The sequence below is a fragment of the Protomyctophum parallelum genome, assembly GCF_964188405.1.
Source record: "Protomyctophum parallelum genome assembly, chromosome: 13".
Lineage (NCBI taxonomy): Eukaryota > Metazoa > Chordata > Actinopteri > Myctophiformes > Myctophidae > Protomyctophum > Protomyctophum parallelum.
In genome coordinates this window covers 43,900,619-43,968,113 of record NC_139708.1, presented here as the reverse complement: position 1 = coordinate 43,968,113, position 67,495 = coordinate 43,900,619, and the positions used below count along the sequence as shown (strand labels likewise).

Below are 67,495 nucleotides of genomic sequence, written 5' to 3'. Positions count from 1 at the left end.
GATTCACTGGGATACCAAAAAACATTAAAAAAAAAAAGGTTTCTCGCTGTTCTCGGGTTGAATATTGATATGCGATTGAAATGCGATTACTCTAGATTAATTAATCGCAAAGCCTCTGATTAATTAGATATTTTTTTTTAATCGAGTCCCAGCTCTAATTATTATTTCATTTAGCTTATTGCCGGTTTTCCGGCTGGGTGGAGTTTGCACTCATTTTGACTGCAGGAATATTTAAATGATGCACTCATAATGTATGTAATGTAATGATGTAATTTGTTTCTCAAACAAACAGACCAATGTGTCAAGGATTCAGTTAGAATCTTATATTTTCTTGCCTGTTGCAAAATGCATCAAGGTTAGCGTGTAAGGTCATGTCGTGACGATTCTTGCAAGGGCCAAGCAATAAATCAAACACACATTAGCTATCTACTGTGGGGCAGGGCTGGCCAAAGATAATCTTTAACCTTTTTGACCCAAAACTTTGGAACCAAAAGGATTACAAATGGACCAAAAAGACATGCTTCGCTGCTGTTGCCTTTGGTCAAGCAGTGTTGATTTTGTCGACTAAAATGTCAATCCCCCAGTGACATTGTATTTGAATTTGAACACATAATGGACAAATCCGCACCTTGAACACAGAGAATGACATTGTTACACCCCAAACTTGCAGGTAACCCATTCCAAAGAGAAAGGTCCTGTCCTCCCACAAAGCTTCTGAATCTACAGCTGGTTGCCGCATGCTCTTGAATCAAAACACATGAACCAAATAGTTTTCTGTCCTTTCCAGGCCCATTAGTCCTGTGTTTGTAACACACAAGGACAAGACCAAAGAGAAAGGCAGGGCTGATGGACTGGCATTTCTATAGGCATCACGGCCAGTCCGCGCAATTACAATTGGAGCATGGAAACCTGCTGAACCACAACACCCCACTATCATACCTCCGCGTGTGTGCGTGCGTGCGTGCGTGCGTGCGTGCCAGGGGCGCCGGAGGGGGGTTCAGAGTGGGGAGACATTTTTTTTCTTTTTTGGGGCGGGCGGGACTTTTGGGGCGTGGCTATATGGTGACGCAATGGGGGCGTGGTCGGGTGTTGACGTCAGGACCTTCACAGTCCGTGTCCAGAGTTCTACAAACTTATTTCAATATTATTAGCCTGCACTTGTATTATGTCTTCTGTAATCTCAGCATCATTGAAAATGAAGGCTTTGCCCTTTTATAAGAAAGAAAGTTAGTGACAGTGCAATATCATTTGTATTATACACCAAAGACAAGCCCCTTGGCATGTTATCTGTTGAATTATCCTCCATTTTCAATTAATCTGAACATTAAAGACATGACATACACACTTCTATGACAAAAGGAATAATCATACAGTTAAAGAAAGTAAAAAAGGTGAAACGTGTACAGTATGGAAAAAAAATACAATGGGTATACATTTCAAACGAAAGCACAAGTCAATTAAAAGAAACTGCTATGAGAATAACACCAGAAAAGCACAGAGACTTGTTTAGGCTACATGCAGGCCAGGCCAGGGTACAGCATTTTCAATTCATCTGAACATTTGAAGACATGCTACAGCAAATACACACTTCTATGAAAAAAGAGAATACTCATATATACAGTTAAATAAAGTTACAATCAGGTGCTAAGCACCTGACGAAGCTCACGGCGAAACGCGCCGTGCTAATAAGGAAGGTTTTTCCTCTTTTTTTGATATAGGCTATATATATACAGTATATACAGTATACACTGCATAGTGTAGTAAGTAAAATAATTGGGAGTTAAGTAAAAAAACAAATACCATCATATCATTTTATTCTCTGGCTTACACCCCAGACATTTTATATTCCCATATTCAATATTTTGATATGTGATATTCATCTTAGCTTCCCCGCCCCCTACCTATACAAACCCATTGTAACTTAGAACTCCATTTTAACCACGATAGATTCATCGAAAACACCTGTCCTTGTTTCTGGTGACTGATATTGTCCTAATACTGTACATGTATGTGCCCGTGTTTTCTTTTCAATTGACCTACTTTTTTCATGATTTTTTTAATAATTGTTTTGGAAAATGAAAAGAATAAGGATCCATTCAAAATAAAATCCAAATATCTTATAACACTGAATCGAGCAACTTAAAAACTGTCCGGGGTGTTCACAAAAGCCTGAGTATAGACGGTAAAATGACCAAAAGTGTTTTTTTGAGGGGTTTTTTAAGTGAAATTCACTGTTTCTTGAGTAAATGTAGCCTATACTTACTACTTTACTTTCCACCACTGCTGTTGAGTACCAGGTTGAATAAACACACTATAGTGTACAAAAGAGGCATTTAGGAACGAAGTGGAATGAAGGTACCGCTGATCTGACCTAACCTGACCTGAGCAATGCAGCATGAGACTGGAATGCTGCTCAGGCCAGTGTTGATGACTGAAGGGTGGCGTCTGGTCTGGATGGGTGACATTTGGAACAATTAGACTCTCACTTGTATTCAAATGGTGTGATGGTGTGGGGCGGGGGGGGGGGGGTGACTGCACCGTTAAGATTTAGATTTAGATGTATGTGTAACACACATTTAAAAGAAACAATACACCAAATATAGGAGGGAAAAGTGCCTGGAGGAGGCAAAGAAGTCTATTGACATTTGGAACAATTAGACTCTCACTTGTATTCAAATGGTGTGTGTGTGTGTGGGGGGGGGGGGGGGGGGGGACCGTGCAGTCGCAGTGTGCCGCGAGCCCGACACGGCCTTTACTGCATGTCTTCCCCCATCTCTCTCCCGTTTCCTGTCAGCCTACTGTCTGTCCCTTCAAAAAACCAATAAAAGGCGTAAGCCGCAAAAAAATATCTTAAAAAAAATAAAAATTGATTTATGTGTAACACACATTTAAAAAAAACAATACACCAAATATAGGAGGGAAAGGTGCCAGGAAAAAGCCTCATAAAGTATGGCCCCATTTACCTGGCAGACAAATCCAGCTTGAATTAGAGCTGTGTCACATCCAGATTGGAATCAGATCTGTTTAAATAAGTCTTAACACAAACGAGTCACATGGAAACATTTTATTTATTTATTTATTTTTTAGATCAGGCTACTATACTGCGTTCAGACTGAGACGTACCTCCAGAAATCAGATGTGACTCAGATTTGAACCCAACTCTGAATGTGTCTCGCATTTGTAAAACAGAATCTGATTTCATGTGACTTTTTGTTTGTGTTTAAACAAATCAGATTCCAATCTGGATGTGGCACAGGTCTGATTCAGGCTGGAGTTGACTGCCAGTGTAAATTTAAGAGGCCTCCACATACAATACAAAAGATGATTAAAAAACAATAGTTGGCACGCATGATTATACATTTTTAATTTGCATGATATTAGAGTTGGAATACATGATTATACCAGATTACCAATGATACTAATAATTAGCCAACATAGTTGACAATATAATTATACAGGGTGTCAGAACCACACTGCAAACAACAATGTTAATTTTGTTGAACTAAAAGTAATATTTTCATATCAATTAGTCGCCTAAGACTAAACAATTTAAGATTAAAACTAAACGGTGTGTTATTCAAAAGACTAAGACTATATAATTTGCTGTCAAAATTAACACGGGTGTGTGTGTGTGTGTGTGTGTGTGTGTGTGTGTGTGTGTGTGTGTGTGCGTGTGCGTGCGTGCATGCGTGTGGACTATAGGATTGTAAGTGTACGTACTGTATGTGGCATTATGTGAATTGGATCACATGGATGGTTGAATGAGGATATTCTTATTTACAACCTGTATATCTGGTCAAGAGGATTCTCCTAAAAGGCAGCTCATAGAATACTAAAAGCCACCTGTGAGAACTACCGTTCGTAGGCCTATGACGACCACTATGGCTTATCTCTAATGGACCTCCTCATCTGATAGTGACACATCGCAGGACATTCCAACCTGCCGGACCTGTGCTGCCGAATAGCCACAAAACCAGTTTTGAAATGTTTCCGACACCCCATGGCCTGGCCGCCCCTCCCTCACGTTCGCACTACAAAAGGTGCAGGTGTCCAAAATAATGCTTCACTTCACTCACAGCCTCTCTCCGTCCAGAGCGTTCAACCTGCCGCCGGCCGCCGCCCAGCCCGAAAACCTCCTCCTCTCCGTCCAGAGCTTATAAACCAGCCGGGAAAACCTCAGTCAGCCATGTCTTCTTCCTCGGTGACCTCCTCCTTCGGTCAGCTATACGTCGAGCCACCCATGACGTCTTATATGCCCACCTGCGGATTTAGTGTCGACGCTGCTCCCACCTACACACGTGGTCTGCGGGCCGGCAGCATGTACGGCGGAGCCGGAGGTTCCGGCGTCCGCATCTCCCAGGCCACCATGACCTCCTCCTCCATGGTCCGCAGCAGCAGCTGCGTGGACGTGTCCGGCCCCTGCGTCGACATCCACGAGAACAAGAAGGCCACCATGCAGAACCTCAACGACCGCCTGGCCACCTACCTGGACCAGGTGCGCTCCATGGAGAAGGCCAACGCCGACCTGGAGCTGAAGATCAGGCTGTTCCTGGAGCAGAGGGCCGTGCCGGAGACGCACGACTGCACCGCCTTCAAGATCCAGATCCGCCAAGTTCAGGACCAGGTGAGACAATATGAGAGCTTTTTTCTCCGCAGAGTTATAGGTGCTGTAGCAATCGATCTCATGAACTGCATGTTAATTTTTCCGGAGCTTGGTCACACTTGGTTTATTTGCTTTCAACATGGCTTCGCTATTTTGTCATTTCTTGCAAACGTTTCCCATCATTTTCAATCATTTTCATTTCATTGTCAACACTTCAAAAAGTTTGAGGCAGATTCTACAAATGCCTTCTAAATCAGTACTTCTCACACTTTCAAGAATGTTGTACAAGCTCGCAGTACTGTGAGCTTGTATATATCTGCTATTTTTGAATAGCCAATGCTAACATTTTAAATGACATATCCTTTCCCAGTCTAAATGGGTTAAAATAATTTTCATTTTCAAAAATCCTGAAAATAGCAGATTTACAAGCTCAATGTATGCTCACAAAAACCCATAGCATCAGCTTGTAGATCTACTATTTGCTAGGCATGACAAAGTATAGAGGTATAAAGTAAATATTGGAAGCAACAGAACTGTGTCTGTATTAATTCATATACAATTGACAATTCAATTCTTTATGTTGCATTATTAAATTGCTGACATTGCTGTGCAGACAATTTAATGAGTAGACTATTTTGAAACCTTTTGGAATGTTAGATTAAATGCTTGCTCAACAGGTTAGGCATCACCATTACAGATACTCCCCGGGCCGGGCCTAGCCTAAACATACCCCCCCCCCCCCCCCTCTCCCCTCAAAGAACAAAGGACTTAATAGGAGCCAAAAAGCCAAAGCGGTCCCACTAACAGGATACTGGTTATATATGCATATAACCAGAGGTGGTATAGAAGGGGGTCCCCGGCAAAATTAGCTAAAAGCCAGTCTAACCACTTTAGCCCTGTTTTTTATATTGGCTATTCGAAAATAGCCGATCTGCAAGCTCACAGCGCGTGAGCTTAATTGCCTCTCATGGTTTACCTGGCACACAATAACCCTGGACCAAATACATTTGGGGCTCCTTTGACATGAACATGTTTCACTGATCTATAGCTGTTCAGCCGTTGACACGTCTACTGCTTCCTCACTCTATAGATCACCAGCGCGGTCCTTGGCAACGCTGCAATCTACCTGGCGATTGACAATGCAAAGCTGGCTTCAGATGACTTCAAAATCAAGTAAGTACGGAAACAGGCGTCAAAACAGACAAATACTGCTTTGTTCTCTAAACACATTTTAAGCTGAGAGACACGTACATGTCTTGTGGTTTGGGTTGTACTTCCATCGGGTGAATGACAGCATATAGGAACAGAGACAGAGAACAAGTTAACCGGGATAGTATGTTTGAGGCTGCATTCAGGCCTATTTTTGATTCTAGCTATAAGCTATATTAATAGATAGAAATAGAGTGTGCATTCACAAATAAAAATGCTTAAAGATAGACTAACTTATTCAGGGAGTATAGCAACGAGCACATTTTCATCTAGTTCAATTGTGCAGCAGTGATATAACTATCAAAACAAAACAGACATGTCATACAATACATGGGAACTGAAAGATTGACATGGATATCAGCACCTGGACTGACTTGGGTTAGGCTAACCCGGGTCACATTTTCCAAAGAACTGAAAGTGTGGTAAAATGTGGCTTTCAGGCTAGAATACATAATTTAGCTGGGGATAACCTGGACCCATAGAGATATAATACATCGCCTGGAACCCCCCTCAAGGACCCCCGGGGGTCCGTCCGCAGACAGACCCCACTTTGATACAACCACTGACGCGTACTGTACCCTGCAGGTATGAGAGCGAGCTGTCCCTGCGCCAGTGTGTGGAGGCAGACATCGCTGGCCTGAAGAGGGTTCTGGACGAGCTGACCGCCAGCAGGTCCAGCGTGGAGCTGCACCTGGAGGACCTGAGGGAGGAGCTGATGAGGCTGAGGATGAACCACGAGGAGGTTGGTAGAGAGATGTCTGGAGGTCGAAGATGGATGACGCACATTAGAACTACAACAGCTGTTGTAGTTCTAATGGGTGTCCTTCTTGTAAAGGAACCCATTCTGACCTGAGATCAGATTCTAAAAATGTCTTCTACATCCTGACGGTTTTCCATTCTGACCCGAGATCAGATTCTAAAAATGTCTTCTATGTCAGTTGCTCTTTGATTTTTTTTAAATAGCAGACCTACACGCTCGTAGCGCGCCACTCGGTGGCGCGCTATGAGCTTGTAGATCTGCTATTTTTCAATAGCTAAAGCATAACATAGTGCTAACACCAAAAGGGGTTCCCGCCCAAAATGGGTTAAAAAGGAAATATCCAATTCCCAAAAAATCCATTGATTTGAAGATATTGAAAGAAATGATAATGGTGATACAAAAGAAAGAAATAGGGCTTGCGTGTTACACTTTTCACTATTTGTCATTATGACAAAGCACTGTATATGGGGCTTAAGAGGGCACATTGACGTGCAGGCCTTTCTTTTCCTTTTTGCCATTTCGGGGGGTACTGTGGAAGTGTGGAGTATAGCCTGCCGGACGGATCTTAATCTTAAATAATCATCCATGAATCAATCGATTCATCTGACCCACGTCCACGTACAATAATGCCAATCTGGTTCTCCAGGATATGCTGACGCTGCGCTCCAAGGTGGGATGCCAGGTGAACGTGGAGATCGACGCTGCCCCTCAGGAGTCCCTGGCCACGGTCATGGAGTCCATGAGGGAACACTACGAGAGGGTGACGGCCCAGAACAGCCTGGAGCTGGAGACCTGGTTCCAGACCAAGGTAGGGTTCTTTTCCTAGATTAAAAAATATATATATTTGATTTATTTTTATTTTTTAGAATGAATAGCCTAAAACAAACTATAACAAACCTAAGAAATTCCATTGACGTTGGGTTTCCGTGTCCACAGACCGCCGAGCTGAACCAGGAAGTCTCTCAAAGAACCGTGGTCCTCGACTCGTCCCGGAGTGAGATCATCGACGTCAGACGGATCCTGCACAGTCTGGAGATCGAGCTCCAGGCCGAGATCAGCAGGGTAAGAACCGCTTAGGGGAGAAGAATGGCTTCTTATGGTTTTTGTTTCCGCTGACTTCAGGGGAAACGCTTAGCGTTGCAGTGAGGACGAGAAAAGCAGACTGACGTTACCATAGACGTTACCATAGAGATGGTCTGCTCCTGTTCCTGCGCCTCCCAGTAATGTTCTACAATCCATTATATGATTTGTTTAAGTATTTAAAAGGCCTTGCGAGGCAGAACCGTGAGCCTCAAAGGTGCCACTACCAAAAGTTTACGAGAACTCAGAACTAGCTGGACCCTTTATTGGTACATTGAAAGTTTTCTAGAGCCAATGTTCTGGTCCAATTGCAAAGGAAAAGGGGCTCTTATACAGTAACTTCACCCAACTCACAATACGATGTTTTGCGACAAAATGATGTTCTAGGCTCAAGATTCAATACTTTATTGCCATGTCAACAGGGTTGATTGGAATTTGTTTCAGTGCTCTAAAAACAGACTTACAAAAACACATGTTCACATCACATATTCAGACATCATATGAGAGGGACCAATAAATAAGAAGAATGCAAAATGTTTACAATTCATGTTGAATAAAAAGCAATTCATCGCAGTTCGTCGTTCTTACAAAGCAGCTTCACGCTGTAAAGTGCGAGTGAAAAGAGGGTTGGCATTCACGCGGCGCACAGCCTCGGGATAAGTGATCCTGTATTTTTCCTAAATAGTTTTTAATCGATTTACAGATAAATCGTTATCCCATTCTGACCGGGCACCCATTTTGGTGTTGGCATCATGTTATGCTTTAGCTATTGAAAAATAGCAGATCTACAAGCTCATATCGCGCCACCGAGTGGCGCGATACGAGCTTGTAGGTCTGCTATTTTTTGAAAAATCGAAGAACGACTGACATTTTTTAGAATCTGATCTCAGGTCAGAATGGGTTCATCAGACCAGTGTGTGTCCAGTGGAAACCTCGTTATGAATCTGATCTCAGGTCAGAATGGGTTATACATTCCACTAATCCACCCCCCCCCCTCTCTTCCATGTGTGGAGCAGAAAGCGTCTCTGGAGGGCGTGCTGGACGAGACCCAGCACGGGTACGCCAACCTGCTGGCCGGCTTCCAGAGACAGGTGGTCATCCTGGAGGAGCAGCTGACCCTGCTCAGAGCCGACACGGAGGGCCAGGCCCAGGAGTACCAGAGGCTGCTGCACATGAAGACCAAGCTGGAGATGGAGATCGCCGAGTACAGGAGGCTGCTGGACGGAGAGGCCGACAAGTACATACGCAATGATTTATATATAGCCTCTACAAACAAATGCTGCCTGAAACGATTTCAAGTTATATATCTGCAGATGATTTGTTTACGTTAATTTGTTCAATTTATATAGGGGGTCAACAGGCAGAGACTATACTATTTGGGGGACTTAATTGTCATGGAAATGTTTGGGAAGCCCTGGCGTGTCTTGTAACCACCCTTTGTTCCATTTGGTCTCTCTCTCTCTCTCTCTCTCTCTCTGCAGCACCACGACCATCAAGACCACCAAGGTGGTGACCATCATACAGGAGGTGGACGAGTATGGAAACGTGCTCTCCAGCGAACAATCGACCAAGTCCAACACCGTGGTCATCGACGAGTGATGTGTCTGACATCGTGCAGGCCCACTGGGAGCCTGATGTATACTGACTGTACTGCATTGTGTGTAAGCCTGATTCCCCCAATAAAAACCCACAGTGACACAGTTCTTCTTTCTGTCGTTTGAGTTTGCTTATATGAATGACCCTCAATAACGTACTGTATCGCAGTGGTTTTAAAGGTGTCTGTGCCGAACGCGAAGGCCGTCAAAGGGCACGTCAGAATCTCGATAATGTAGGCTAAATCAAGGGCTATTCATAATCCAGTCGTAGGTGATAAGGTGACCACCGTTTTTGGTTAGTCAAAACAGAGCAATGGGTTTGGGTGAGCGCTGAGTCGCTTATCACAGCAGTCATGTTGCAGTTTCCCCAACCACTGTGGTATCCCTGCTCCTAAAACTGGAGCATGAATACTATAGGCCTAAATCATATGTGTGCAAAACAGCCTCTAAAATGTGTGTCATCACTTTTTGCACGTGAATTAATGGAAATTATTAAGCCCTATTTCATCTTTGAAGTTGCCCGAACGGCCAAGGCTCCAAGAACAGTCAGAAATTGTAGTTAAGGGCGTCTATTTTCCCCAAACTCCTCCACCAAAGTCCAGTACAGATTCAACAGTGTGAAACCAGGAAAATAATAATAATACTGAGAAATGAAATGAACACTTGAGCAAACACTACGAACAAAATCCAACTGGATAAGAGCTCTCTACAGGCTGTACCCTGATCACACAAGGCCCTGTAGCTCTCCCTCAGGGATGTTACCTGTGTCATTGCCCACTTCTAACTAACTAGCCTGTCTCTGCAGCCCCCTTCAAATAGGAGTGGATCCTACCACTGGGCACAGACTCAATTAGCACATTTCTTCTCCAATACTTCACTAATATAAATCCTTCCATCAATAACACCTTGAATAAACAGTAATCTAAACATTCTCAATAATGTGTTACAATTAGACAAGTATAAAACAGCATGTAAACTCAGACAACAATAAGACAGCATAAGAAACACCCCTCTCCTGCATAGCACTTGGCCCCTTCCTAAATCAAGGGAAATGCCACCAGCAGTGCAGGAGAGACAAAGCAAAGAATCAGTGAACACAGTTTTCCCTACAAAAGTTTAAAACATTAGTCCTTGCATGTTATAGAAAGCAGTTTCATGTGTCTTTGTATATAGGGCACGGGTTGCCCCGTGACATCATCCTTTCCCAAAAAAAGAAGAAAGAAAAATACATAGAAAGTGGAAAATAGAGGCTATACAAGCTCAATTGTCACATTCTTGAAAGAGTGTGCGTGCATGTGAAAAAAAATAGATTAGATTTAGGAATTAAGAAGAAGCAACATGTGACATGGGTATACACACCCACGACACATGGGTAAATAAAAAAACATTCTCTGTTAATGCCACCACATTGCATGCTCCAAAATTCTAGACCTGACTGTATGTGAACCGTGATTTAAGAGTGCCCTCTTCTGTCAAAATGGAGAAAGTGCATTAACATTCCCTCGTGCAGGATATGTTCACCCATGACAGGCGATGCCATTATAGGCTGGCCTTAGACCTTTGCTCTTCCTGAACTGAACTGTGGACTATATCAGGGACAAAGCACTTTTTCTTTCTCTTGGACACACACTGACTCTTTGCACTTGACCCATTTATATATGTCTTTATATGTCTCATCTCAGGCACTATGTGTAAATATGTTATGTGTAAAAAATAAAAATAAAACAGTTGCAAAGTTTGTAGCAAAGGTTTGCCACATCTAATGTAGGATTTGTGGAAACGCTTTACACTTAAACCCTTTTGGGGAAGCTCTTTTTTTGTACGACTTGTGGAAAAAGCTTCAAACTTAAACCTTTGTTGTTTGTGTTGCCTATACGGGAACAGGAGATGTAGGCACTGACCTATGGGCGGAACGTCTCGGGAGCCATTGGTTCCCAAGTCTATTACTTAAAAGGCAACTCAATGTGGCGTGTTGTGCACTTCACTCCATCTTCTGGGAGTCCTACAGCAGGGGTTCTCAACGTTTTTGGCCGGGGACCCCCGGAAATGCTTTGGCAATGTCTCGGGACATTGCTATAGTAAAATAATCACTTAGTGGACCGGTGCTGGGTTCAAAAGTGACATCAGAAAAAGAGAAGAGAATCTGCACACTCATCTGCTCCAAAAGTTTATTATTGACCGAAGACTTCTGAACATCATTCTGCCAACTGTCAGGTCACAGCTGGACCCTTTCCTGTTCGCCTATCGGGCCACGAGGGGGACAGAGGATGCTGTCACAACTCCCATGCACACAACATCAGGTGCAGGCCGGGAACTGGCAGCCATTATTATGACTAGCAACAGCAACTGAGAAAATAAACGCCAATTGTGCCCGGAATGTGATGATGTATGATGATTTTTCAGAAGCCCACACTGTCAGGTGACTTTTGACATGTTTGAAAGGTGATTTTTAATATCCATACTAGTGCATTAACTAATGCTAGATGACAAAAAGCAGAATGATACTGCTTAGTTCAGGGCTTCATTTGGTGTCTTAATAGGGATGGCAATGGCCACCCCCCCATGTTCATATTTAACCTCAAATTCAGTTGTTTTATTTAGATTTGCCCAAACTCATTATATATATTTCTTTCTTTCTCTCTTTCTTTATTTCTTTCTTTCTCTTTCTTTCTCTCTCTCTTTTGCTGATTAATATGATTACATAGTAATGCTGAATGCATCTCAATCCATGGCTGTCCATCTAAACATTACATGTTAGATATTGTTTTCTTTTTTGTAACCATAAAAATGTATTTATCACTTTCAACCTGGCATCCCTATTCTTGGCATGACATTATAGGCAAACATTTTCAAACACCCATGAAACCTTTGCCACACCTTTGTGCCTCTTTTCCTTTTTCTGTTGGTATAGTCATGGCTGCCAGTTCCCCCCAAATGTCGTGTGGGAGATCTGACAGTACTTAATAACTGATAGCTTGATAGCTTAGTCAATGAGAGCTCAGTGACCAGCTCATGAACATAAGCTACACAAACAATATTTCTGAATGACTGAGATCTTTTGTAAAGTAATCGCTTCCGGTAAATAACAGAAGTATCGCGAGACTGTCCACCGTTTCCTCTCTGGCAGCCAAATCTCGAGATACCCCCGGAACAGAAACGATAGCTGTTTAAATCCTCAAATAAAATGATGTACTGTGCCCTCTGTGCACATGCATAGAAAAGCAAGTGATTAGAAAACAAACTGTATTATGTCTTATTTTATATGCCTGAACCGATTATATGACACGGGTCTCTGTGGTACTTAACATCAACCAGGATGAGCACATCACCAACAAGCTTCTGTACGGGGCATTACCAAGTGTAACAGAGAAGATAGCAGTAAGGAGGATGAGACTAGCTGGCCACTGCCACCGACATCAAGAACTCCCGGCCAAAAAGCTTGTACTGTGGGAACCAACACACGGGCATCGATCGAGAGGACGTCCCACACCTACCTACGTGGACGTACTAAAGAAAGATACTGGTGCGGAAAGCACAAAGGAGCTGGCCAGATGTATGGAGAACCGAGATGACTGGAGACGCCGATGGAGGGCTCGTCTGAGGACGACGTAGAGAGAATGGTTCATAAATAATGTTTGTTATGAGCTGGACAAGCTTGCTCCATTTACTGTTTTGTATTCATGTAACTTCCGGTGCGAGATTCAGCTCCCATGAAAGTGCCATATATACTTATATACTATATATATATATATATATATATATATGCCATGCTATGACCATGGCACAGTCGTGACTGCATGTCACTTCCTTCTCTAATCTTCCTTGGTCTATATGACGAAGTGGGAAACAATGCTGAGGTTAAAGAGGCAAACAGTTTGTTGACTGTATTGTGAGACATATAGGCTGGTGCGGTTTTGCTTTTTTTGCTTTATTTAATAAAGGTTACAGTGAATAAATATCAAAAGTATTTTTATCACACGTCTAAACTATAGATCCTCGGCGTCGGGCAATCAGTAGCCCAAAGTAATAGGACTTTGACGTTACACTATCAATAAAGCCAGGGGGGAAAAAAATGTTTTCGAGCAACCTGCATGCTCTTTCATTTCATCAGCCATTCATTATTACAGCCATACTATAGCTCAGGGGTGCCCAAAAGGTAGATCGTGATCTACCAGTATAGATCACACAGACTGTGCAGGTAGATCGCATGACACACCCCTAAACAATATATAATTTAAATAAATAACTATTCGTGACATCTGCCACTTGAATTTAGGTGACTTAATTCACTTGATGGATTGACATCAAAAAGGTCAAACCCACAATGCAATACTTCGTTTTCAAGAAACAAAGTAAGTCAGTCAGTCAAACGTCAGTCAGTCAAATGTCAGTCAGTCAAACGTCGTCAGTAAAAAGTCAAAATTACAAAGTAAAAAAAGGAAAACCTACCAATTCCATTTACCTCTATTTCCCATTCCAAATGCGTTTGCCTAATATGTAACTATTTTCAGCAATGGGATAATTGATCTGGTTAAGCTGGGCATTTTGAGCCCAGTAGCTCTCAAGTTTAAAAATCACACCAGTGTGAACCGAGTGGTGCAACTCCCGTCTATTGGTTCTCTGTATCATTCCAATTTGTATCGTTCCAATTTCTTCTCTGTATCGTTCCAATTTCTTCGCTGTATCGTTCCAATTTCTTCTCTGTATCGTTCCAATTTCTTCTCTGTATCGTTCCAATTTCTTCTTGTATCGTTTGCGTCCAGCAGGTGGCAGCCATGTCACATACTTCTCTCGTTCCAATTTCACACACCACTCATGCTCATGGTTACTACAGGTACACAGGTACACAGGTACACGGACATTGCAAGCTGGATGTAGGAGTGGTTGCACCACTCAAAAAGTGTGGGCACCTCTGCTGTAGCTGGTATGATTAATATGTGTATATATAGGCCTAATAATAATAATAATAATAATAATAATAATAGTATACAAATACTGTACACATTATTATTAGAAACAAAATTGGTTTTACTTTAATGTGCAATGCTCTCCTCTTTGTTTATCGTATGTTTACATTGTGCACCTTGGTGAAAGTCCCCAAGCTGAGGTTGGATGCAGGGAACGTGGCTTTTCATTGACACCACCAGCTGTCATGCAGCCAAACCCCCCGAGGGTTAGAAACGGCTTTGTATGCACGCAGACAGACTGTCTGTGTGCGGACAGACGCCTTTCTCTTTTCACTCTTCAAAAATGAGTCGTGAACCAGCCAACATTAAGATTAGTCAACACCTTGATCTGAGAACTCAAACTTACTTTCACTAGTAAAAAGGCTGCCACACCTCTACTGGGGGAAATGATTTATTGTTGTATGTACAGTATGGAATGTGCAGGTGAGGTGTGGTGATGAGGACACATGGAAGGACGGGAATCAAGCCTGGCTTTTACTTCACGGTATATACGGCTTCATATGCATATCTAGGTTCTAGGGTGACCAGATGTCCCTCTTTGCGTGGGACAGTCCCTCATTTCCAAGACTTTGCAGGCGTCCCACAAAATGACACCCTGTCCCACATTGTGACTGGCAGGTAATTGCATCAGTGTTCAAATGCCCTAATAGTTACTTAGTTAGTCCCCTAATAGTTGGCCTTCTGTTGTAAAGCTCTCTCATTGTCTCTTCCTGCAAGATGTGTTTTTAAGAATACAAGAAGACTCACCGTTTTTAAGCCTGTTAAAATAGCATAAAAAAGATTTTAAAACAAAATGTGAGACACCAGAGGAGTTTATAAATGATAGCCAATAGGCCTATGGTCGAACATGACATCAAGGCATTTAATAGCAACTCAAGTAGTAAGTTGCTAACCCGGCACTCCAGTATCGCTTGTGTTATGGGGATACGGGGTCCATCCCACTTGTCCCACACACGCGATACTTCTGTCCCTCAAATGAACGGTTTGGATCTGGTCACCCTATGCATGTATTCATGGCCATAGATCTGTCGCAATAGAACTAAGCTCTCTGGGCTTTCTTGTGTTTTCATCCTCGGTGATCATCATCATCATCATAACCTTTATTTAAGCTCGGAGGACAATTGAGGGGCAGGCCCTCATTTTCAATGTAGCCGAAATACAAAACACCACATCAACAATCAACGATATACATTAAATACAGCAATATCAAATATATGAATTGGAAAACAGAAAGTATTCAAAACTAGAAGAACTATAATGGATAGATGAGAATTAATTAAAACATTTACATTGTTGAACAAAAGTGCTAGAAATCATGTCCCTGAATCGACCTATAGGGAAGGCAGTGATCAGATTTTTAGGGACTTCTGGAGTTCGTTGCTTTGCCTAGCTCCGAGTTAGCAAATGGAAACTTGAGGGTCAGGTGATGCATTTACAATGACATCAATCAATCAATCAATCAATCAATCAAGCAAGTAAGCAATTGTCTTGGAAGCATTTTGTTTAATTTTCACTAATAAAGGCCGACACTTTCAACAAAGTATAGATTTCTAGGAGGAGATCAAGACAGGAAATTTGAGCTCTTTTACCACAAAAAGGGTTTTCTTCTGTATGTGTCTTAGACATTTACAAGCTTTTGCCACAAACGGTACAACGGAAAGGTATCTTAGCTTATATTTACAAACAAGAAACATATTTACACAGAGATAATAAGGTGTGTGAGCATAGCAGCCACTGTGTATTGCAGCATTACACTTAAGGACATTGTTCAAGGTGCTAGAAAAGGGATTAAGGTGCATGTCCTTGACATTTTCAAGACCCCATCTAGTATCATGGAGAGGATAAAAGAGTGGGGTTACAAAATGCAGTGCTGCACACTGAACATGTCGGCACAACTGAATTTCCCCCAGGGATCAATACATGTTGATTGCATTCATGATCACGTGATCAAGTGATTTAGTAGCCGAGGCTATACGTGCATCATCATTCATCGGCTAGTACATTCATCTTCACCCAATGCGTGTGAGCTGTTTGCCCTATTCACGAGGTGTGCTGTTGTGTTGTGCAGCATATAAAGGTTGCCGGTTTAATCCTAATGCGAGGAACCGATATTTGCATGCTTTGAGACTGCGGTGCGATTGTGTCACGTCTTCATGTTGGGACAGAGGTGGCTTAAAAGGTTACGGAGGCTTGTGGCAAGACGATAATCACTTTCTCTAACACCCCATAGTTTATCTATAACTGCCATTTAGCCTGAAGGTCACAGATCAGTGATACCCAATTAGACATGTTTTTCTTTTCTTTCTTTTTTTTCTTCTTTTTTGTATCTTGAGCAACACACTGAACTTCAGCCCGCTGAAACAAAGCCACACAACAAAGTGGGCATTGGTCCAACACAATACTGTTACAGTAGCGCTGTAAACGGAGCAGCCCATGCAGAGCCCTGAATGTTGCATTCACATAAGATAGATAAGATAAGATCTTTATTGTCACTGTATGAGACACAAATTCTGTTTAGTGCAGCACAACATATAACAGTATCAAGAGAGGACGCAAAGACAACGAAAAAAACACTGAGGGGGCTAAAACTTCATGGCATAAAACTGTTAGTCTGTCATCATAGTCCAGTCCAGTCATCTCAATCCATTAATAAATATTAAATATTCTAATGCACTGTTAAAATGATAAGATAAAATAAGGGGACCACACAATCATAAAATTCATATGCAAATTCATCAACAGTAGGAGGGGACCATGGGGGAATATATTATATACTATATAATATTGCACTTGCCCATATGCTATTGCATATATACTATATCATATTGCGTTTGCCCATAGTCTATATTGCACTTGCCAGATAGGACAGTCATATGCAAGTGTGTGTGCGTGTATGCGAACCAAGCAGTGTTTTCACTGTGCACGTGTGTGCGTGCGTATACAGTATGTGAACTGAGCAGTGTTTTCACAGCCTTTGGGAAAAAGCTGTTGGACAGCCGGTTGGTTCTGGCCTTAATGACCTTCAGCCTTCCGGATGGAAGGGTCTCGAACAGGTGATGTCCGGGGTGTGAGGGGTCCTTGGATATCTTTAGGGCTCGCTTGTGGAGACGGCTTGAGTAGATGTCACTCAGGTGTGGTAATGGGGAGCCAATGATCCACTGCGCTGTCTTGACAGAATCTTGACAGAATCATGCAGACAGTGAATCACTTTGAGTGATGACGGGACGCGCACTGAAGCATTTCACGTCATAATGTAACAAAGCAAGCACTGCTTGATCAAGTTGTTTTGTCCCCTGCAGCCAGCAGCAGTGATCTGTCCCAGCAAATGTGTGTTTTGTCATTTTTTGTTTTGTTTTGTTTTTACATCATCACATTGCTTCGGTTCCCACACCCATTCACACCTGGAATGTACAGTAGCCTACTATGAACTGTAAGTGGATTGGCTGTATAGGCCTGTAGCTTAGTTGGTTAGTATTAGACTATTAGTAGCAATCTGATAATCTGAAGGTTGCAGTTGCAGAGGAGACCCGAGGCTATCTTCACCCTCCCAATGACGTATCGTGGGGGTTAGCAGAGATAGAGTACTAGTCTATAGTAGAGAGGCTGGGGAATTGGGAATTGGCTTTACTAAATTGAGACTTGAAGGGGAGTTTTTTGTTTGTTTTTGTCTGGGAGGGGCATGTGTTGCTCAACAACATTTTTCATTATTTGTGTGTTTATGTTATTGAAAAAATGCAATAAAAAGAAAAGAAGGTTGCAGTTAAATCCGCAATCTGTCCAGTTTACCAGTGATCCTTGAGGGGGTTCAATTTACAATTTACAATTTAGGCATTTAGCAGACGCTCTTAATCCAGAGCGACTTACATTTAAGCAAGAACAAAAGCATGGGAATACATCACATAAAAGTATTTATCATGAAACATGCGTAAGCTAAGAAAGTAACAGTGGAATATCTATATAATGAAACTATACATACACTATACATATAAACTATACATATTTACTACTATGCTATACATATGTACTATGGCGTGCTATGACTAAATACAATACAATTATAGTGCTGTCTACATAACATGCTATAAGTCTGTATAAAATGCTATCTAAGCCAACATAAATGCTATCTAAGGGGTTAGGGTAAGTGCTATGGGCCATGATGGAGTCTGAAAAGGTGGGTTTTCAGGCTACGGCGGAAGATTGGTTCAGAGTGATCCCCAGCTAAATGACGGAAAGTTGGTAACTAAATGGACCTGTATAGATCTGTAACTCTTGAGAGCATAAAATGAAACCATAAGGGTCTAATGGTAATTGGGTCCATTTGGTTTCATTTTACGCTCTCAAGAGGTGAATTATTTGCCTGTGTTATGTACGTGGCCTAGGGGGTGCCAAGATACACAACAAAAAACAGGGGAGACGCAGTTGACCAAATAAATAGAATGTATTAACTAAACAAAAATAGTAAATGTAAGGAATAAATCATGATTGAACAGATGAAGTGTGGAGATCAGTAGTCAGTGGTGCAGTGCGTGTATGCATGAGTGAAATGTATGTGTGTGTGGAAGGACTGGGGAAGCAGGCATTTATAGGGCGTCGACACCCGGGCCCAGGTGCGAGCCACTTAGGCTGATCATCATGATTAGCTCTGCTCCCCAATCCTATTGGATACAAAGAACAGAGGTTACTATAGGGCAAACAGTAAACACAACATATACCTAAACCAGACACCCTAAGAGTAATATAACACACAATATAGGGAACCGTCACACCTGTTATCTCTGTACACATCATTACAGCATGGAATTGTGGACAAAGTCCAACGATAACAAAATACGCTTTTGGTCTGAGAGGCTAAAGCCAAAACCTGCACATTGGAGCATGGTGGCGCATGTCGACGCAAGGCAACCCAGCTAGGTGATTCAATTGACTCAATTCAATGGTTGCTTGCAACTATCCATGTGTCTACTCGCAACCGTTTGGTTACCCATTGGTGTGATTTGGGCTTTAGTCTCGTCAAATGGTCGTTCGTGCCGTGGCTCAAATGCTGAATAAATAATGGACCTTGCTATGAAAGGGGTTGAAAACCATGCACTGCAGTACGTGGTGTGTCCCTGAGCAAGACTATAACTCCTAACAACTGCCCAATTTAGGCCATGTAACGTCAGTCACAATTTATAATTGTTACCGTACTTCATTTTTTGGCGAATTGTGAAAAATGTAGAGGGTTCTTATTCAATGACTGTCGTCCACCGCTGTCCATATTGGGAGAACAGGTGTCGCGTCTCGTTTTCAGGTGGTGAAATTCGGGTTTTGTGGGTTCATTAAATCCTTCCTTCCTGTCGACCGGCTCATCTGACGTGTATACCTTCTCTTAATTCATCGATGCACCTGACACCTTTAGTTCCTGCAGCATGTGACCCACATCTGGTGCACAGGGCCTGTACAGCCTTAGGTGACTGTCAGACATCTGTGTGCGTGTGTGATTGCGTGCGTGTGTTTGAACGCGCGTGCGTGCGAGCGTGAGTGCGTGCGTGCGTGTGTGTGTGCGTGCGTGTGTGTACAGCTTCATGGTTCAGAGTGCTATGCCTATGGCGGTGTCATTCACCTCAGCTTTGGCAACACCAGGCTGGCAGCAGAGGACTGCATGCAAGATGAAGTATGAGATCATTATGGAAAATTAATGTACGAACGACCAAAATAATATGCAGTATATTAAGTTAAACTATCAACGTAATATTGTACTTTATTCTACTACTATATTGTACAAGTGTTGCAGAGAGTAGTGTGAGAAAGAATATAAAACTATCCTACTGTCATGGGGAAATAAAACAGTCATATATCATATACTGTACATATAAAATATAGAGGTTTAAATTAATTGTCAAGAAGTGCCTGTAGGATAGTTCTCTTCTCTCTCTCTCTCTCTCTCTCTCTCTCTCTCTCTCTCTCTCTCTCTCTCTCTCTCTCTCTCTCTCTGCAACTCTCCTGTCATGGGGAAATAAAACAATAAAACAGTCATATATCATACAAAATATATAAATATTTCAATCAATTGTCAAGAAGTGCCTGTAGGATAGTTCTCTCTCTCTATAGGTAAGCAAACATGAACAACTAACTATAGAGTGTGGCATGTTTTGCTCTCTCTCTCTCTCTCTCTCTCTCTTTCTCTCTCTCTCTCTCCTGTCATGGGGAAATGAAACAGACGCATATATCATGTTTATGACGCTCACATCAGGGTGTGTGAACAGGTTTGCACATTTTGTTTTTAGTTTTTCCCTTTTGCATCTCAATGCTCATACTGAGACAAACGGAATGTCCTCCTCTGTTCTCATGTTTCGTTACTTTTCATTTCCTTCACAAACACAAAGCATTCGTCTAGATTGACAGTGAGATGTGGATAGTCTGCAGTTCTGTCAAGGGTGTGGACGGGTGTATGAAAATATCATGATGAGTGATTTGATGCAGTAACCGGGGTGTGTGTGTGTGTGTGTGTGTGTGTGTGTGTGTGTGTGTGTGTGTGTGTGTGTGTGTGTGTGTGTGCGTGCGTGCGTGCGTGCGTGCGTGCGTGCGTGCGTGCGTGCGTGCGTGCGTGCGTGCGTGTGTGTGTGTTGTTTGGCAAAGAGTGTGAGTTTAACAGGTCACACTTTTTCTTTGAGTATTCCCATTATGTGAATATAATAAAAATCCATGTTCCTGCACCTGACATGTGCTTAGACTGACATGCACTATAGGGTGTGTGATTACACACACAACATAATTTGCACATACAAAATATAACGACCGCAATGGAAATACTGTCAGCAGCTATAGCTATTTTGCATCCATCCCTGTATGTAATGTTACATCATTTATGTTTTTGTCAAATTCAACTAGTTCCTTTTTATAATTGAATGTAGATGAATAAATAATACAAAACATGAACTGATAACTGTAGCCTTTCATTAAGGGTGACGCTTGCAGCAGCACATCAAGTACTTACTGTAAAACCAGCCCCACCTTTACCAGCGGCAACATTGTGATGAATACATGAACGCATTACAAATTGCATTCCAATGGTGTGATCGTGTAATATATTATGGGCCTTTCTGCACAATGAGCACTTTTACATTTGGTACTGCAGAACATAAACACAAGTGGAAATAGCTCATTTGCAGTAGAAGTCTGCACAAGAGCCTTATTTATGGAGGACTTCTTCCATCGTTTAAAAAAATGTTAAAGAATGTTTACATATTTTCTACAGGTTGGGAGGGAGCTTGTAGGCTATACTAATCCATCTGTTTTAAATGTCCCTGTATGTCACTGTAGCATGCTAGCTACTTCGGTTCTTGCCAACGCAACTGATGACACAACGCATTCGTATTCGTTTAGTCCAGCCTTGCCGCGTCTGCTGCTTAATGTTATGCATTTGCATCAAAGTATTTTATGACTTTGAACTTTGCCAGCTCTCTGTCGCTCTCTCACTCTTTGTTTGGGCTATGGTCTCTCTCTCACTCTCTGTCTGGGCTATCACTGACAGAACACAGACAGAACACTGACAGAACACGGACAGAATCACAACAGAACAGGGACAGAATCACAGACAGAATCACAGACAGAACACGCAACACAAGAGAAACATCACGCAGCAAATGCATTAGGACACAGTAGGTTAAAACATGTGGGGAATAAAGGCAGCTTTATAAAAGTACGTTTTCAGGAGGAATTTGCACCGGGGCATACGTGCGCACAGCACACTCTGCCAGCCTGATCTAGAGAGGGAGGGCAGTCCAGAGAGTCGGAAGTTCTCGGAACTCTGAATGCGAAGGCCCGATATATATATATTTTTTTTTCTTTGCCAATCGGTCATTGCCAATGCTGAACAAATTCAGATTGCTTTATCGACCCACTGATGAGAGGAGTACGTGTTCATGATTTATTCTCATGAAAAGAGGAAAGAGGAGGAGCACTGGAAATGAGCACTAGTAGGCCTATTACTGGGAGCACTAGCAAATAAATAACCACAATTGTTGTACTCAAATGCGTTTTTTAGACTAAAGTGTTTTACTATTTTTTTTGTAAAGTCTCCTGTGGACAGGTGTTGAGAACTAGGCTATAGCACTCATTGCTAATACACTGTAAGCAACGCATCTACAAATTGTATTGTGCAATGTGATTGTGATGTCCATAATACATAAACATAACATAACACGACGACTACTATTTAGTATATCTGGCTGAGAAATGGCACAGGAGAGTTTGGAAACACAGCATTTTCAAACTGTTTGATCCACACCAGGGTTCACATGCGGTTCACACCACTCCACACAAACCGGACTCAAAGGTGTAAGCGGACCACGGTCCTTTTCAAACAAATCAAACTGTTCTGGTGTGAAAGCAGCCTAAATAGTAGCCTCGGTCCCAGCCTCATCTGGCAGACATAGCCGGAGCCCGGAATATCCGTCAGATGTATGTATATTCCCCGGATACGATATTGTTTGACCAATCACAACACTTTGTAAACAGATTTGTAAAGGGTCAACGTCATTTCCTTGAGCGGTACCAAAATCCAGCGACTTCCGGCTAATTTCAGCAATGCACTCTACAGCGTAGGTCTTGCCCAGTGTGCCTATAATAGGCACAATTAGGACTAACAGGACACAAGTGAATTCAGCAGACAATGAACACAGGGATAGCCAGGCTACAACAAAAAGGACACAGATGGAAAAACATTGACCAAACGCAGGATTGGTGAGACAAGACCAGGGACGGATTAACTCCCACGATTTTCAAATTTTCAAAATAACGTGTAAAACTAAAACTATATAAGAAACGAGGAAGACCCAACCAACCATATTATCTATCCTTAAGTTACACTAGCAGGGCTAGGATACACACTTACAGTGTGTAATTATGTGTCCAGCCTACGCTATAGCTATTCACACACAACACACGATCCCTGCCATCTTAATTATTATTACCTTATTTAGTGACACTAAATAAGCCTGAGAACAACGTATTGTCTGCTGACTGTCTTGTCTGATTATATTTCAGGTGAATATATGACTGAAATTGACCCGAAAAAATGTCCACCTAATCTGACTGGCTGGCATCCTTAACCTCATAGCATTTAGGATACAAAAAGCATACAAAAGGAAAAAGGTTAAAAAAAACATTGCTTTGAAAAGGTGAATCATAGGATCATCATCTATTGTTACAGTAGGTTGTGAAGTGACCGTGTGATACCACACCTAGCAGGATTATAAATCATTCAGAAGAAGAATGCTTGGACCCGTGCCTAAAGCACCAGTGTGGTATTTTGACTGCGACGTGATGATTGACGACTGTATTTCCTCAGACACTTTAAAAAGGATGTCCAGGGCGGCTGCTCTTCACTTTCTCTCGTCACCCGGGCAGAGACACACAGAAGCAAGCGGCGGCATCCCGATCGTCTGACAATGTACGGCTCCTCCACAGGCTCCATGAGAAGTTCAAAGGCCGGCGCCTCCTACCTCTCTGCGGTCAGAGGGTCAGGCAGCGTCTATGGAGGAGCGGGAGGCGTGGGGACGCGCATCTCCACGGCCGCGACATCGTTCTCCTCCATGAGCCGCAGCGGTTGGGGCGGCGGCGGAGGCTACGGGGGCATGGCGGACGGCGGCGGCGTCATCGGCAACGAGAAGTGCACCATGCAGAACCTCAACGACCGCCTGGGCACCTACCTGGGGAAGGTGCGCTCCCTGGAGAAGGCCAACGCCGAGCTGGAGCTGAAGATCAGGCAGTGCCTGGACGACAAGGCAGGGCCGGCCGCCAGAGACTACAGCGCCTTCTACGCTACCATCACCGACCTGCAGGCAAAGGTAGGAGGAAAACCCACCGGGAGGCTATCCATAATGTTTACCATTAAGACCTGAGGCCCGATTCTACGAATGCCTGATAAAGTTCTTCACTTTCAAGATCTTTCAAAAATGTTTTGAAACAGCGTGGCGCAAAGACGTGAGCTTGTATATCTGCAATGTTTGAATAGCCAACGCAAACACCTAAAATGACACAGATGCTTTCCCGCCGGTGTTGTTGCGTTGAACAGTTGCTAATGTGTGACATTCTACTCTCACACCCTTTTCTGTGTGTGTGTGTGGGTGTGTGTGTGTGTGTGTGTGTGTGTGTGTGTGTGTGTGTGTGTGTGTGTGTGTGTGTGTGTGTGTGTGTGTGCGTGCGTGCGTGCGTGCCTGCGTGCGTGCGTGCGTGCGTGCGTGCGTGCGTGCGTGCGTGCGTACTGCGTGCATGCATACAGATTCAGAGTGCGATTCGTACCAACGGGTCCATTCACCTCAGCATTGACAACACCAGGCTGGCAGCAGAGGACTTCAGGATGAAGTGAGAGTTCATATAATTAAATGCCTATAGATGTTTATGGTTATGATGAATGTGTGAATGATTAGATTGAGGTCATACTGTGTCACCTTTTCACTCAAACAACCAGTTAGTTTTGAACTTTTGATATCATCTTTCACTTTTGTACAATCACAATTCCACATGAATGGAAAATGACGTATTGGCACCGGAAACATACATATAGCATGTGTATACAGCAGGTATATGCACATGATAGGTCAGATATGCAGATGTAAGAGCCAAAGATTAAGAGATATAGATATGATATTCTTAAGGTGTCTCTCTCTCTCTCTCTGTGTGTCTCCAGGTATGAGAATGAGCTGGCCATGCGTCAGTCAGTGGAGGCAGACATCTCCGGGTTGAATAGGGTTCTGGAGGGGCTCAGCATGGCTAAGTCTGACGGGGCCATGCAGTTAGAAGGACTGAAGGAGGAGCTGGTCTACCTGAAGAGGAACCACGAGGAGGTCGGTGCCACCAGGCTGCTACACCACTCCTACTGTACTTTTACCATCCGAGACATCATAAGCCACTCGATGTCGTACAGTACTAGCCTATACACTCCAGATCAAAACACCTCTATTGCATGAGGTTACAGGTTACTTATTTCTCTGAGTCATGTCTATAGGGCAAAGAAAGAAAGAAAGAAAGTTACTATGTTTACCCAGGGTAACTGGACTAAGCTCAAGAACTTGTTTACAGCCAGGCCCTGCTCATAGAACATTTCATGGTAGGGGTTCAATGCCTTGTCCAAGGGCACTTCAGCGGTGGTCATTTTAACGTGCCGGTCCGGGGATACGAACTAGCGACCTTCCGATATCAAGACCGCTCCGCAAACCGTTCGGCCACCGCTGCCAGCATTGGGAGGCGTACTATCATCCGACAGAGCATTGCTCCGAAGGAGCAATGCTCCGAGGTGCGCTGCGGGTCGGGAGAGGGTTGCGGTTAGGTTTAGGTGTCTGCCCCGGGGGAGGTTAGGGTTAGGGTGAGGGAGGAGGTAGGTTGTCGTTCGGACCAATGCTCCGTCGGATGAAAGGCATGCACTCGCCAGCATTCGGTCATAACAAAGTGACTGCCTGCAAGTGTCCCTCTATTCACCTTTTTCCTGGGCTGTATGTGCTCCAGTTCCTGTCGATTTGATCCAATGAAAGCCAATGCAACTGGTCAGATGACCAATGATATCCAATGAAATCAACAGGAACTGGAGCACACACAGCGCAGGAAAAAGGTGAATAGGGCGAAAGTATCTTCCGCACTGAAAACAGAACCATGGTGAATGGCCACCGATTTTGGACTCCATCAACATTTTCAATATTTATTTATTCATATATTATTATAATTTTATTTATTTATTGTTCACTATTGTTATTCATATCAATCATTGCCGATTCAAGTCCCGATAACGGCGGCTTTTGCTGCATGTCACTCCCCATCTCGCAAGGCATAAAAAGGCCAACAATATATCTTCAAAATAAATCTTAAATCTCTTTTTCAGAAAAGGATTTAAATTAGTCCTGTAAATTGAACCAATCAGTGTACAGCTTCAGCAATAAAAGTGAGATATAAGACAAGGTATACTGAACAGAAGTTAAAACAACTGAACTGAACTGATTTCTTTCCTCATGTGCGTGCGTGCGTGCGTGCGTGCGTGCGTGCGTGCGTGTTCTAGGAGCTCCGGGCCATGCGTGCCCAGATGGGCGGTCAGGTACACGTGGAGGTGGACGCTGGTCCTCAGGAGGACCTCAGCAAGGTCATGGCCGAGATCAGAGCGCACTACGAGGAGGTCGCCACCAAGAACCGCAAGGACCTGGAGAGCTGGTACACACAGCAGGTACATTAGAACTACAAACATGGAGAGCTGGTACACACAGCAGGTACATTAGAACTACAAACATGGAGGCCTGGCACACACAGCAGGTACATTAGAACTACAAACATGGAGAGCTGGTACACACAGCAGGTACATTAGAATTACAAACATGAAGGCCTGGTACACACAGCAGGTACATTAGAACTACAAACATGGAGGCCTGGCACACACAGCAGGTACTGGAGAACTACAAACATGGAGCCCTGGTACACACAGCAGGTACTGGAGAACTACAAACATGGAGCCTGGTACACACAGCAGGTACTGGAGAACTACAAACATGGAGGCCTGGTACACACAGCAGGTACTGGAGAACTACAAACATGGAGCCCTGGTACACACAGCAGGTACTGAAGAACTACAAACATGGAGGCTTGGTACACACAGCAGGTACATTAGAACTACACACATGGAGGTCTAGTACATACATCAGGTACATTAGAACTACAAACATGAAGGCCTGATACACACATCAGATACATTAGAACTACAAACATGGAAGCCTGGTACACACAACAGGTACTGTAGAACTACAAACATGGAGATCTGGTACACACAGCATGGTACATAGAACTACAAACATGGAGGCCTGGTACACGTGATTTTCAGGGTGGGGGGTCCCCAGTTCAAATATGATGATTTTGGGGGGTCACTGCCTGAAAAGGTTGAGAAACACTGGGCCAAACATCGTCATTATGAGAAATGTAAATGTCACGTGACTTACTGTGTGTGTGTGTGTGTGTGTGTGTGTGTGTGTGTGTGTGTGCGTGTGTGTCCTGAGTAGACAGAGACCGTGAACAAACAGGTGGTCTCCCATTCGCAGTCCCTCCAGTCGTCCAGGTCAGAGGTCACAGAGGTCAAACGGACATTGCAGTCTCTGCAGATAGAGCTACAGTCCATGCTCAGTATGGTGAGTATTAGTAGTAGTAGTAGTATTATTGGTAGTCGTAGTAGTCTTAGTAGTCGTAGTAGCAGTACTAGTACTAGTAGTAGTAGTAGTAGTAGTAATAGCAGTAGTAGTAGTAAGTTAACAGCAGTACAAGTTGTGACATTGTGAATGTAACAGACAGTCACCATTGTTAATGTAGCCTACACGTAAACATTTCACATGCTAAGGTCTACTAATGGACATTGTTGCAGTAAAATACTTACTCACTTTTTTTACTCTGAGAGTGTGTGTGTGTGTGTGTGTGTGTGTGTGTGTGTGCGTGTGTGTGTGTGCGTGCGTGCGTGCGTGCGTGCGTGTGTGTGCATAGAAAGCGGCCTTGGAGGGGACCCTGGAAGACACACAGAGCCGCTACTCTATGCAGCTGATTGGCTACCAGACGCAGGTGAGGGTCTGGCCGACAACAACACCATCATTTATGCTGTCTCTGTTTGGCCCTGGCGGCTGGCAGTCCTACTTTCTGGCTTGGGCATGTTATCTGTAGACAGAAGATCTTTTTTGTTTTGATTTGTTTATTTTTTGTTCAATAGAGCACCGAAGTCTGACGTCACTTTGAGTAGAGGTACACAGGTTCATGTTCATTTTTTAATTTGCATTGAAATCCCCATAGGGGGATTTTAGGTCGCTTCATACAGTATAAGAACTGTGTCAGGGGGGTGGCTGTGCGTCGTTAATGATGTCTATTTGGACATTCAGTCGATGCTTCATATCCATATGAGTGAAAAGGCCGGGGTGATAGGTTTATTTTTCAAACACAATGGGGATTTCAATGCAAATAAAAAGTACACAAACCTGTGGACTGGCTCCCTCTATACTGACAGTGACGTCAGGGTGCTCTATAGCCGAAAGTATTAGAGCTGAAGTGATTAATCCGCTTAATTTCAATACTTTCAATACTTCAATACTTTGATTCAGATCAAATGTTTCGGTGATGGTCATGCCTTTCTTCTTCTTCTTCTTCTTCACCAGGTGACGGGCCTGGAGGACCAGCTGGGTCATCTCCGGTCTGACCTGGAGCGCCAGAGCCAGGAGTACCAGACGCTGCTGGACTTGAAGACCAGACTGGAGATGGAGATCGCCGAGTACAGGAGACTGCTGGACGGAGAGGACAGCAGCAGGTATACGTACCACACACACACAATGCACATTTATGTTTATTACGCATGATTGTCGCATCCATTTAAAGCAGCAAACCCGGGACTTATTTAGATAAATGAAAACGCTATTTCAACGTATATAGTCTGACGCGACTGACTGGTGTTTTCCGATTGGTTCGACAGCGTGTCCACCTCCTCGTCGTCCAGCACCACGGTGGTCAGGAAGGTGGTGACGGTGGTCGAGACGGTGGTCGACGGGAAGGTGGTCTCCTCACAGACGTCGTCCTTCTGAGACGGCCCAGGAGGCCACGAGAACACACACACACACACACACACACACACACACACACACACATCTCATTATCTTCCAAGCAATAAAACAAAGCGTGTGGAATGATATGCGTTTGGTCAATTTGTAATGATACACTGACTGAGGCACATTGTATTATGTCCTTGTCCTGAAAGAGTTGAAGCCATGTTCATGAACCGATCAGCGTGACTGGAACGTAGACTAGAAACTATGCTATATAAACATATTGCTCCTAAGATTACTGTCACCATCATGAATCAGTTAGTATCAGCAAAAGAAATTCACGTATTAAAAGGAACATCAAGTCCCGTGTGTGCGTGCGTGCATGTGTGCGTGCGTGCGTGCGTGCGTGCGTGCGTGCGTGTGTGTGCGTGTATGTGTGTGTGTGTGTGTGTGTGTCAACCTTGCAGCATGCTGCACCCTCATAAAACTAAATAATTATTAGGTCTAAAGCACAGGTTACCTAAGAAGCCCAGAGCTTTATTTAAAGTTATGTAACTCAACCGCCCATGAAAGTGATGCTGGAATGTTCGTCATGTTCTCATCAAATCAATTATATTAAGTGAAATTAGTGAAATTATCGATATGAAAGAACATATTAACTGTAAACATGGCAGAGTTTTTACATGTATAGTCTGGACCCAGTGGACAGGTAACAGAAATGCTAATGACGATATGCAAATCGTTGTCAGGCAGAAACCTCACATCTCTATTATTTGAACTCTTTTATTTATTTATTTTATATATAAATGCTACTTCATCATAAAAGAGTGTCACAGGAAAGTAGCAAAAATAGCAGACCTACATGCTCACAAGCCTGAGCCTCAAAAAGGAACGGTTTCCACCCCACAGCAACGAAATACAGTGCATGTAGAATTGTTTTAATGAAAGAAACAAAATGCATTGTACAACAGGCCAGGTAAAAACATTACCACAGTTCTGGTTGTTTGTCATACAAGACATTATTTGAGATGGGAGTTCAAGGTACCAACATGTTCTGTAGGCCTAGCTGTTCACCTTAGATTTTGTCAAGCTATACACTTCTCAGTGCCCTCTAGTGGTGGCCACTGTCAGCCCTCAAAGAGTGATTTATTTTGACCTTTTTCTTTGTTTTGCCTTCTTGACGACTAATTCTATCAATTGAATCGAAGTGCCATGAAGCCCGTTGAGAAGAGGTTTTCATCTTTTCCTATCTTTCTCTTTAAATGTGTGTGTTGGAACAATTTGTTTATAGAAATACTGTGCAGGATCGTAAGGATCCAGCGATGGGGAACTTGTAGGCTACTGTGCTGTGTGAGAACTGAAGTTTTAATACTGAAATATTAGTTATATTTATAGGTCATTACCACTCTGGAATAACCTGCATTCAAATCTCTGCAGCATTTATAGTAAAATAATAACCAGGTGTCTGATTTGATTTGTTCATTTCATTCTGAATCTGTTAATTCGCACAAATCACATTTCTGATTATTGTGACTATTGTTTATTTTATCTCTTGAATTTGCGGCGGTGTTGGTTTCTTATCGTGTGTTATAATTTATGGTTTTAATATAATACTGTTATATTATTTTTGTGTGAGGTGTTAATTGGTTTGTATGGTTGAGTACCCACAGGACACCCCAGAGAGCTGCATGGTTTCCATGACAACCGTGATTATGATAATTAGAATCCTTAATAAAACAAAGGGAGATAACGACGTCACTAACGAGCCGCAGCGTCTGATGTCTGAGTCAGCGCCCTGGAGGGGAGCTGTTAGCATACACTTAAATGCATTCAGTTTAACAGGAACCACCTGGAAGAGTCTCTCTCTCGCACGCACGCACGCACGCACGCACGCACGCACGCACGCACAAATAGACATGCATAGGCACACGTAAACTCAAACATACATGATGTGGACCACAATGGAAACAAGCTGCGGCTTTTTGGTGTTTAATACATTTTGCCGCTTTTAGTTGGTGATAGGCTATACTGTGCTTCTAACATACAGTACACACACACGCGCACGCACGCACGCACGCACACACACACACACACACACACACACAATTTCCAATTCAATATCAATTCAAAGGGCTTTATGGCATGAGAAAACATTATGTATTCATTGCCAAAGTAAAAAGTGGAACAATACAAAACAAAATGTATGTACAATTGTCAATTGTACCTACTTTATGTCTATATGTACATAATATCCAATAAATCAATACAATAATAAAATAAATGTACCGAGGTCACTCGGTGCAGGAACACACACACAGGCGCTCGCGCATGCACTCATTCATACAAGGGCAACTGAGGGGACCGTGTAGCACAATGCAAGTTTGGGCAAACAGTTTGTGTCAGTTAGGGCCTCCCACTACTCTTCACTAATTGCCTGACCTTTAAGCATGAACGTACGCGGCGGCGTAGAGTTTCTGCAGGTTTCAACAAGTTCAATATAATACCTTTAAGAACTTCTTTTCTGGTGCCTTTTACAGTGTCTTACCAGGTGACCCTATAGTGCCTTCATACCTTAAAGTTCATGCAAGTTCCTCATCCCAGCTTCGTTTTTGCACAAGGTGCAGGATGTGGCAAGTGTACTTTTAAGTAACCAAACACTATGAATTGCATTTTTATTGCTTTTTCATAGCGCTTTTCCAAGTGCTCAAACCGCTTTGCAGTGGTTCATTCATTCATACATTGGGAGGTGAAGCGGCGAACAGTCGACGCCAGCGTAACCCACATTCACACACCAATGGTGGCGAGCTCACACCGACCAACTCATTGGAGGCAATGTAGGGTTCAGTGTCTTGCCCAAGGACACTTCGACATGTGGACAGGAGGAGCAGGGATTCGAACCGCCGACCCAGGTATCATTGGACGACCTGCTCTACCTCCTGAGCCACAGCCGCCCTATCAAGCGGTAAATGCTGTTCTTCTTGAGCCAGATATCATTGAACTTACACGCATGTACCCACACATGTGATCTTGACAGAAACAATGTAACCGTTAGCCTACTTCGAGAAGTAGGACAGTTATACACGTTAGACCCGTGCTACACCAACCGCCGTGCTCCGAGCATTCCGAACATGCTGCAGAGTTTAGGTTGCTTGCTCAAGGACACGCCTTGGGGGATCGTAGATTGAGGAGACGGGACCCTAAGGCATGGGGGGTGACAAACAGGTGGCTGTGTTGGACCCTAAGGCATGGGGGGTGACAAACAGGTGGCTGTGTTGGACCCTAAGGCATGGGGGGTGACAAACAGGTGGCTGTGTTGGACCCTAAGGCATGGGGGGTGACAAACAGGTGGCTGTGTTGGACCCTAAGGCATGGGGGGTGACAAACAGGTGGCTGTGTTGGACCCTAAGGCATGGGGGGTGACAAACAGGTGGCTGTGTTGGACCCTAAGGCATGGGGGGGATGACAGACAGGTGGTTGCCTTATCAACCACCTGTTGGACCCTTATCTACAAAGGCAAGGAGCGAGCGTTGCAACGGCGATATCACACGAAAACCTGTCCAATAACCAATAAACAGTAGCATGTAGATCTCAACCAATAGAGTATGCACAATGCACATGCATGAGTTTCCCATCAGGACACGCCGCCCTCATCTAGACTGAGTGGCAAAACATTGAGCAGCATGATGAGTGGTGGAGTTTGGAAGCGCTCGTTGGAAATCATTTAACCGTCCTGCGCACCACCTGTTTCTAAATGTCACGTAATGCAGGAGGCATCAAAATGTTGTGTTATTGAAAACAAGCACTTCCAAACTCTGACACTTGGAAAAATAACCAAATTGCAGGGCATTTCTTGACAGAAAGTATAGCTCATAACGTTTCTGTGGTGGATTTTCATGAAACAAAAACTGTGCAGACAGAAAGAGGATAATAAAGCTTTTCGTACAGCTGCATATGTTGGTGAGTTTAACATTGTTTAATGCAATCAGACAGGACTGTTCTGTTTGGATGCATGGGCTGTCAAGGACAGAAAGTAAACTTTTGCCACTCAGTGGGTGTTCCCGCATAACGTCCAGGTACGATGACGTCACACGCATACCCTCTATAGAAGTGTTTGAGGCCACGAAACTTCGCTCAAATAGCCCATTCTGACCTGAGATCAGATTCATACGAGGTTTCCGCCGGACACACACTGGTCCTGATGAACCCATTCTGACCTGAGATCAGATTAAAAAAATGTCAGTCGTTCTTCGATTTTTCAAAAAATAGCAGACCTACAAGCTCGTATCGCGCCACTCGGTGGCGCGATATGAGCTTGTAGATCTGCTATTTTTAAATAGCTAAAGCATGACATGATGCCGACACCAAAATGGGTGCCCGGTCAGAATGGGATAGACTCTGCGAGCGGATATAGTTGGGGTGGGATGACGGCACTGCTTGGGTATACGTCAGAACAGTCATGAAAAACATGTGTTCTAAATCTGAGATGTCAAGGTTCGCTCGCATCGCTGGCAGTGTAGATGAGCTGTAAGGTATGGCTGATGACAGACAGGTGGTTGCATTGGGCCCTACGGGCACGGGGGGACCTAGACTGAAGAGCTGTGGGACCCAAAGGCATCGTGGGTGATCGTGACAGACTGAGGAAATGTTGGCATAGTGAGAGTCTGATATTGATTTGATAATAAATTATACTCCGGTGGAAAAGACCTGCATGATTGAAGGCTGTGCTCAAGGCTTAAAACAGCTCTCTTGTAGCCTATGGAGTTCATGTTATAATTTCACCATGCAGTCTTAGGCTATATTAGTATTGGAAGATTATGCAAAACTATCTAGTGTCACGCTAACTTGTCAGCTGTACAGTGGAAATGACAGATTGCTAGTCTGGCGTAGACTGAGCAGTTTTGAAGGAGTCAAAGGATTCGCATGTCTTAATGGCTAGGGCATTCCACATTTTGGTGCCATATAGGAGCGAAAATAATTTAGTCCCTTGTTTGTGCCGAATCTGGATTCATGGATTGTACATGGTTTGTTGCACTCCCTTTGATGTTGTGGGTGTGGACTGAGTTAACAGTCCACACCCAGCAGTTTGTTGAGCTCCTCGTCGTTGCGGACGGCCATGTGTATAACGTTCATCTCCAGTTTATTATCAGACAGTCACAGAAAATAGTTCCTGCCATATTTGACCACTGAGTTCTAGGTCTTTCTCGTAGAAGATTCAGGGTTTCACTGAGCAGCCTGAACAGTTAATAACGGGTAATATATAGGTTGTTGGCCATGGGGGTTGTGAAATAGGAATTTGCAGTAGGAATTATATGATATAGTCCTATACTGCACTACAATATGCTATGCTATAATTATCCCATTCTGACCGGGCACCCATTTTGGTGTCGGCATCATGTTATGCTTTAGCTATTTAAAAATAGCAGATCTACAAGCTCATATCGCGCCACCGAGTGGCGCGATACGAGCTTGTAGGTCTGCTATTTTTGAAAAATCGAAGAGCAACTGACATTTTTAGAATCTGATCTCAGGTCAGAATGGGTTCATCAGACCAGTGTGTGTCCGGCGGAAACCTCGTATGAATCTGATCTCAGGTCAGAATGGGTTATAAACCATAATACTATTCTGTGTGGAATACACTGTGGCACAAACGGCAACTTGATAGAAGCTCATTATTTAGACAGGTTGCAGCAAAACCCCGTCGTGTTTTTACATGGACGAGTCTCACTCCATTAGATCCCTTCCCAAGCCTGCGGCCGGGGCTGGCTGTCAAGTTCACCGTCAAAGTGACGTGAATTAATCCTGCTATCTCCTTTCATCTGGAGAGGTTTAGCACAAAGAAGACACCGTGCAGATCTGCATATCTGCGCCAAATGTTGTCTCTACTTGCACAAGCATGAAGCATCATTTCGGCATAATTGTATTTCTGTTTTTATCATGAACCGCATGTAAGTTTGACATGGTATTTTTGACTGTGTCCTTTGTGTGTCCTCTTGTAATCTTTGTTTCCCTCTTGAAACTGCAAAACAGTGGAAGCTTGTACAGAAAAAATAAACATCTGTCAACTTGTGAACTAAAGAAATAAAGTTGAAGAAATAAAGTTTGAAGGTGACAGAGAATTCCAAGTGTCTCATGCCATGATAGGTATCAACTAGTGATGCACCGAATATTCGGCCGCAGGAAATATTCGGCAGAAAATGGCAAAAAATGCATTTTTGGCCTATTCAGTTCGGCCCGAATAGGCAGAAAACATATCACCGAATAGTGTATGAAATTAATGCATTGAAAAGAGCAGAATAATTGTTTTATGGACCCATAATAGTGATTATTATTTAAGTTAAGTTTTGCCATAACCATTTATTTTGCCATAAATCAGGTAGCTTTAAGGTACGGCCATGACAGCCATGGTAGGAAAAAATACATATAATTTTAATCATATTCGGATATTCGGTATTCGGTTTTCGGCCAACTGTTTCCTATATTCGGTATTCGGTTTCGGGCCAATAATTTCCCTTTCGGTGCATCCGGGAGGCGGCGGCTCAGGGGTAGAGTGCCTGGATGGCAACCGTAAGGTTGCCAGTTCGAATCCGGGCTCCCCCAGAGTTACTGTCGAAGTGTCCTTGTGCAAGACACTGAACCCCTAATTGCTCCCGATGTGCTAGTTGGTGCCTTGCATGGTTTCCGCTGCCATCGGTGTATGAATGGGTGAATGTAATGCACAATCTCTGTAAAGCGCCTTGGATAAAGGCGCTATATATATATATATATATAAATGCACCATAAACAACTGTAAAACAAACAAGCAAACAAAATGCAATCCACTAAAATACAAAATACAACGATCAAATGAAATGCCCGCTGGCAGGAAATGCAATCTGATGATAGGGTCTGTACTGTATAGCTTGAGTTCTGGGGGGATCTCATTTGGACATTTCTATTTGATAAGACTGTCCAGTCAGCAGTGAGGGAGAGATGGTCAGATCAAACTCAAGGACATCATGATAGATTAGATCTTTGTCTAAGTGTTTTCGGGCGAGTATCACATAGGGCAGTGGTTCTCAACCTGTGAAAGTGAAAAAAGTACTCACCCAACCCTTCAAGTAAGGAAGCAGTTTCCTCTGAACGGATACAGAGCTAAACCCTCAGAAAAGCTCTGAACTGAATACCGTAAGGCCCGACTCACACCTTTCGATCTAGCATACAACATTGATACATACATCTTGCCCCAATGCATTTCCAATGGAAGTCACATGGCTTGACACAACATTTGTGTTGTACGGCTTTCGGCTGTGTTTCGACTGCCCCCCACCCCCTCGCACAACACAAATGCTGTGTCAAACCATGTGACTCCCATTGGAAATGCATTGCGAGCTTGCATCAGCTATACATCTCATACAACAAGCATACATCAGTCTGTTGTAAAGGTGTGAGTGAGGCCTTCGAAACAGACTGATGTATGCTTGTTGTATACAAAGGGTGTGTGATACATCTTGCCCCAATGCATTTCCAATGGGAGTCACATGGTTTGACACAACATTTGTGTTGTATGAGGGGGAGGGGGGGGGGGGCAGTCGAAACACAGCCGAAGGCCGTACAACAGCTTGTAGGCCAAAATGTTGTATCAAACCATGTGACTTCCATTGGAAATGCATTGGGGCGGCCATGACACTTACATCTTGCTTACATCTAGCATGCATCAATGTTGTATGCTAGATCGAAAGGTGTGAGTGAGGCCTAAGCCTGAAGCCTTAGGCTTAAGGAGGAATAGTTTTAACATGTAGACACACCTATGAGTGCGTGAGTGCGTGCATGTATGTGTCTGGCCAGAGCTGATATCCTGCAAATCAACCTCTGCCTGCCAAATGTTGCACAGCGTGCAACATTCTGCCAGTATAAATAGGCCACGTAAGTACGCTCTGACAGTGGTGGAAAAAATATTCTATTGTTACCAATACAAGTACCAATACTGCAATTTAGAACTACTTCGTTACGAGTAAAAGTACCAAATTGAAAATGTACTTGAGTAAAAGTACAAAAGTATCTGCATCAAGTGCTAAAAGTAAAAGTACTCATTGTGCAGAATGTCCCATTTCACAAGTTCAAACTGTGTACAAAATCCTTTGAAAATAGCAGATCTACAAGCTCACAATGCATTGCATTGCGACGCATTGTGAGTTTGTAGATCGGGTATTTTCAAATGGCCAAAATGTATAGAGTTGAAGACTTCTGAAGTGGTTAATGTATGTTTTCTAATCAAATTTTAAATCTCCAAAGTAACTAGTAACTAAAGTTTTAAAATAATATTGTACTGAAGTAAAAGTACAAATGTTGGCTCTGAGATGTAGTGGAGTAGAGGTAAAAGTTGGAAATACTCAAGTAAGGTTGGAAATACTCAAGTAAAGTACAAATACCTCAAACATACTTAAGTACAGTACTTAAGTAAAAGTACTTTACACCACTGCGCTCTGATGAAGCCTTGCCCACAGTTCAGGTCATAAGTCAAAGTTATGTCATCCACATATCATGTCATAGTTAACTGATGGCTTTTTTTAGATCTACTATACAGACACGATTCTGAATAAAGATCGTTGATCCAGGCCGATTCTAAATTATGCTTGTTAATAAATGTTGTTGCTATAATTATGAGACACAGTCAGAGGTGTATGTGACACAGAGGGTGCAGCCGGCATTTATGGTAAAACAATGTATAGATTGCACCAGGTCTAAATTCAACCACCCTGCTAGAGTAAATAAGGTGTTTGAATCGAGTGATAACAACGCTCTCATCATTAAAAAAATAGATTGTTTTTGGTGCACCACCAGAGATACACAGATCCCCCATTACTATTCATGGTGAACCGATCAACCAAGTATGTTCGTACAAATACCTAGTAGTAATAGACCATCTGTTGTCATGGAACGATCAGATTGATTCAGTGTGTAAGAAAACAAAGCAAATAATCTTCTTCCTTCGCCGTCTAAGATCCTTCGGTGCTAGTAGACGGATTCTTCTTATGTTTTTCACTTCTGTTATTATGAGTGTTCTTCAGTACTGTAGTACCACCTGGTATGGATGTCTGTCTGCAGCCCGAAAGTCACAATTAACTGCTGCACTGAACATTTATTCAAAGATTGTTGGACAAGCACTTCAGGCACTTTATACATCCACGTATGATAACAGCATCCTAAGGTTAGCAAGGAATATCACCTCTAATACTTAAAAAAATAAATAAATTAAACTTTGTTCATAGAGGGTATGTGCGTGACATCATCATCAAACCAGGAAGTTATGCGGGAACGCCTACTGAGTGCCAAAAGAATACTTTCTGGCCTTGACAGCTCATACATCCAAACAGAAAAGTCCAATATTAAATGATGTTAAGCGTCATTAAACTCACTTTGCCACTCACTTTGCCATTCGATTTGCCATTCATGTTATGCATGCGCATACCCTCTATTGCCATTATATATAAGATAATTTACAGGCAATTTGTTTCATATTATAAGACATTTTTATCTCAGTTCATTTTTTTTAAGTGTAAAAGCAAAATAAGTGACATTACAAGAAAAAAACAAAAAAGAAAACAAAAGAAAACACAAAAATACATAGTAATAATATCATTTGCCTTGCGAGTGCCTTGGTGGTGAACTTGAACTTTTCACTGTCATATGGGAGGTTTTAATTTAGGCTATCTGGGCAGCGTCTGTAGAATCTGCTTCCAGATATTCCAGATATATTCCATCTTATATATCTGTTTAACTTTTTGTATATCCACTGATCAATAGTAGGGGGGGTTGGGTTTCATCCAATTAAGTGTCCCAATCTTTCTTGCAACTATCAACAGAATGTGCAGTATATAGCACTGGTCAATCGTGAACACTTGTTCATGTATGTCTAATAAAGATGACCTTGAGTTCAGTGGAATATCTCTTTTAAAGATTTTGTCTAATTCTGTTTTCACCTTTTCCCAATAAGTCTGTATTTTTGGGTCACCAATCATATCACAGTTTCTCCTGGAGTTGGGTTTAAACACACATGCTCTAACAACTAAGCATGTGTTGTATGGAGAATATAGGTTGCTACCTTCAGGAAGGTGATATGGTGTACCACTACCAGCATACAATAAGGTCAGACTAAAGAGGTCCTTTGTCCACCATTCGACCTTGAGGCTTAATCAGGAGTTGTAGTAGCCACAGGGTAATCTATAGGTTGGATATTGCTCTTGTCTTCATGTCTTTATGTATGTAAATTGTCTTGTTCTTTGTGTTATGTCAAATGTGTGTGTTCTGCTTACTTGGCTGCTGGGTCGCAGGACAAATTTCAGTGTGAACTGACAATAACCCATTCTGAACGGGCACCCATTTTGGTGTTAGCATCATGTTATGCTTTAGCTATTGAAAAATAGCAGATCTACAAGCTCATATCGCGCCACCGAGTGGCGCGATACGAGCTTGTAGGTCTGCTATTTTTGAATAATCGAAGAACGACGGACATTTTTAGAATCTGATCTCAGGTCAGAATGGGTTCATCAGACCAGTGTGTGTCCGGCAGAAAACCTCGTATGAATCTGATCTCAGGTCAGAATGGGATAAAGTACTATATCATATCATATCGGTAAAAGGAGTTTATAGTTTTATAGTTACTTGGTTTTGATGGAAAGCACACTAAGCCCAGCTAAAGGTGAGTGTGGAGTACATGTTTTGAAAGTCACCTCCTGAAAAGAAAAAAAAATGCAGACGCAGTAATTCTTCACACTCAAGGGGATTTACACTTAAAGGGCATGAGGTGGGGTTTTTTTTACTTAAAATGACAGTAATTAAGTAATCTAACAGTAATCAAATCTTATTAAGATTTGCTCAATGCTCAATATGTGCCAAGGATAATTCCACTGGTAACTCCACTCCAACCCTGAGGGTAAGTCAACTGAGGTTTGAGAGAGAGAGAGAGAGAGAGAGAGAGAGAGAGATGCAGATGCATCCACTTAAATGCACTCAGTTTAACAGAAACTCTCTCTCACACGCACGCACGCACACACACACACACACACACACACACACACACACACACACACACACACACGCACACGCACACACACGCAGTGTTGGGGAGTATTAAGCTACATGTAGCTGAGCTACGTAGCTGAGCTACATTTTGCTGTAGCTTGTGGTATTTTAGCTACATTCATATTTGTGTACCTCGTCAAGTAGCTCAGCTACCTTTTGGGTCATTTTTTGTAGCTTAGCTACTCAAGTTACAAGCTACAATTTTGGGCAATAACATGAAAGAAATATATTTATTTTGACCATTGGTTGCTGTGTTAATTCTTGTACTAGAACCCCCTTTGAAAAATCAAGGACTGTTCCTTTTTCTGATTGCTTTGAGGGCATATCAGCACTTGACAGCTGCCTCTAATTGGCCTCTGATTGGCCCTGGTATCACAGGGTGGGAGGGGTCTCCCAGGGGGGAGCAGGGGTCTCCTAGAGGGGAGGAGGGGTCTCCCAGAGGGGAGCAGGGGGAGGAGGGGTCTCCCAGAGGGGAGCAGGGGGAGGAGGGGTCTCCCAGAGGGGAGCAGGGTGGGGGGGTCTCCCAGAGGGGAGCAGGGGGAGGAGGGGTCTCCCAGAGGGGAGCAGGGGGAGGAGGGGTCTCCCAGAGGGGAGCAGGGGTCTCCCAGAGGGGAGCAGGGGGAGGAGGGGTCTCCCAGAGGGGAACAGGGTGGGGGGGTCTCCCAGAGGGGAGCAGGGTGGGGGGGTCTCCCAGAGGGGAGCAGGGGGAGGAGGGGTCTCCCAGAGGGGAGCAGGGGGAGGAGGGGTCTCCCAGAGGGGAGCAGGGGGAGGAGGGGTCTCCCAGAGGGGAGCAGGGTGGGGGGGTCTCCCAGAGGGGAGCAGGGTGGGGGGGTCTCCCAGAGGGGAGCAGGGTGGGGGGGTCTCCCAGAGGGGAGCAGGGGGAGGAGGGGTCTCCCAGAGGGGAGCAGGGTGGGGGGGTCTCCCAGAGGGGAGCAGGGTGGGGGGGTCTCCCAGAGGGGAGCAGGGGGAGGAGGGGTCTCCCAGAGGGGAGCAGGGTGAGGAGGGGTCTCCCAGAGGGGAGCAGGGTGGGAGGGGAATCCCAGAGGGGAGCAGGGGGAGGAGGGGTCTCCCCGAGGGGAGCAGGGTGGGGGGGTCTCCCAGAGGGGAGGAGGGGTCTCCCAGAGGGGAGGAGGGGTCTCCCGCATGTACATTCTGAAAAATAAAAAGTAGCTGAGCTACTTTGAGCTACTTTTTCCATGTAGCTGTAGCTTTACAAGCTACATCTCTCCAGGGGTAGCTATGTAGCTTGATCAAGCTACTGCCATGGTGAGCTACTTGTAGCTTTACAAGCTACGCTTTCAAAGTAACTTGCCCAACACTGCACACACGCACGCGCGCGCACGCACACTGACATGGCATTTGTGTCATAAAAAGAAAGCAGCTTTTAACATGTCATTCAGAGCCATTACAGCCAGCTTGCACTTCACTCTGACACACTGCTTTAATTGCAGCTCTTTATGCTGATCGGGCAAACTGACAGAATAACAGGTTGATCCTTGCAACTGAAGACAGCAGGGTGGTGTGCATCCGGAGGACAGCAGGTAATGTTGAGACGCGATCTCTCCTGGATCAAGTGAATTAAGGCATTCCTGTGTCGATTCATTGGTTTAAAAGGGCATGTCTGGACTCAGGACTGCTTCAAATAATGCTCAAGTGCATTGTCATTATGAGTCGTCCATTATATACAGGTGTGTACCGTGTATTGTATGCTGATGTTGCACAAAATGGTGCTGCAAACACACAACACAGGCAGACCAGTTCTGCAGCATATGGTGGAGAATGGAGCTGGTATCATCAACCTGCCTGTTGTTGCCAGATCGAACAACTCCTCACAAACGTCCAGTCCATATATCTGGGCATAATATACATGCCCACCGCCCCCCCTATAGCCCCTCCTATGCCCAGCTCTGTGTGTCTGTGTGTACCTGGAATGGAATGTGACGATTTCATTGGCAGAGCAGGGAATGTGAGCGCCCCTCACTTCACACAAGTGTAACTTTTGAGCGGTGCCTCCGCTCCATTACGCAGCTCCCTGTGTCCCTGTCTCCCTGTGTCCCTGTCTCCCTGTCTCCCTGTGTCCCTGTCTCCCTGTCTCCCTGTGTCCCTGTGTCCCTGTGTCCCTGTCTCCCTGTCTCCCTGTGTCCCTGTGTCCCTGTGTCCCTGTGTCCCTGTGTCCCTGTGTCCCTGTCTCCCTGTCTCCCTGTGTCCCTGTCTCCCTGTGTCCCTGTCTCCCTGTGTCCCTGTCTCCCTGTGTCCCTGTGTCCCTGTGTCCCTGTCTCCCTGTGTCCCTGTCTCCCTGTGTCCCTGTCTCCCTGTCTCCCTGTGTCCCTGTGTCCCTGTGTCCCTGTGTCCCTGTGTCCCTGTGTCCCTGTGTCCCTGTCTCCCTGTCTCCCTGTCTCCCTGTGTCCCTGTCTCCCTGTCTCCCTGTCTCCCTGTGTCCCTGTGTCCCTGTCTCCCTGTGTCCCTGTCTCCCTGTGTCCCTGTCTCCCTGTGTTCCTGTCTCCCTGTCTCCCTGTGTCCCTGTCTCCCTGTCTCCCTGTGTCCCTGTCTCCCTGTGTCCCTGTCTCCCTGTGTCCCTGTGTCCCTGTCTCCCTGTGTCCCTGTCTCCCTGTGTCCCTGTATCCCTGTCTCCCTGTGTCCCTGTCTCCCTGTGTCCCTGTCTCCCTGTCTCCCTGTGTCCCTGTGTCCCTGTGTCCCTGTCTCCCTGTGTCCCTGTCTCCCTGTGTCCCTGTGTCCCTGTCTCCCTGTGTCCCTGTCTCCCTGTCGTCCCTGTTCCCTGTCTCCCTGTGTCCCTGTCTCCTGTCTCCCTGTTCCCTGTCTCCCTGTGTCCCTGTCTCCCTGTCTCCCTGTGTCCCTGTCTCCCTGTGTCCCTGTCTCCCTGTGTCCCTGTGTCCCTGTCTCCCTGTGTCCCTGTGTCCCTGTGTCCCTGTCTCCCTGTGTCCCTGTCTCCCTGTGTCCCTGTCTCCCTGTGTCCCTGTCTCCCTGTGTGATGTCTTTATTCAACGTCAGATTCAGTGTTTCAGCATAGCAAATCTTAGTATGTCAGAGGTGGAATCAGCCAGTATGGGTGAGAGAGCATGATTATATTGTGTGCGTGCGTCTGTGTGTCTGTCGTTGTTTTTGCTGTCTGTGTGTGTGCATGCGTGCGTGCGTGCATATGCTTATCTGTACCAAGACCTTAGCTGACTCACATCTGACGTCTCTTCTCTGTGTGTGTGTGTGTGTGTGTGTGTGTGTGCAGGTATGTGGGTGTGTCATGCCCCCAGGTGTTTGTGGCACAGGGCCAAGCGTACCAGATGCCACGGGCATTTTCCCATCAGCTCCCTGCCAACAGAGCTCTTCTCCTCCGCGGATCTCCTGCAGAAACCCTGGCAAACCCCAGAGGGGGTGCTGAGGTTTTACAGACAGTGTACCAGGCATACACATGTACCCCTCCCTTACACACACACACACCCACCCACACACACGCGAGCAAACAGACACCCACCCCGCGCACGCCCCAACCCCATCCTCACCTGCGAGCCATGTGTATAAAGCTCAGACCCAATCCCGTCCGTCCCCACTGTCTATCCTCATAGCGGGCCAGACAGACAAGACAGAGATCCTCTCCTCCTGTTCCTCCTTTTCTCTCTCTTCACCTGCATCATGTTCAGACAGTCCTCTAGCTCCTTCCGCTCCTCCAGCGGCGGTGGAGGCGGTATGATGATGGGCATGGGCGGCGGCGGCTTTAGCAGCATGTCCATGGGCGGCGGCGGCGGCGGTGGACGTATGAGCAGCATGTCCCTGGGCGGCGGCGGCGGCGGCGGTGGACGCATGTCCATGGGAGGCGGCGGTGGAGGAGGTTTCGGCGGAGGAGGAGGTCTCGGTGGAGGTGGCGGAGGTGGAAGTTACAGCTTCGGCATGGGTGGCGGTGGAGGTGGCGGTGGAGGTGGTGGAGGTGGCGGAGGCTTCGGAAGCAACGACAACAGCGTCTGCGGCAACGAGAAGTTCACCATGCAGAACCTCAACGACCGCCTGGGCTCCTACCTGACCAAGGTGCACACCCTGGAGTTGGCCAACGCCGACCTGGAGCTGAAGATCAGGGGGTTCCTGGAGAGCAGGACGACTCCCGGCGGCCGCGACTACTCCGGCTTCTTCGCTACCATCATCGAGCTGCAGGGAAAGGTAAGGACGACACAGGCTCCCACACGTAACCAGACTCTTCCTCCGTTGCAGTCATAGAACTGCAGACTCACTCCCAATCTTCCGCCGTATAATAGTCTGAAAACTCACCTCTTCAGACTCCACCTTAGCCCGCAGCACTGGCCGTAGCACTTGCCCTATACCAGCCTCGACGACCTTGCAGGCGTATGCAAAGGCTAAAATAATGTAATTTAGATAGCATGTTTTTATGTCATTATTGATTCTATAGCAGTCTATGTATGGAAATGTATAGGATATCTACTGTTAGACAGAAGATAGGTTCTTGGTTTAATTATGATCCTAGATGACTATTTCTATGCATTCGATGAATTACCTTGTGTTGTTCTTGCTTACTGTAAATCACTCTGGATTAAGATCGTCTGCTGATTGCCTAAATTGTAAGGAAATGTTTCCCTCTCCCACGCTGTTTACTTGACCTGTCTTCTCTCATCCTTTTTTTCTCTTCTCTTCTCTTCTCTTCTCTTCTCTTCTCTTCTCTTCTCTTCTCTTCTCTTCTCTTCTCTTCTCTTCTCTTCTCTTCTCTTCTCTTCTCTTCTCTTCTCTTCTCTTCTCTTCTCTTCTCTTCTCTTCTCTCTCTTCTTCTTCCTCTGAAGAAGAGTAGAATAAAAAAAACGTACTAAAGGCCCACGCATACTCCAGTTATGCATATGGAGTGGTTAGTAAAATCAGAGAGTCGTGTTGGCTGAGCAGTGAGTCGTTACATGACTACAGTGACGTCATGTTGTAGTTATCCAACACCGCAGTGAGAGGGTTTTTAGGGTATCACCTCAAACTGTGGGCATGCGTGGGCCTTTTAGCCTTTCTCTACAAAATGTTTGTGGTGTTTCTAAACGCAATGCCTTCACGGAGATTCACCACGGCAAACAATGATACACGCTTGTAACGTTTAGTCGTGCAGGAAAGGTTTGCTATAGATGTGTTTCCGCTCTCCTGTCGTTTCAAAGCATTGTAGTTTGATGCACTTTCACTGACTCTACTGTACAGGACGGACAGCCAAGAGGCTTCTGAAAGGTTGCACTGGGTTGTCAGGCATCAAGCGCTTTAGGGCAGCAGTGGCTCAGTAGTTAAAGCGGCCGTCTGGGAAATTGAAACGTCCACCGGTTCGAATCCTCAGCTCCTAAATGCTCACTGCTAATGTCCTTTTTTCCCCCCTATGTGCACTTTATCATGGTAGTTAATTGAGAATGAGGACCGTGTTTATCCCATTCTGACCTGAGATCAGATTCATATGAGGTTTCCGCCGACACACACTGGTCTAATGAACCCATTCTGACCTGAGATCAGATTCTAAAAATGTCAGTCACTCTTCGATTTTTCAAAAATAGCAGACCTACAAGCTCGTATCGCGCCACTCGGTGGCGCGATATGAGCTTGTAGATCTGCTAGATCTGCTATAGCTAAAGCATAACATGATGCTGACACCAAAATGGGTGCCCGGTCAGAATGGGTTATATATTCAACGTTCTCTGCCCAGGGTTTTCCCATACCAGTTTGACAGACACATCTGAACTGCAGAACACAAAATGTCACACATCAACAATGTTGTGTAGCGTTTCATTCTACTTGCACTATAGCAGAGGGGTGGGTTTATCCGTGTAGGATTGCCATCTCCTGGTTGGAAATGATAATCATCCATGTTGTCCTGAGGTAGTAACCCCGCCCCTCTGGTGCTCTCTGTGTGTCAGATCCAGTAGTAACCCCGCCCCTCTGGTGCTCTCTGTGTGTCAGATCCAGTAGTAACCCCGCCCCTCTGGTGCTACCTGTGTGTCAGATCCAGTAGTAACCCCGCCCCTCTGGTGCTCTCCTGTGTGTCAGATCCAGTAGTAACCCCGCCCCTCTGGTGCTCTCTGTGTGTCAGATCCAGTAGTAACCCCGCCCCTCTGGTGCTCTCTGTGTAACAGATCCAGGGAATCATCAGCGAAAGAGGAATCGTGATCTTGAGCATCGACAACGCCAGGCTGGCATCAGACGACTTCAGAATCAAGTCAGTAGAATGCTAATGATGATCATGATACAAATATCCAATGATAATAATAATAAAGTGATCAGATTTTTTTTCCTCTTTTTTTGTATTTTGAGGCTTACTTTTCATTGTATTCCTTTGCCATTTCCTCTTGAAATTAAACAGAGACCAGTTCTAAATTATATTGGCCAGATGTCGCCAGCAGGAGTATAGCTCCTCTTCTGGCTGGCTCACAGAACTGCACATTGAATCTCTGCTTGACGATATGTGAACCAACGAGTCAGTCAATCAATCAATCACTTTTCGATGCTATCACCCTGATTGAATCGCTGACTGGGTCAAAAGCTGGCATTGATTTTCAGTGAACAGACAACTAAAATCAGAATAAATTACAAAATGATACAACACACCCTCACCCTCACCTACTAATGAGATGTTAATGTGCTCACGTGAGCTTCAATAGCAGGGTGAGGTGAGCTAGGCTATGTAAGCAGCGGGCAATGACAGCAGGTTTTCTGTCCTCTTTATCTCTGTACAGCACCAGAAACCAATGATCACACGCTCTTATACAACTTAAGTTGTATAAGTAAGACCTTGTGTTTTACTATATAACTGTTGAGTTGTGCTTTAAATTCCTAATATAAATAAAAATCATCATCTGAAACGCTATCACCATTGTTATGGCCAGCTGGCTCCAAGGCCACAACAGAAAAGGGGAAACCAAACCACACAGGTCAAGCAAAAAAGAACTGTGTTAACAAATAAGTTCCCAACTTAAAAAGGCAGGGAAACATGCTGCCCATTTTCAACTAAGGCTTAACAAAATGCAACTAAAACAAACGTGCTCTTCTGTGGCTGCTGCTGCAGCCTGAGGAGGAAATTAGGTTTTTTTTTATAGTGTTTGAAGAGACACTGGCCAGGTGTCTCCCCTTCCTCTGATTAATTCTGGCTCCACCCTCCAAACAAAATTGAGACTGGTTAGGCAGAAATCATGGCTTTAACTTTGCAGACATCGGCAAAGCATTTCCGTTTTGTTGCTGAGGCTAAGTTACAGCCGCAATCACAACATCACGTGATTGTTGTAGTAGTAGCGTCACAGTGTCAAGCAGTGAAAAATAAAATAAAATAAAAATACAAATTGGGCTGGCCTTTTTTTTTCGAAAAAAAAGGAAATAGACCTCTGTGTTTCTGCTGTCTTAGAAATCACTCTTGTCTACAGTAAATATCACTTTACCTTTGGTTTGAAGCGAGTCATTCAATTGAATAAACCAGATATGCAGTCGACTGAACGTAACTATAATGCGATTAACGTTCAAATGTCCTGTCCTGGGTTCAGGTATGAGAATGAGTTTGGCATGCGTCAGTCAGTGGAGGCGGACATCGCTGGTCTCAGGAACCTGTTTTCAGAACTGGGCATGGCCAAGTCAGAACTCACCATGACAATAGAAGGACTGATGGAGGAACTGGTCCAGATCAAAGCCAACCACGAAGAGGTATCATATTGTACTACATTACTACTATACCATAATACTGTGCCACTGTAGCCTACCATAACCATAATGCCAGTGGTTCTCAAACAATGTCATGTCAAGGACCCCCAAATCAACATCAACATTTATTAGGCCGCAAACCCAGTTTGACATGCATTAGGCCTCAGACCACCATTTAATGGCATTTTCCACCTTTGGAACCCTAATTTATATTGTAAAATCATTGTTGATTTAATTCTGATTTGTTCCATTTGTACACTCAAGAGTTACAGACCCATAAGGGTCCATTTGGTTCCTAACTATCATTTAGCTGGGGAACCCCTGGGGGGTCCCCAGACCCCACTTTGGGAACCACTGCCATGTACTACTATAGTAGTATTATGGTACGTGCCCGCGATCCACAAATGGCTCCTATAAAAGCTGTACACGGTACATTACTACATTCATATCTCATATCTCTGGTGCGTGCAGGACCTTCTGGCGGCGCGTGCGATGGTGGGCGGCACGGTGAACGTGGACCTGGACGTGGCTCCTCAGGTGGACCTGAGTGTCATCATGACGGAGATCAGAGAGCACTACGAGGCGGCCGCGGCCAAGAACACCAAAGACCTGGAGGTCTGGTTCGAGAAGAAGGTAAAGGATCTCAAAAAAGATATTTAGCAATTAAAAGCATGGGTCTAAAACTACACGTAACTTCATGGAATACATTATAGCCTACGCTTGCAGTGTTAGCTGCAAGTAGTAGGGAGTGGTTATAGTGGATGGGGGGGAGTGTTTATGCAAGTATCTAGGGGTGGAGACGAGTATCTATTGTCACACCCATTCCTGGGCTCAAATTAATTGAAAACTTTGAAGGGGGAATTCTCTAATTTGACATGTCTGGTTCAACAAGTTTCAAATGGTCATATCTTCTTCATTTCCCCCCCAATTTCAATGAGCAATACATCATATGAAAGGTTACAGTGTGCAGTTTCATAATAATATTATGTAAAGAACTGAAAAATGGCCCCCTTGTATATCAAACTACTGTCCCCGGTCACATATATCATGTGATTAAATTAAACTCAAGTGTTTTTACATTTTGTTTAGCACTACCTTATTACAAATGTTATTTGTATTTCTTTTTGTATTCTCACTGAGTCCCCTCCTCTTCAAGGACTCATTAGTCAGAGATGCCTCAGTGTATATTGTATTAAGTCTATTGTATAATATAAGTGGTTGACTATGTTGGCCTAACTTTTGGTAAGGACTCTGATATTCTGACTGATTATGTACATATACTTGTATTTTAATCTGAATTGGTTTATGTTTGCACTTCTGGTACAGTTGGCTGTGTAGTCATGTATGTCTATGCATGGGACAGAGGACATTGTCTCACCAAGTAGGGAGACTATAAATGTGACACTTCCGTAGTTTATAGCATTCATGAAAGCTTGAGGTGGCGAAACGCTTACCAGGCCAACTGTTCAATGAATTAAAGGTGCCTTAAAACGAGAGTTGCGTGAGTGTTTTCTCTATTAGAGATTGTTTCTGTAAATTCACTTACACAACCGCACACCCGGCAGTGGTTCTTTTCTTACAGCTGACTGCAAACCACCCCATATTATACATCCACAATCAAATATTGTCTCATAATATGACATTCAATACATGAGTATGTACACATTACATCGCACATCTCATATAGGCAATTTGAGAAATACCGAAATCTACAATATATGATATAAAGTATGTCTCCTCTCCTCCTCTGTGGCCCTCTCCTCTCTCCCCAGGTTGAAGCCCTCAATAAGGAGGTGGCGGTCACTCAGACGACCGTGATGACCGTTAGCACCGAAGTTAAGGACACCAAAAGTACTCTCCAGTCCCTGGAGATCGAACTGCAGATGCAAATGAGCATGGTGACTCTCTCTCTCTATCTCTCACTATGTTCCAATTCTAATAATATCCAAGTTGCTGCATAAATGAAGTTTTAAAAAGAGACAAGACTCATTCAGGCATTTTGAAGATGACATGTTTAGGTTCCTGTCTTGCTAACCCATATTTTAGAAAAATCGAAGAACGACTGACATAGAAACATAGCTTTTTCAGAAAACTGTCAGGATGTAGAAGACATTTTTTTAATCTGATCCTAATCATGTCTTGTCTGTCGCTGGACTGTACAGAAAGCGTCACTAGAGGGCGCCCTGGCAGAGATAAACGGTCGCTACAACATGCAGATGTCCAGCTTCCAGATGCAGGTTAGTAGATCTTCTCATTCTGCTCACATGTCTATAGTACTTCCTGTTTGTGACATCTGTGGCAAGTTATGCTGTCAGATACAGCCTAGGCCTAGGACATACACACACACGGACAAATGTGTCTGTGGCAAAGACTTGGCCTGGTCAAGTTGACCATGTCCGTGGTATAAATATTGCATTTTCTTCTTCACACACCATTATACATTTATAATGTTCTTATTTTGACCATAAGATCCCAATTACTGAATGACCAGGTTTTCTTCAGAATATGTATGACACTGTCACTGATTATTAGTAGGCTATGAGACATTGGGAGTCCAACTAGTGGTTCTCAAATGTGTACAAATTTCACTCCACTGCACTAAGTACTTTATAGATTTTGTTAGGCCTACATTACCCACTTCAGCCCTATAGGCTACATTTAGACCATTTGAAAATTGCCACTCTACAGGCTGACAATGCGTTAGATCTGCAATTTTCAAATGCTTTTTGCATTTCTGCATAATTAGTATAGCCTACTTTTACTTTTGGTACTTTAAGTAGATTTTTATGCCAATACTTTTTTTTGCACTTTTAGTACATTCAAAAGTATACATTTTGAATTCCGGACTTTTAGTTGTAACAGGGTATTTCTAAAATGCAGTCTGCAGTCTGGATTTTCGGTGGTTAGGTGACCACCGAACTACATGACGCCAGGAGCCGCGGTGAAGAGCAAACCACCGCCACCGCTCCAGCCCTTCTCTCTGTTTTTACTCACCACCGCTCAACGTTATTTCAGCTCCGGTGGTCAGCTCACCACCGGAGCGGTGGTCACCTCGCCACCGAAAATCCAGACTATGAATAGAACCTTAACCTTAACTCAAGTAAAACAAAACAAAAAATGTGAGTACTTTTCCTCCCCCTCCACTGAGACGTACTAAAACGTGTACTCTGACCTGGTGACAGGTGAGCAGCATGGAGGGTCAGCTGATGCAGCTCAGGGCTGACCTGGAGCGCCAGGGCAACGAGTACCAGATGCTGCTGGACATCAAGTCCAGGCTGGAGATGGAGATCACCGAGTACAGGAGGCTGATGGACGGAGAGGCCAGCGGCAGCGCTAGCATGAGCATGAGCTCTTCTGGTGGGAGGTATGTATCTGTGTGAGACACACCAGTACCACATTAACGGAGTAGAATATGGGGAAAGGATTAGAAAGAGATACAAAAAAGAATTGGTGTTCTGTTGTGTTTGAAGATTGAATTTAGAAAAATAGTGCCACGAACAGATAAAATGGGCTCTATATTTTCCTCCATGCTAGACCCCGTATCCCTAAGCTTCTTTGCCTTCTTTTTTTTTTTTTTACTAATTTGAAAAAAAAAACATTTTTGAATAGTTCAACTACATCGACACGTCGAGTTTGTAGATTGGCTATTTAAAACTATTACAAAATGTTGCTAGTATCAATAATAATGACAACAACCTCTTAATAGTTTCAACACATTACGTCAGCTGGCAGGAAAACACTGAAAACAACAAATAGCAGATCTACAAGCTCATAGTGCGCCACCGAGTGGCGCGCTACGAGCTTGTAGGTCTGCTATTTTTTTTTTTTATCGAAGAACGACTGACATAGAAACATAGCTTTTTCAGAAAACTCTCAGGATGTACAAGACATTTATAGAATCTGATCTCAGGTCAGAATGGGTAAATTAAAGAAATCCTGTTGATCAGGTAGCCTACATTGCAATGGTATGCCTACTCCCTGCTGCATTGTTATGTGTAAATGTGACTCAATAATGGAGTCCACAGTATGCTTTGTGGGCCAGCATTGGGAGCAAACCCCGTATCTAGTACACTAATCCTTTCCATTTTTAATGTAATAATAAGAATGGTGGAGAACAGCCGGACAGCAGCGTACAGTGAGAGAGAGAGAAACGACAGGAGAGGGGGAGAGACCCGCACGTTCTTTTGTTCTCTGAGCTAACTAGCATTTTGGAAACCATGGAATTATTTAAATTTCCATAAAAATGTAACATTTGAATGCAATTCACTTGATTATATGTCTTCATGTATCATATAATAATTAATAATAAAAACCAGATGAAGACAGTGATAATAATACACAGTAATAATGGATGTACAAGAATGTACACAATGCCAGCTTGTAGGTCCCTGGAACAAACTTTGAGTTAAATGCATGTCATTTTGGGGGTCCTTGTTTGAGAACCACTGACATACTAGCCTGGGCACCATTTCATTTAGGGTATATGATCCTGTCGGGAGCGGATGATATCGTTACATCATGTTGTAGTATTGTTTTGTAGTCGACAGGCAGGAACAACAGGCGGCATCTTTATTGAGGGAAAAGGAAGGTTCCTTCCTTTTTTCTCAATAAAAGCTACAGGCTACGAGAGCTTTTAATGAGGGAAAAGGAAAGGTGGTGGAAAGCCTGGTGAGGCGAGGTTACTGACATACAGTTGCAATATACGTTCTTCAGACACCTGTTCTAGGATTTAGAAGGCAGTGTTCAGGTCTTGATGGGTTAATCTCCTTCCTTCCAGTTCCAGCATGTCCACCATGTCCAAGACAGTGACCACCACCACAGTGGTGAGTACCTCGGACTGCTCGGAGTCGTAGCCGGCTGACCGCCCAGATCACGCCTGACGCAGCCTATCGCCTTCATCCGTTCCGACTCAAGTGACCAATCATGATTCACCTGGTGGAAGATGCTGAAGCGCCTACAATTTCTTTGCATAAAAAAAAACCAAAAACCTTCCACTATGACCTTTTTCAAAATGTTTTCTGGTCTGGAAACACACAGTTTCCATCGATCTCTGCAACGCTTGAAATCAAAGGCCATCGTTCACGCTAAGATTAACACGTAATATGCAAGTAAATAGAAAATAAAATAACCAGTTATGATACAACTGGATGTCTGTCATAAGTTAAAAATTGTTATTACATAGAATGATATTTCTTCATACCTAGAAATAGTATGCATTTAATTAATGTATTATTTGATAGGTAGCGGATATGTATGGCCTGTGATTTAAGCACACTAATCTCTTCCTTGTCTGCTAAATTGAGGAATAAAATTAAACAAAACAAGCTGCTTTGTCCGAGTCCAATTATGAGACAATTGTGTTGCCCGTTTACAACACACCACAATAAATGCAAAGGGACTGATATGGTCAACTCTTTCAGCACAGCACAGCCAAGACCCAGAGAAGTGAGAAGACAGTGAGCCAACAACACAATCCACTAACAGCATGACGCACATAAAACCAGGAGAACAGACATGCCATTAGTTTCTTTAATAATTTCTTTTTTTCCCAGTACAATGATGCTTTTTTTTTTTTCTTTTTTTTTGCTTTTTTATGAATTACACGTTATCAATAGAAGATTTGTACACAGTGAGAGATCATTTGACACGGGCGGGCGGGGGTGGGGAAACGGCATTCACTTTTAGCGATGCACCGATACCGACATCATCTACCGAGGCTGAAGTGCTCATTGATTCTGGATACAACAAAGTACTGAGTGTTACCGGCCTAGTGATACTGGAATGGTTCATTTAACAAAGGACTATCATTATCTGCTGCAAAAATAGAAAGGGAATGTGCTTTTTATCAAAAGACCAAGCAAAAGAACTGTTTCGTGATACAGTTTCCACCAAGGAATATGCATTCTGCCATAATATTGTCCAGTATACAGTCCATCATTCTCATCACACACACACACACACACACACACACTCAGACAAGTACTCAAAAGGTTATACATTCTGAATGTTATGGAAACTGAGCTGGTGACTGAGCAAAACGCATGGCACACAGTGTTGGCAAGTACTCCTAAATAAGTACTTTTGTACTTGGTCAGTAAACGTTTGGTACACTGTATTGGATTTTGTTAAGTACAAAAAAAGGAAATAAAGTTCAAGAAGTTGGTCAGCGTTTTATGGTCCTGTGCTCGGTGTCGTGGGCATGACACCGCAAAATAAGTGTTTTCCACGTCTTCGACAACGTGGTTCACCAAAGAAACGAACAAAGAAACAACAAAAACAAGGTATCGGTGCACCTCTATACTCAACATGGTACAGATAGACCTGTTAAAATGATTATCTACAAACGCCTCAGTAACACAGCCGCACAGTACATGACATGTATGTACACACACACACACACACGCACGCACGCACACACACACGCACACAAACGCGCACACACACAGAGACACTTGCATAAGAGCAAATCAGTCAACCCTTCCCCGATTACAGAATGCAAAAAAAGAGCACATAAAAAGGTATGAAAGGATTTAAGAAAAGGCATAAGGGGAAAAAAACAAACAGAACATATACTTATATATTTATATTTATATATATTTATATATATATAGCATTTATTTAAAAAAAGAAGAAAATAAAAATAAAAAATAAAGAAGAAAGAAAGAGTAATACTTTTTCTCGAGAGGTTAAAGGGTACAGACAAGAGTTGGTCATTTTCAGGGTTTTTTTTACTTTTTTTTTTTAGCTGCTCTCATTGTCCATTGTGCTGCTGCTGTTGCTGCTGGTGGTGCTTCCCGCGTCGGAGCGCTCCCGCTTGTGGATCTGCTCGTGTGCTTTGAGGTGGCCCGACTGGCTGAAAGTCTTCCCGCACTGGGGGCAGGCGAAGGGCCGCTCCCCCGTGTGTATCTGCTGGTGGGCCTTGAGGTGGCCGAGGCGCCCGAAGCTCTTGCCGCACTGGTTGCAGCCGAACGGCCGCACGCCCGAGTGGATCTTCTCGTGAGTCTTGAGCACGCCGGAGTTGCTGAAAGTCTTGCCGCACTGGGAGCACGTGAAGGGCTTCTCGCCCGTGTGGATCTGCAGGTGGCTGCGGTAGCCGCTCTCCTTGGAGAAGCTCTTGCCGCAGTGCGGGCAGCAGTAGGGCCGCTCGCCCGTGTGGCTCAGCTGGTGGGCCTTCAGCTCCTTGGACTGGCCGAAGCTCTTGCCGCACGTCAGGCAGCCGAAGGGCCGCTCGCCCGTGTGCAGCCGCTGGTGCGAGCGCAGGTCGTCCGCCTTGGTGAAGCCCTTGGGGCAGTGGGCGCACACGTAGGGCTTCTGGCCCGTGTGGATGAGCTGGTGCCGCTTGAGGTTGCCCGCCTGGCCGAAGCTCTTGCCGCACTGCGAGCAGGTGTACGGGCGCTCGCCCGTGTGGATGCGCTGGTGGGTCTTGAGGTTGCCCAGCGTGCTGAAGTTCTTCCCGCACAGCGTGCAGCAGAAGGGCTTCTCGCCCTGCATGTTGCGGGGCTTCCGCGCCGCCCCCGCCGCCGCGGGGTTTTGGCCCCTCGCGCCGCCGCCGCCCGCCGCCCCGCTGCCGTGGCCCGGACCCCCGGAGGACCCCCGGGGGGGCTGGAGCTCGTACAGGCCCTCCGCCCCGAACTCCGGCTCCAGTTTCACCATGCCGTCGAACATCACCGACGGCATGGCGTTGAGCTTGTTGAGCTCCGAGCGGAGCTCCGCCATGTGGATGGACTCCAGGCCGTTGTGGTGCGGCAGGTGGCTGTGCATCAGGATGGCCTCCGGGTACTCCGACTTCAGGGAGCACAGCTCCGTGGCGTAGTAATACTGCAGGTCCGCGTGCTGCTCCGACTTGATGTACTCCAGAGTGTCCGACACCTGGAAACGGGTTACAACAAACGATTACAACAAGGACCAAACGATATAAATCACAGACAGATATAACTCATTTAGGCCTGGCATCGACATTTAAAAAAAATGTCTTCTAAATCCTGACCGTTTTCTGAAATACCCATGTGTTTCTGTATCAGTGGTCAAGTGCTCAATATTTCATGTCAAGGAACCCAGAAATGATATGTAATTGGCCACCGAGCCACATCTCAAAATATGTTGTTCCAGGGACCTCCCCAGAAGCAAAAGTTAAAAATGTTAGGGGGGAAAGGAACTGGTTGGAATAACGTGTTTGTCCGACGCGCTACGTCCAACCAGGGAAACTCCCAGGTGTAAAGGAGCAACTTGGACACTCAGGCATGAAGGAAGCATGAGTTCAAGTCCGTTGCTCTCCCCTTGTCCCCCATATATGGGGGACTAGGTTGGTGGAGGGTGTGTAGAGCCCAGGATCACATTAGATGATTGACACAGGGGTGAAAAATGGGTTACAAAATTGTGGGATGAAAAATATAAAAAAATAAATAAAATAAAAGTTAACTCAGAAAGAATATATATTCCAAAATTTTGCCATATTTTCACGATTTTTCAAAAATAGGAGACCTACAAGCTCTGTGCCGCGCTATGAGCTTGTAGATCTGCTATTTTTCAATAGCTAAATTACAGTATAATACAATGCTTGAAACACCAAAAGGGGTTCCCGACCCGTCCAAAATGGGTTAAGGTCAACAGGTAAGTAGCCTGAGTTAACGTGTTAGGTTTCTGGTCTAGAGGGGGCGGGTCGCGGGCTGAGATTTGCACACGCGCCGATTGGATCTCACCGAGCAGTCCTGTGTGTGTCTCATTGCAACGTGCAGGTGAACGCTGGTCTCTTATGAAGATGAATTACAATCACACTAATGGTCTGCCTGCCAGCCCATAGAGACCCATTGTGAACCTGGACATTTTGAGTACCCTAAAGTTTTATATTACAAACGTATTGGTCCCCAGCATTTAGAAACTGCCGGATGCTAACTTGCATTATGTTCAGAATTAGCATAAGCTGGGGTACAATTAACATCCTATATAAGGCAAACATTTCAACATTTGCAAGCATTAGTTTTGCATGAAAAGCGTCTCCTCAGCACATTTGGGCAAGTGGCAATGGCCGCATTTAGCCCAAGGAGTGTTTTTCATGCTAAACTAATGCTTGCAATTGATTCAGAATCATGAAAAACCCCTAGTTTGACCCGTCACATGCTTCTTAAAGCATAATGATTAAAAAAATGTTGCCTTATATAGGATGTTAATGGTACCCCAGCTTATTATGCTATTATGAAAATTGCCCAACATAATACAAGTTAGCATCCGACAGTTTCTAAATGCTGGGGACCAATACTTAACATTTCTAACATAAAACTTTAGGCTACTCAAAATGTCTGGGTTCACAGTGGAGTGGGCAAAACATTTAATGTTGTGCAGGTATTTGCCTAAATAAAAGTACAAGGTGGCCATCTAGTGGTGATTATCACACGGAGTAAAGTTAAATGGATGGAATCCACAGGCTATTTAGGCCATCAAATAATAATAATAAACTTTATTTATAAAGTTGCATTTTATCATACATAAAACGCAACCCAAAGTGCTTCACATAAAACAAACAGGAGACTGAATCTGAACTGAGATCAATTGAAACAACACTGCTGAGGTGAGGGACAGCCTGGGATCGATCAATACCATTTTTTGGGTTTCTTCTCACTCTTTCTTTAGTCAAACTTTCGCTTTATAAGCACAGAAAACAAGTACAAGACAACGTCACGGACCCCCCGTGGCTAAAAAAACAAAAAAAAAACAGGAAATATGGGTTGTAGTTTTCACAAACCCACTTGAACCCGAGCATTCCTAATTTCTGGGTATGGCATAATAGGCGAGCATTCAGTGTAAATCACGTCATGCTGTGATGCGTGACTGTCTGCGAAAGGATGTGGGTGTAGAGGGATATAAGGAGGGGATCAATTAAACTGACCCCAGTCAAGTAAGTACTGTATATACAGGTTACAGGGTGTCAATTATGAGATTGTACCCCAGAACAATGACATGGCTGGAGTGGAGTAAACTCTCCGGCTATCTATTTTAACCCATTTTGGGGCGGGAACCCCTTTTGGTGTTATACTTTAGCTATTGAAAAATAGCAGATCTACAGGTGCCGCGCTACGAGCTTGTAGGTCTGCTATTTTTGAAAAATCGTGATTACTGGTATATATCTTTTCAGAGCAGACATTTTTAACTCAAATCTTTGCTTCTGGGGGGGTCCCTGGAACAACATATTTTGAGATGGGGGTTGGAGGCCAAATACATAAAATTCTAGGGGTCCTTGACATGAAATAGTTTGAGAGCCACGTCTGACATAGAAACAGAGGTTTATCAGAAAACGGTCATGATTTCGAAGACATTTTGTAGAATCGTCCTCAGGTTTGCAATGATGAGCAATGATTAGGCTGCACAAATAAGAACGCACGCACCTTACTTATGTAATGTGATGTGACAATAAAGAATGGATTCTGAGAGCTGCACTTCAGACAGACACAGAAGACTGCTCAGTTGATCATGATCATCAGCTCTTGTCAGTTAAACAGTATAGTGAAAGTTGATCTAAACAATATGTTTTATGCACAATATACAAAGAGTTGTTTTAATCTGTGCTGCTGACAGTATGGGAACCCCGTTTGGTGTTTTAACACCCGTTTGGTGTTTTAAGCATTATGTTATGCTTTAGATGTTGTAAAAAATAGCAGATCTAAAGCTCGTAGCGTGGCACTGAGTGCCTCGCTCTGAGCGTAGGTCTGAGCGTAGGTCTGCCATTTTTGAAAATTCGTGAAAATGTGGCGCAAATCTATACTGAATGAATGCAAACCTACAGACAATGTACAAAGGTACTATTTAATCAGTATCATTTGTTTCAGCTGTTGTCTGGGTACCGTGACCATGTTTGCTCACTACTACCACCGCTTGCCTGAAACCTTTAGTCTTGAGCTGATCTTAAGTCAGCTGAGTGTGAGCTGCATTCCTAAAATTTCAAATGTGAGACAGTGCTTGAAATACACCCAGACGACGGTCGGCTGACAACAGAGGGGGGGTTGAGTGTGTGTGTGTGTGTGTGTGTGTGTGTGTGTGTGTGTGTGTGTGTGTGTGTGTGTGTGTGTGTATTATCGTCTGTACTGTAGGTGGACCTCCCAGTCATCAAGTCATCGGGACGTGTGCTTTGCCATCACCTGTCTTAGGTCAAGTTTGGGCCCAGAGCGTACAATTGAGTGGGATAAAGGGCTACTGTGGGCTGGTGGAATTTTCCACACAAGAGAACAAATTATGCGGCTGTTGCGAACACGATGCAGTGACGGCAGTTCATTTGAGTAGACAACATTTTCACCGCCGACACCTCCCGCTGCCGTCAGCCAATTTGGACTATATTCTAGACGTTGTCAAGAATCAGCACAAGGCGAGAGGAATCACACTACAAATCCCCAAGAGTCCTGTGATACTGTCTGTGCGTACATTCTATTCATGGACTCACAGGCAATATTGAAAAAAGGTGCCTCCCTGGACGAATGGCTAAGTCTGCATTCATTCTTTAACGGGAATTGCCGATTAATACAGAGTTCCCGTACGTATTCGTTGCTCTATCATTTCCGAGTGGCAGTGACAGCGTACCGACTCATCTCGGGCACTTCTAGTCTAGACACATGCAGAAAAAATGTACATGTTTAAAGCCATCTTGGCAGGCCTTGCCCATGCAAGATGACAACCGGGAGCTGTAATTATGTCGCTTTCAGGATAACTGGGGACTGAGAACTTTCTGGCTGCCGAGCCAAAGAGAGGAGAAAAAAAACGTTGGATTTTATTTTGGAAGTTCAAACCACGTTAATTGCTATATTACACACAGTGTAATTAGGAATTTGTGTCCTCGCATTTAAGACACAGAGTTACAGTCAGACACATGGACACGTTTCACCAGTTCTGTGACTCAGTGCCTCATGCCTTGCTCAAGGACAGGTTGTGGGTGGGTGGGTGGGGGTGGGGGGGGGGGGTGGATACAGTGGCTGTGCTGTGCAATAAAACATACAGCTGCCCAGGTACAGAAGGACCTGATCATTTATCTATTGGCTGCCGTCAGCAGAGCACGATTTGGGTTCTTGTTGAAATACATGCGTTTAGATCTGGCTTTTATATGTTTGCCAATCTAACAGCAGAGTAACATTTACGACTGTACATTTGGCAGACCTGTAGTGTAATCTAAACTCTGGCTATCCTGCAGCCTAAAACGTTGCACAATTAGAAACACAGAATGCCGTTAAGTGACTGCAGCTGCAGACAGACGCCACAGTCAGAAAGCCCCCGTTGCACAGAGCCGCATCGAGGTTGCATTCATACCTGGGAAATGTAGTCGAACACCAGGCTGGGCTCGTAGTGAGACTTGTAGTCCAGCTCCGTGACGTCGGCGTGGTGGAAGGGACCCAGGTGGTGGTTGCCGTGGTGATGGTGGTGGTGGTGGAGGTTGCCGTGGAGATGCTCGGACTTGATGTAGTCGAGGCCGGTGATCTCCATCTTGATCTGGTCGTGGCACAGCTCGGCGGTGGACAGCGGCTGGATCTCTGACAGGTCCACGGTGCTCCGGACGGGCTCCAGGTCGCCGCCGCCGTCGTCGTCGTCATCCTCCAGGCCCGGCTCCCTCTTCACGCACGGCAGCATCACCAGCGGCTCGGCGATGTCGGCCGCCGCCAGCGAGCTGAGGGTGGGCGTGGGGCAGTCGGACGACAGCAGGGCCAGGGTGGGAGAGGAGGCGAGGCAGCAGCAGTCGTCGTCGTCGTCGTCATCGTCGTCGTCGGAGTTGGAGGAGGAGATGGTGGTGCTGGTGGCGCCGGAGCAGTCGAGAGACTGGAGGTCGAGGGGCGAGGACGGAGAGCTGCAGTCGGACGCCAGCGGATGCGCCAGGCTGAGGCCCAGACACTCCGTCTCTAGCTCTGTCATGGCAGGCGGGAGCAAGGCGGCGCTGGCTGGCAGTGATGGCGGGGGCAGGAGTTTACCTCCTCCTCCTCCTTCCTCCCAATTTAACACTAGAATTCTCTCTTCCCTCCTTCTCCTACTTGGTGGGATTGCGCGAGCCTTTTTAAGGGCCTCTTCCTTCTTCCTGTAACTCCCCTCCTGATCTAATAGTGGGAATGTGGCAGTGTGAACAGTCCTATTGGTCCTTCTGTGTTCAGAGCGGTCTGGGCTGAGGTGCAGGTCTCCTTGCCTCCTCCTCCTCCTCCTCCTTCTCCTCTGCCTGCTGGGATCTGGTGGAGTCTACCTGATGGCACACCTGGGTGGGCCCGGGGATGATCAAATGGGGTCACCAGCCACACCTGAGAAACAGAAAAAGTGAGGAAAGTAGGGGAGCGGAAGAGATGTGGTTATGGAGAGATGGATGGGGGGTGTTGGAAAGACAAAAGTTATAGAAGGAGAGATGTTTCAAAATTATAAATGTCAGAGAACACAACATTTCTTGAGAATAGAATTGAGTCACCAACATCACATCTGTCCTACTGGGTGAATATATCGACATTAAGACAAGAAGTTTTAATTTCAAGTTAAAAAATATTAGTATGACCTGATTCCCTGATTTTCATAATTTACTAAATTATTATAAATGAGTACTGTTAAGGAACTGCATGGGTGTCAGCTGTTGGGCAGTAAGTTAATCATCCCATATAAACATACTGACAAAAACAAATAGGCCGCCCTGCAACAAAATAACCTTCAGTAATATATTATCCATGTACAGTATTCATCCATGTACAGTAATGATTAAAATAAATAACTACAAAGGCCTACAGGCTATCCAAACACAAACAAACAGAAAATTAGAATAACAGCATCTTCCCCACTCCTGTGAAAATTATCAATTCAAAGTCTAAAAGTATAAATGTGCCATTGCATTTCTCCCTATCGTTACAAAAGCCCCATTGTCCCTGACACAGGGCCTGTCTGTATACGTCTGCATGCACTGCTCAGGAAAAGTTTGCAGGAAGCTTGTTTTAACAGACCGGCCATAACGTTTTAAGGGCACCACATGTCTTGACAGAACAAATAGATATAAACACAAACACACGCACACCTTCAACAGTAAAGTCACCGCAGACGCAACGAACCTTAGTGTTCTATAATAAACCCTGCCGAATAAGACCGTGGTATTGCGCTCAGTAGTGCATTATAATAATAATAACAATAATAATAAAGCATAAAGTTATGGCTAATGCATGCATACCTGTCGACTATATTAGCCCAGGTAGCAGCCAGCGTCAATAAGTCACCACGCAAAACCATCCGATTTCTCTCTTTTCTGGTTCTGGTGAAACATTTTGCAAAGCTATATTAAAAAAAAGGGATGCGTTTGAGTACAACAGGAGGAGGACAGTGCGCTCCAGGTGTTGTTGTGACTCTCTGACAAGTGTGTTTTATTGTTATAATAACGAGCAAATGGAAATGAAAAGGAGAGAGCAGGGAAATGCTTGCTCCTGTGGTATACAAAGACAGGGCAAGCTGCCATGTCCGTGTAGCTAGCTGTGCTAGCAGCCAGTGGCCATCTTGTTTATCACAGCACTAAACACAACGGTCGGCTCACTGCCTGCTTCCTTCACAACGCGCCAACCACGGCCAAGGAGGCGGCCGGGACGTCACGACGGAGCGTGCTGTGTTCTAGTAGCGGGAGGGCTTCAAAGTCTAGACAGAGACTCCTTTGCCTTGATTTGAAGACAAAGTTGTCTTTTTTTAAAACAGTATGTATTGTTAAAAAAAAATCACACCTGTGTGAAGTGAGGGGCGCTAATATATTAAAGTCTTACTACATGTTGATGTAAAACGAACGGTGCCAACACAAACATTAAACGCCATTAACAATAAAGAGACAATATGACGTAATGAGGTACATTATGACGTACATTTTCCCTTCAATGTCAATGGCATTTACAAAACAAACATTGAACTAAAAACAAACATTAAACCTGTATATAGGAAATCACACTTGTGTGAAGTGAGGGGCACTAATATATTAAAGTATATTCTATTAAACTTATGTTTCTATGATTAGGTGATTGGTAATGGTGATTTAAAACAAACGGTGACAAAACAAACATTAAATTATCTTTATTGTTAATGGCATTTAATGTTTGTGTTTAAGGGACAAGATGACGTACATTTTCCCTTCCTTGTCAATGGCGTTTTTAAAACAAACATTGAACTAAAAACAAACATTAAACCTGTATATAGGAGGGACTAAAAACAGTACAGTGGTACGATTTAGAAATTGTACCCTAGGGGCTTGTTTACATTGTGGTCCTGGTGTGTGTGTGTGTGTGTGTGTATATATACAGGTATATATATATATCTACCGAGCAATCTTCGTTCCTACTCTTACCTATGGTCATGAAGTGTGGGTCATGACCGAAAGAATAAGGTCGCGAATACAAGCAAGAAGTTCAGTCACACGAGAGAGACTCGGAGTAGAACCGCTGCTCCTTCGCCTGGAAAGGAGCCAGCTTAGGTGGTTCGGGCATCTGGTTAGGATGCCTCTCGGGCGTCTCGCTAGGACGGTCCTCGAGGCACGTCCCACTAGGAGGAGACCCCGGGGCAAACCAAGGGCCGATTCATACTCCTATTTTACCGCTGTAGTGCTGAAATGATTTCGGCTCGTCAGAAATTTTCAGTAGCACCGAAGAGCCGATTTTAGGACGGTACCTGTCCCCCCGAACCTCAAATGACGTCACATTGTAGGCTCTACAGAGCCGAACCGACTTTTATTCAGCTCTAAAATAGGAGTATGAATCGCGCCCAAGGCACAGTTGGAGGAAACACATCGACTCACTGGCCTTGGAACGTCTCGGGATCCCGCAGGAGGAAGTCACTATTGTTGCTCTGGAGAGGGAAGTCTGGAGCTCTCTGGTGGAGCTGTTCCCCCGCAACCCGACTACGGATAAGCGGTTGAAGATGGATATATATATATATAATTACTTTTTTTATAATATGACTATATTTGACAATAATTGTTGTCAAAAAAAAAAAAAGCATTGCATCGAAATGGTTAACCTTTTTAAATCCTAGAAATGCAGGCTTCTGCTTAATTTCATTAACCGTCCCATTTTAATTATCTACAAGCTCTATGGAAATATCTAAATTTGGAGAGAGAAAACATCTCCAACATTGTTGAAGAATCTTTAATTTGATTAAATGTCCATATTAAAAAAACTAATTATACTATTACAGGCTAACGACATAGACAAACCCACTAACTTCCGCTTGCTTGTGACGTCACGGAATCATCCCTGCTGGCAATCTCTCGACTGGCTGGCTGAGCTAACGCTGCTAGCCTTAGCATGGAGGCTAGCAGCTACAGCAGCTCAGTGGCATGCAGAGAGAGAGAGAGAGAGGAGGAGAGAGAAAGTGAGAGTGAAGAAGAAAAGTAGCCTCTTCTTCTTCTACCTGCGTCGCGCGCACTGTCCGTGCACGAGGCGAGCAGTACAGTGATGCTGCTGCTGTGCTGCTGACAACACAACGTCCAGAGAGCAGACAAAAGAGACAAAACACGCACGAAAAGTGTGTCAAATGTGTATGATGGAAGTGAAGCGTGCCGTGCAGTGTGCACTGCAGCGAGCGATGCACATTCACATACAGGAAGAAAAAAAAAAGAAGAAGCAGGAACCCGCGGGGCTGCACAGACAGACAGACATCACACACACAGACAGACAGACAGTGACACAGACGGACAGACAGATCGATAAATCACGACGGTTATACCTGCGCTCCTAACGGTGGTCTTGGGGGTGGGGAGGGAGGGAAGGAAGGAAGGAAGGGGGGCTCGGCTCGGTTCGGTGTCTGTCGCCGCTTCTATTATCGCCACAGTTGGCCGACTTCAAACTCCACCGGACCCGCCACGTCCGCCACGCAACCCGCTGCCTCTCTCTCTCTCTCTCTCTCCCTCTCTCTCTCTCTCTCTCTCTCTCTCCTCCTCTCCCCTCCTTCTTTCTATCATTGACTCATTCCGTTTTCACTCACTCCCTCCCTCTCTCTCTGCTGCTGCCTGCCTGTAATGTATGTGTATAGTGTTGTACTCTACAGTCTACAGTACACACATCACAGTATACTAGGCAGTGTGCGTGCGTGTGTGTGTATGCGCGCGCTAGTAGTCCATGGTTATCTGGTACAGCACAGACAGCATCACTAATCATTTGTAACACCATCCATCCTCTACGTGTGTGTGTGTGTGTGTGTGTGTGTGTGTGTGTGTGTGAGTGAGAGAGAGAGAGAGAGAGAGAGAGAGAGAGAGAGAGATAGAGAGTGAGAGTGAGTGCGTGTGATGCTCTGATTCACATCACTGAAGTCAGTCGTAACACCAGACAGCACCATTCTCAATGTTTGGTATTGTTACAGAGCCGGCCCCCTGCAGAGCCCCCCCCCCCCCCCCCCCCCCCCCCCCTTTGCTGTGTTTAACAAAAGCAGCAGGGGGTCAGTGCGGTCAAGAAGCAATTAGGCATTCATCATCGTAATAATAGACTGCACTACGACTAATTAAACTGTAATCATCTGAATATTGATTGACTCTCTGCTGCTGTCAAGTGCATTGTATTTAATGTGTGCTCTTCTGGAGGTATGGTCTGTGCCTGTGTGTGGTCACATCACATACGATAGTGAGACTATGACCTATTCTAGTCTCTGCCATGTTATGTTATTAAGATAATTAGGCTATAATGGCCGTGGGCTGTGAATAGCCCACTTGTGTTGCGATAATGGGATCGTATTCAAACGCCATTCCGCTTTTTATGTGCTAAGCCACTGTGGAATTGTGTCATTATATAGTCATACAAGTCGCAACATATTTTTGGACTGACTTCCACCTGCTATCTAGTTTTACACGTCGACATTTTGTCCCAGTTACCAAACCCAAACGTCTTTGCAATTGAAGAGGTGTAACTATTCTGCTATATTATATAACTGTTTCATGAATAAAAGTGAATTTCGTCCAATATGTATGTTGAATCTGATACCATATGACATACAGTTGTCAAAGTTGCACATGCCTGGCCCATTTTGTCTCCATGCTCTTATATTTAGATGGTGTCAAAGGTCACGGTCTCACCTATAGACACAGGATCTGACATGAATTTTGACCTGATGGTCAAGATTCAGTTCATCCCCTGAGCAAGCAGGCATGCAGGCTCTATTAGCTCTATGGTAAAACATGTCAGCACTTGCGCAGGAAACTAGGTTCAAATCTGTGGTAGAAGAGGAAAGTTATAGTGCAGCTTTAATGTATTTTATTGTAATGCTTTAATATTTTAATGCTTTAATGTATTTGGTATTTTATTCAGTGCTAGCAGGAATGGTAAGGCACCCCAATGGTGAGATTCCAGAAAAATCTTAAATCAGGGGTTTTCAACCAGTGGTCCTTGACGGGGTTCCAAGTGGTCCCCAGCTAAATGACGGAGAGTTGATAACCAAATGGACCCTTATAGATCTTTAACTCTTGAGAGCGTAACATTTTACGCCCTCAAGAATTATTACATCTGCATTACTTCATTTACAAGAAATCTACACAATTAGAGAATGTGGAAGATTGTTATCTGTTGTCTCTCCTATGCTATACGCCAACATCTTCAACAAACAAAATCTTATCCAACGATCTTATCCGTGGCTCAAATAAATAATGGTCCTTGATATGGAAAGCGTTGAAAACCACTGTTATGAAGGAAGGGATAAAAGTTGCACGCTCCGGCATCTGATGTTTCGGCCCTTAGGCCTTACTCAGAATCAACCAAAAAATGTCTTGATTCTGAGAAAGGCCTCAGGGCCTCGGTGCTGCCAGAAACCTGTCAACAAAGTGAATCCAAAATCAAATGGCCTTTATTCTATGTGACCGCAGCTGTCCCCGTTCTCCATATGGACGTGGTGTCATTACAATAGAGATTTATGAAGCGAGAGAGGTGATACATAACTGTCATTCGCTGCTTTCGGACAGTTTAGGACAACTTTGGGTGCATTTGAGTTACATAATCTTGACTGGATTGTTTTATTGACAAAACAAATAAAATGAATAATAAAAAGTTACACCATCCCGGTGGCTCACCTGGTACATCACTTACTGTACCTCCTTGCCACTGCCAACATGGGTTCTGGGCCCCGGCCCAGACCCACAGGAGTTCCAAACCCACAGGAAAGCACACAGGGTGCCGGCCCGGTTCCGGCGAGCCGCCCCGGTTCCGAAACGGTAGAGAAATGACAGAGCTACCATGTGGGGGTCCCCAGGGGTGTGGGGGGGAAGAGTTCCAGACCCCCAGGAACGCGCCCAGGGGGCTGGGCCGGTTCCGGCGTGCCGCCCCGCGTCCGAAATGATTGAGAAATGACAGTTACTGTGCGGCAGTCCCTCTACTGTACTGTACGTTCACTGTACTGTACTGGCACACCTGAAAGCATCATATATACAGTTAATATGTGCGTGTGGGTTTGTGTGCACGTTTATCTGTGTTAGGTTGCGCACAGGTGGTGAAAAACAACCATGTTGTTTTCGTGCCCATACCTACCCAGCTACCCACCCAGCCACACACACAGCTCCGTAAGAGAGTGGTCGCACCACTCAAAAATGTCAGGTTCATAGTTAAATTATAACAATCACGTCATATTCAGAAGCTGTTCCAGGGTCGTACTGGCTAAAACTAAACGTGCAAGGCCCATAGCCTAGAGCACTTGTTCCCAAACGGTGTGCCAAGACACACTGGCGTGCCGTGAGCCAATTCCAGAAAAAGTGTGCTTTGGGATTTTGTAGATATGCCGTTCACGGAGCACGGCACTCGCTCGCAGCTAAGTATAACTGAGGCGAAACTCTCAACTTTGAACCAAGTGGATTCATCAGGATTTCCTTTTGGTCAGAGACAGAGGGAAGACCACCAATGTTGTCAAGACCGAGACCAGTATTGAGTACTACAGCCGTATCCGCATGGACTGAAAGTGTTATTCTTACGGTTACAGCTACTTATATGGCTATATATAAGCGTTACGAATAAAAAATGGCTAAATGTCAGTGTGCAGTGAAAAGGAATGGTCGCACATAAAAAGACTCGGTTCAAAGGAGTATGTACCAGGCAGGCTTTTAGAAT

General features: G+C 44.5%; 3 protein-coding genes across 3 annotated transcripts; 2 read left to right on the top strand and 1 right to left on the bottom strand.

Annotated features, from left to right (window-relative positions):
- Window positions 1–4,186: 4,186 nt before the first annotated feature.
- Window positions 4,187–9,251, top strand: LOC310868703 (keratin, type I cytoskeletal 50 kDa-like; the record flags this gene model as incomplete). The annotated part of the gene is made up of 7 exons (XM_083779160.1): window positions 4,187–4,624; window positions 5,694–5,776; window positions 6,398–6,554; window positions 7,219–7,380; window positions 7,509–7,634; window positions 8,669–8,889; window positions 9,134–9,251. 7 exons carry the CDS (start codon window positions 4,187–4,189, stop codon window positions 9,249–9,251), a joined length of 1,305 nt encoding a protein of 434 aa, XP_083635286.1.
- Window positions 9,252–23,593: 14,342 nt separating this feature from the next.
- LOC310868702 (uncharacterized protein) lies at window positions 23,594–50,839 on the top strand (the record flags this gene model as incomplete). The annotated part of the gene is made up of 16 exons (XM_083779159.1): window positions 23,594–24,044; window positions 24,479–24,561; window positions 24,887–25,043; window positions 26,246–26,407; window positions 27,231–27,356; window positions 27,703–27,777; window positions 28,362–28,510; window positions 28,673–28,771; window positions 43,085–43,174; window positions 43,382–43,967; window positions 45,908–45,990; window positions 47,306–47,462; window positions 47,931–48,092; window positions 49,232–49,357; window positions 49,622–49,696; window positions 50,642–50,839. Exons 1-16 carry the CDS (start codon window positions 23,646–23,648, stop codon window positions 50,837–50,839), a joined length of 2,727 nt encoding a protein of 908 aa, XP_083635285.1. The 5' UTR covers window positions 23,594–23,645.
- Window positions 50,840–52,968: 2,129 nt separating this feature from the next.
- Window positions 52,969–60,459, bottom strand: LOC310868984 (uncharacterized protein). Its single transcript, XM_083779495.1, has 2 exons — window positions 59,745–60,459; window positions 52,969–55,328 (listed from the first exon to the last, which is right to left on the bottom strand). Exons 1-2 carry the CDS (start codon window positions 60,339–60,341, stop codon window positions 54,201–54,203), a joined length of 1,725 nt encoding a protein of 574 aa, XP_083635621.1. The 5' UTR covers window positions 60,342–60,459; the 3' UTR covers window positions 52,969–54,200.
- Window positions 60,460–67,495: the final 7,036 nt, after the last annotated feature.

Excerpts from the sequence above, each read along its gene's own strand:
- LOC310868984 (XM_083779495.1), bottom strand. The coding sequence starts at position 60,341 with ATGACAGAGCTAGAGACGGAGTGTCTGGGCCTCAGCCTGGCGCATCCG. Across the intron at positions 55,329-59,744 it reads TGTTCGACTACATTTCCCAG|GTGTCGGACACTCTGGAGTA; the intron begins GTATGAATGCAA and ends ACCCGTTTCCAG.